This window comes from Squalius cephalus, assembly GCF_949319135.1.
Source record: "Squalius cephalus genome assembly, chromosome: 4".
In the NCBI taxonomy this organism is placed as follows: Eukaryota; Metazoa; Chordata; class Actinopteri; order Cypriniformes; family Leuciscidae; genus Squalius; species Squalius cephalus.
In genome coordinates, this window is record NC_137125.1 from 12,711,193 (window position 1) to 12,783,281 (window position 72,089).

At 41.7% G+C, this 72,089-nt stretch overlaps 1 protein-coding gene across 1 annotated transcript; it reads right to left on the minus strand.

The window, feature by feature from the left end:
• Positions 1-23,435: 23,435 nt before the first annotated feature.
• On the minus strand, positions 23,436-29,968 carry LOC307157323 (protein translocase subunit SecA-like). The gene is made up of 2 exons (XM_079869192.1): positions 29,918-29,968; positions 23,436-27,282 (listed from the first exon to the last, which is right to left on the minus strand). Exon 2 carries the CDS (start codon positions 27,227-27,229, stop codon positions 24,416-24,418), a length of 2,814 nt encoding a protein of 937 aa, XP_079725318.1. The 5' UTR covers positions 27,230-27,282; positions 29,918-29,968; the 3' UTR covers positions 23,436-24,415.
• Positions 29,969-72,089: the final 42,121 nt, after the last annotated feature.

Consider the following 72,089-nt stretch of genomic DNA (forward strand, 5'->3'; position numbering starts at 1 on the left):
AGGATTAACAGTTGCTAAATGTAAAATACATGAGAAAGGCATTTGATTAAACAAAAAGCTTGTTGTTGACTATGAAAAGAGCTAACAGCTGATGTTTTGGGTTCAAAAGATAAGCTTGTGATTTGGCCAAAACAGGTTTGCTTATCTGAATTTGGTATGTGCTGTGACTGAAACTGCCACAGTTTCAGTGCAACAGAGACTCATTCTGAGTGGAAATTTGTAATGTCTGAATTACAATACATGTAATTTATGGAAAAGATGCCTTAAGATGGGCTAGAGTTAAAAAAGATGGTAGATAAAGTCTGAAGTTAAAAGTTTATGAGAATGCAGTGTACCAATCCTGAATTCCTCAAGAGTCTCTCTCATTCAATGTCAGCTGAAAGCTGTTGTCTGAGCCTGTGTAAAGCACAGTATTTCAGTTGAAAAGATTCATAGATATGGAAAAGCTAAAACAAATCATGCTACAGGCAGTTCAGATTTGAAAATTTAGAGGACAATTTGTAAATGTTTTAAAAGTAAAACTGAATGACTTTAAAGAAGTCTTTAAAATAATACTGTTTTGGACTTGTTTATTTTAGGACCAGAGACTTTTAGCTCTCATTTTAGCTTCCACCATAAAACAGGGCCGATGGCTCCGGCTACAGAAGTAACAGTACACTGAATGTACGGTTGTGATCTAAATTCACTGACTATAATCTAAGCAGCTAGGTTGCTACCTTTAAGATGATTAATGAATTTAAGTGACTAAATACTGCTGTTATTAACCTGTCTCCCTGTAAACACTATTAGGTCCGAATGGCTCTGTGTGACTCTTGAATGTGCCTTTCCTAAGCTCGAGAAAACAACTGATTATGTTGAAGAAAACAGTCACAGATTCTGTAATGGGGAAGAGCGGTTACCAGTGTGTACGAAGTGATTACCCCAACGGCGGGTAAGATCTTTTTTGGCCAAAAGGGCAACCTAAGACAGGGGGGTCACGCCACAAACACTGGGCATCTCCTGATGGAGGTGTTTTTTATGTGAGATGGGTATGAGAGTGGCGCTGATTGACTGAATGGCCACCAGCATCAGCAGATCATTGAGAGGCGAGATGAACTGTGAGAAGTTACGGCAGTCTGACCCAGAAAATGTGAGTCCCTCTAATACCACTCACAAGAAAACCGCATTCATTGTATGGCTTGTTTTTCTGACAAGTGTCTGCAACTATACCAGGGAACGACACCCTGAAGAAAAGAAAATTATTGCTTAAGAGCTGATCCAAATGGACTTTCAAGAGCCAGCAGAGACCATTGAACTAATCTAATTATCTGTTGTGGAGACAGTAAAAAAACTTTTGTAATTTTAGTGGCCTGATGGGCAAGGAAAATGCAGAGATTGTGTTGATGCTAAACTAATGTGTCAGTTCTGACTCCTGTAGATCGTTAGACATGACAAAGGACCATTATAAGACATGGTGGTGGCTAAAGATGAGAACAGCTTGTGATGAGTCAAGAGAATTTTCTGGAAAACAAAGGTTAGGTAAATTGAGTATTTAAACTAAAGACAACCTTAGAAAAGATCATAGCATAATATATTTTAGATTGTTGTAATGGTTATAATTTGAGTCAAACATTTGTATTTTGACATGTGTGAACTATTAAGGATTGACTATGACTCTGATTATTTTAGTTACAGTCCTAGGAGGCTGTTAAAAATATTATTTGCTTATAGTGAGAGAGAAAGAGACTGCTTGAGTAGAGGAAGGGATGGTATTCTGTCTGTCTTTCTGTTATCAGTCAGCCAAAGAAAGCTGAAGCAAAGTAATAATTATGCACCAAAACAATCCAGCTGACTTTTCTAAAATCAAATGAATAATGAACAGACATGCTTTAAAACTGGTTAAGAGGCCATGAAAACATTAGACAGAAAAAAAAAAAAAAAAAGGAAAATGTAAGGCTAAAATGTCATTTAAAATTTAAATCTTTTTAGAGAAAAGATATGAATAAAAAATATGAGCAGTTCATAGTCAGGGATGAGTGTGAGTGTTAATTCATGTTTTGTACAGTATGTGTTAGTTTAGGACAACTATTCTGTCTGAATAGTGTGTATAAATGTGTCATTAACCTCTGGAAAGAGTGTTTTAGCATTATAGATGGGTCAAGGCAAATGACAAATTCAAAAGTAAGTCAATCTGAGAAGGCAACACAGAACATAGGATGAGCTTTAAGTTGATTGATCATGGAGCTCTGTCTGTTAATTATTATTTTGGTCATTTATGATGTGCAGTAGATTTGAATTACTTTCAGGACAGGTTTAAGTATTGATGTGTAAATTAGAATTGTGAAGTCGTAGATAGCCGTCAGTCATGTGTTGAGAAAAAGTTATAAATTTGACAGCAACAAACACGTAGACTAAGTAAATATCAGATTATCCAGAGAGCCCTTAACAGTTATGTATTGTAAAAAGGGGGAGATTGTTGTTCGACTGACGTTGACATTGACACAGCACGACCTGACCGCAGGGCTGGACTGGGACAAAAAATCGGCCCGGGCATTTTGGCCCAGACCGGCCCACTATATGATCATAAACACCACCCATCTTTGCACGCCCTTAATTATATGCATACCAACTCCTATTCATTAAAACCACTAATGCCATGTAATGAGTGAGTAGGAACGAGTGAGAGTTAACAGATGAAATAAGTACAAATTTGACATTTATTAATACAGTTGAACTATACTCCACAGTGGTGAATCCTAAAACAAGCTATAAGCGGGCGGCTCTGGCATAGCAATACCAGTGTTTCTTACAGGATTTTTGGTAAAACTGTGGTGGGTGGACCTCGGTCCTTCTAGGGGGGTTGGGGGGCATGCCCCCCCGTGAGAAAATTTTGTGCATTTTAATGTTAAATTCTTCAATCTGGTGCACTTTGAGAGTTCAAAATTAAAAGCTCCAACCCATATTCAGTGTGCAAATTAAACAAAGAAAAATTCAAACCTCTTTTAGTTACAGTGTCTATTTACATTACACCTACTACATAATAATAGTTATAATATTAATCCAATGACAGTAATAGCCCTATTTTGTAAAACAAATGCACTAAAAATAAAGGAAACTTTCATAATTAGCTTTGTACCAATTTCTATATTTGAAAGAGATAAGCACATGATCTTTTATTTTGACGCAAACTGCATCAAGCTTTTATTTTGGTGGAAAACATGGTTTACAAACGCCTCTCATTAAATTTCTAGTGAATTGCGGTAATCGTCAACTATGCAGCTGTGGAAATAATCTGTAACTGGGTTATGGGTTCCTACACTCATGACATAGCCTAAGTGTTTTGAAAGTAGTTCTGCTTACCGCAGGCTCTACACTCTCTCATCTCTCTCCTGATCCTCCGTCCTCACTATCATCATCTGCAACTGGGCCGTTAAAAAAAAATAATAATAATAATAAAAATAAAAATTATGTATTATACAACAATAACCAGCGAATACATATAATCTTAAAACGTTTAAAACCACATGCTATAAAGAAAAAGTTTGACGATGACGACTCTTCCCGTCCATCTCATGGTGGTCCCGTCGCCGCCCGCGGGAGGAAAATACTAGTCAGCACGGTTTAAATGGGAAGTGAGCACCCGCTCCGATGTTCTTACGGACAATAAACGTATTTATACCTTGCAAATAACATTGGTACAAAACAAATAAGGCGATTACATGTGTATTAAAGTTGGCCTACCAATAACGTATACTCATGCAGGCTTTTCTTCTTCACAATGAGTCTCCCCGCCGGTCTGCCAGCGCCGCTGCGGGAGGAAAATGAAAGCTTTAGCATAAAGTTCTGCCGAGAAGACTTAATTGTTACGTCACTTTACCTTTTATCTATCCAATCACATTCCAACACTCGTGGTATATAAGATCGGTACTTACTCATGTTTGAGTTTGCAGATGCTGACGCTCCAATTCACCACCATCCTCCCCACCACCTCCAAGTAAAATCCTTCCCTCCATCCTCCCCACCACCACCACCAGGATGGTCCCTTCCATACCTCACAGGGGGTCGGCTACGCCCCTGCCTTGATCTTCAGGCAGGATATGCAGAGTCCGGACCCTCAGATTGCGAGCTACGGACGGGGCCTACGCCAAAGAACTTTATTGCTTGCTGGGTTGTAAATAAATGGATAATTGTCACAGTATTTATTCTCCCGAGTCTTTCTGGTAGAAATACTAGTCAGCACAGCTTAATGGGAAATGAGCACCCACTCCAATGTTTTTACAGATATATTAACTCAAACATACCTTGCAAATAACATTTGTATAAAAAAAATAATGCGATTACATGTGTTTTGAAGTATACCTACTAGGGTTGTGCCGATAGACGATAGTATCATGTATCGACGATAGTCAGAGACATAGACTGTAAAAAAAGATGGACGACGCCCCTTCGCTCTCTTCCATTGATGAGAACTGAAGCCGCCAGTGTCCCGATATGGCGCTGACATACTGGAACTTGAGTCTGCGCAGTAGCGATCTCGGGACCAGACCTGCGCAGTAGTGAGCAGGAAGTAAAGCTGCGAAATCAACGCTCCGCCCTCACTCTCGCAGAATGCACTCAGGGAGAGTGCTTTCTGCACACTTTTTAAAAAATTGATTGCATTACGACAAGAGGCTTGTTAAAATAAAGTAAATACAATCTCCTCAGTCCTCCGAAGATCCCGAAAAAATGTCCGTTGGTGCTTCAGTGACTACTTTGCTCAGAGAACCTGTCAATCACAGCTGTCAATCACGACGTTACACCACCGCATCACGTAACTAACTAAAAACCAACTTATTTTTGAAACAGACACTTGAACTAAGCGTGATTAAAAACGACAGCAAATGAAAGAAACCACCTTTGGAAAAAAAGATATTTGAAGTGTAATTTAATTGTTTAGTTGGTCTCACGTCCCGTTCAATAACACAGGGAGGCGGGGCTTATGACCTATACTAGGACCAGCCACCGGGGGGCGATCGAGACGTTTTGGCTTCACTTTTCAGGGCTTGTGCGGTACGCGTCAGAGATATCGCTGCTGGCAGATGCCTTTGACGATATCAATACGATAATTGGCTCGTTTTCCTATTAATGTATTAAATCATTATTATTATTATTATGAAGCTAAGATTGTTATTAAATTAATTAGGAACTACAAATAATTTGCCTTGCCTAAATTCATAACGACATCACCACATAACCACAATTGCGACATCACCACATAACCACACTTGCGACATCACCGACACGCGCGTATGAGGACTCCTCAAAGAAAATGTTTTTAAAACAGACTAAAAAACTACATCACACAACAAAATTTAATTGCAAGGTGATCCAATCACAAATTGTCAAGAGTGCTTGTTTTAACAGACGCATCATTCTTATACAGAGCCAAGATGAAGACGGCATCGTTGTTCGTCAGTATTTTGTTTCCATAGCACATTAACAAAACATTTAATGACACCAATAACACTAAAAACAATACAATTACAAAATATTAATGATAATAATAATATCAATATAATTATATAGGCCTAGGCCTGATAAAAATCTTTAGTTCACGAACGTAGCACAACTCTGTGAAAATCAAAAGCAACTTCAAACACTTGTTTAACAAGAAATATTCTTCTAATTTTTTCACTGTCAATAATGTAAGTCCACAAGAGAAATATTAAGCCAGTAAATTAAGATAGTTGCAATAGATAGCATTTAAAACACATTAACACGTGTTATTTGGGCTTATTGAAGTGCGGTGCGCATATGTGTAGTGCATCCAGACAGAGAGAGCACTGGTAGGAGGACATATATCGCAGTCTCCGACTCTTTCTTGACCCAAGAAATTATTAAAACATATTCTCATCTCGTGCAGAAGTACAGGCAAAATGCTGCATCTGTAACGGCATGAGAGGATAACGTGTGTCCGTAAATTTCTCGCTGACATGTTGAAATACTCTGAGTCAGATACAAGAATGATTAGGATCTTTTTATACCTCACTATACCGGGAAAATAACCTGATTTAGCTTATGGCTATTAATAAACACTCCACCTTTGCTAGCAAAATAGAAAACGATTCTCATATATAAAACAAAGTAATAAAACAAGCAAATTGATGAGTAAATAAGCAAGTTAATAATCAAATAAGTAAGCCCCACCCCCTCACGATAATATCGTGTATCGCCAATCTCACAGGCTGACGATAGGACGATATGAAAATGTAGCATATCGCCCAACTGTTGGTTTTTAATAAAGACTCAGAGTACTCATTTTTCAGTCAAACGCACAGAACAAAAAGTGCGTCCTCCTTTACTGCGTGTTCAGACAAACGTATACAGCTCTTCTTCAGTGCTAACTAACAGAATACAAAAATATGAGCCCAGAGCTCCCCCCAGTGGTCACACCATCAAAACCCAAAAAAGAAATTCACATTGGAGACAGCTTAATAACTTTAACAGCTTTAACTGAAATACACACAAGTCGATAACTATTCTGGTAAGAGTGAATTTTTCCAACACCAACACTAATACCTACCAATTTAACCCCCTGGGGTCGGCGGTATCGCCGGCGATACCAGCTCGCTTTTTTTTTTATCAGCTCAGAAGAGATTAATTTTGCTCTGTTGACTTTGATATTAAAAACAAGTTTCATACATCAATCGATTCTGTTAAATGTGTATTATTTTTGTGTATACTCACAATAAAAACAAAGTGTTGTGCTTTTTGCCAAATAAAGAAAAATAAACACGAAGCGAGTTCTGCCTTCTCTCTGTCAGTGTAGTCCATTCTGAAACGCGTCCGAAAATGAACAATAACTCAGCGAATACTCAGTCAAACAGACATACAGACACACAGGCATGAAGCTTGAATTCTCTTCTTCTAAATGAAGTAATTTATATAAAAACCAAATATTCTCAGTTCATGTAATCTGTAAGAAAAGAGCGAGATGTCGGTCATTCTCATCTCATCTAATTATTTTTCATTTGAACCCGCCCACGGAGAGCGCGTGCTATTCAAACGCAAATGACTGAGGCAATCCACGCAAACCTGTGAACGCCCCCATATCAGCTTGAGAAAACGTACTCGGTTACCTAATGTAACCTCGGTTCTCTTTAGAAGAGGGAACGAGTATTGCGTACGTTGCTTACGCTACGGAAAAGTTCTCTTTCTTCGAGATCTGAAGCCAAAAAATTATCCTTAATTTTGTATTCATTGTCAACGCAGTGCGGCGGCCGGCAGACCATGGCAGACCATGGCAGGTTATATAAGCGTGCTTGCGCCCTCCACACCCTTCTAACTTTCAGGATGGGTGTGGCCAGTGTGTATATAAGGAGGGCTCACAGGCTGAAAATCTGGTTTTCGTAGTCTGAAGCGCAAAAGCTCGTGGCGCGTCACGGCAGGTTGCGCAATACTCGTTCCCTCTTCTAGAGAGAACCGAGGTTACATTAGGTAACCGAGTACGTTCTCTTACGAGAGGTTCTCTCGTATTGCGTAAGTTGCTTATGCTACGGGAACCCCTTGTCAACGCCGTGCGCGCCGAGCATCCAGCGCATGAGTCCCAGGGAGACCGGGGAAAACAACATGCTGAAACAGGTGGCCGGTCGGAGAAACGGGCCAGCACATGTACAAAGCACTTCACTTCATATATAAATTAGAGCGGCACAGCCATTCTATATATCAACGTAAGCAGTGCGGCCAGCAGCACGGGCCCGCACAGTACATAAGCACATATTAGGGGAAAAATAGAGCGGTCTCACCGGTCTATGTGTGGAGAGAATAGTCCCCAGCGCGACCGAGTGTAGGACAGGTGGCCAGCGGCGCGGGCCAGCACCGGTACACAAGCGCGTAACGGGGGAACAAAGGAACAGAGCGGCACAGCCGGTCTGTGTACAAAAATACTCTTCCCTTGGTGCCATACCAGAAATATTACCAGTACGTGAACGTAGTCTGCACATGAGCGACTGGGCAGAACATACATGCCACTTATACTGACAACAGTTTAGCCTGCAAAGCGGGAACTTCCAGGTTATAAAACCTCACGAATGTCGATGGGGAGGCCCAACCCGCCGCCATACAAATATCGTGAATAGAAATTCCGCTGGACCAGGCCCACGAAGAGGCCATGCCTCAAGTGGAGTGGGCTCTGATACCCAAAGGGCACTGCAGGTGTTTGGAGGCGTAAGCTGCTGCAATCGCGGCCACTATCCACCTGGACAGGCTCTGTTTCGAGGCAGCGAGACCCTTGGTGCGGGGCATAGGAGGTTATGGCTGTCCCCGCTATCGGATGCTGGCATAGTCGACAGGGAGATGATTTGCGCCCTAAAGGGGGTACCAATCGCTTTGGGGATGTAACCGTGTCTCGGTCTGAGAATGACTATGGAGTCATTTGGTCCGAACTCAAGACATGCAGGGCTAACGGATAACGCATGCAGATCCCCCACGTGTTTTACTGAAGACAGAGCTAACAGAAAAACGGTTTTGAGCGAAAGGTACTTCAAATCCACGGATTCAAGCGGTTCAAAGGGAAAAGCCTTCAGGGCCTCCAGGAACAAGGACAGATCCCAAATAGGAACCGAGGGGGGCCGCGGGGGATTCATCCGTCTGGCTCCTCTGAGGAAACGGATAATAAGCTCGTTCCTTCCTATTGCACGGCTGCGCGTTGTCTCTGCGAACGCTGCAATAGCCGCCACATACACTTTGAGCGTGGAAGGGGACCTGCCCTTATCCAACAGCTCCTGTAGGAAGGAGAGCACCCACGGAACCCCACATGTACATGGATCCAAGCTCTTAGTAGCGCACCATTTAGAGAACACAGACCATTTAGACGCATAGAGCCTTCCCGTAGAGGGAGCTCTAGACTGCGTGATCGTGTTTACGACCCCTTCTGGCAGGTCAACGGGTATCCGTTGATTATCCACGCATGCAGAGACCAGCGCTCTGGATGGGGATGCCAGATTGATCCACCGGCTTGAGAGAGGAGATCCTTTCCCACCGGGATCGGCCATGGGGTTAAGTGCGACAGCCTCACTAGCTCTGGGTACCAGATTTGGTTCTTCCATCGCGGGGCTATAAGAAGCACTGGGTGGTGCGTGTCCCTGATCCTCGTGATGACCTGTGGTAACAGGGAGATGGGAGGGAAAGCGTACAGCGGGAGGCTGGGCCAGGTTTGAGCCAGCGCATCCTCGCTTTAGAGAAGAACGTCGGGCAGTGAGCGGTGTCTTCCGACGCAAAGAGGTTGATTTCCGCTCTGCCGAATAGGCGCCAGAGTAATTGGACTGTCTGGGGGTGCAGGGACCATTCTCCCAGGGGAATGATGGCTCTGGACAGTCTGTTTGGGCCGACATTCAGGTGGCCCGGCACGTGCGTGGCTCTCAGCGAGCACAACGAGCGATGAGCCCCCACGAGAAGGCGTTCTGTCAGTTGCATAGGTTCCTGGACCTGACACCGCCCTGTCGGTTCACATGGGACACCACGGACATGTTGTCCGAGCGGACTAGCACATGGTGATCCCGTATGAGTGGGAGGAAGCGCTTGAGCGCGTTCTCGACCGCTATCATCTCCCGACAGTTTATGTGGAGGCATTTCTCCTGGTCTGACCACAGGCCAAAGACCGGTTTGCCCTCGAAAAGAGCGCCCCAACCTACGGTGGAAGCGTCCGTCGAGATAACTTTGCGGTGAGAGGCAGCTCCCATTGTCACTCCCCACTGGTACCAGTCGGCCGCTAACCAGGGCTTCAGTGCTGAAACGCAGCTCTGAGTCACTCTGATTCGAATGCCGCCGGAAGCCCAGGCTCTGAGAGGCACTTGGGCATTCAACCAGCGTTGTAGCAGGTGCATATGCAATAGACCCAGCTGAAGCACTGCTGCAGCTGAAGCCCTACAACCCAGCATCCTCTGAAATGTCTTGAGAGGTGCGGTGCTGCCCGCGCGCGCTGTGTCGACAGGTGGGCTGTCATTGCCACAGAGTCCAGATCCAAACCCAGAAAGAGGCTGACTGACTGGGCACCAATGAGCTTTTGGTCCAGATGACCGTGAGCCCCAGGCTTTCCAGGTGGTTGAGAAGACAGGCCGAACGGCAGGACGGTGTATTGATATACCTGACCGTCGAAGGCGAATCTCAAGAATGGCCTGTGATGGGGTATTATCTGGATCTGAAAGTACGCGTCTTTCAGATCGAGAGAGATAAACCAGTCCCTCGGGCGAATCTGCGCGAGGATCTGCCTGGTTGTGAGCATTTTGAACGGTCTTCTCATAAGAGCTTTGTTCTAATATCTCAGATCCAAAATCGATCTGAGAGCTCCATCCTTCTTGGGAACGAGGACATAACGGCTGTAAAAGCCCGACTCGCTCATAGAAGGGGGAACATGTAGTGTGAGGCACAACGCGCGAGAACGGCGTCGGGGGCAAAATGTTTGTTAGTATGTGTGAGCGCTCGAGGGCGGGCACAGGACTTACATTCAAACGACATAACAGGTCGTGAGAGGCCGTGTGACAGAGCGGGCAGTGAGTAGGTGTGGGCACGGGGAGGTGGACACGTGACCTACTTTTAACACTTGAGCGGCTTTTGCCTGCTTTATGAGAGTGGGCTCTGTGAGAGACACGGGATTTATAGTGCTTGTGTAGAGGGGTGAACACAGAAACGTGGGCACATTCACTGTGAATGTGCCGTATGTGTTTCAAGTGCAGTGAATGTGCCCACGTTTCTGTGTACAGGGGTGAACACAGAAACGTGGACACATTCACTGCACTTGAAACACATACGTCGTGAGCCGTGCAACCAGACATTATGCTCTTTTGAGATTTCTCTGGGTCGCCGTGAGAACGGTGGTTGCGCACAGGCGAGCGGGTAGATATACCGACTCGTTGGCTGCGAGGTAAACATCTGCAGTAGCCGTGGCAACGGGGACTGACAGAGCGTGATGCTTTGACGGTGGTCCAGCCGCAGCGGGACTTAACCGTCTTTTCTTCCCTCATGTTTAGACGCTCATAAATACTCAAGCACCATGAGTAGGTGTGGTGCGAGAGGCGGGTTCGCTTTCTGTATGTAAGAAAAACTGGCCGCGAGCTCGGAGAAGCGAGCAGCATAAATTTTTATCTGCCGCGAGAGCTGTGATCAAACACGGGTCTCTGGCGCAAAAGCCTATGATTTTGCCACTGAACCACAGGGGAAAATACACTAGCTTTCGGTTAGCGCGAGCATATAAGAGAGCGACCTCATGTGTCGTGTTGGCGTTTGTTTGCAGGCGTGCGTGTATTATAACAGGCTCGTTTACTGCAATAGTAATATTTCCAACCGCCTGAACTTAAGAGGGGACTGAGAAATGTGTGAGAATTGGCGTTTGGTCCGGCCACAGCGGGACTAAACACTCTCTCTCCTCTTTTCGCCGGTGGTGAGTGAGGCGTGCGCGCTGAACGTTGCTCGTGACCGTCCGCTCAGTCATCCCTTGTGAACGGCGCAATCTGCGCGGCCCAACAAGGGAGCGAGCGGGTTCGCTTTCTGTATGTAAGAAAAGCTGGCCGCGAGCTCGGAGAAGCGAACAGCATAAATTTTTATCTGTTGCGAGAGCCGGGATCGAACACGGGTCTCTGGCGCTAAAGCCTAAGATTCTGCTACTGAGCCACAGGGGAGAATACATTAACATTAGGTTAGCGCGAGAGAGAGCGTCACCATGTCTTGTGACGGCGTTTGCTTGCAGGCGTGCATTTATAACAGGCTCGTATACTGCGATATTAACAATTCCAGTCGCCTGAACTTAAGAGGGGACTGAGAAATGTGTGAGAAATGGAGGCTGGTCCGGCCACGGTGGGACGAAAACACTCTATTCTCCTTTCGCCGGTGAGTGACGCGCGAGGACGGAGTAGCTTTCTTGTAACGTAAAGAGAGCTCCAAGACCGTCTGCTTCTGCCATCCCTTGTGAGCGGCGCAGTTTGCGCGGCTCGAACAGAGGGAGAGGAAGCTCGCTCCGAGACAGTCCGCTTCTGCCATCCCTTGTGAGCGGCGCAGTTTCACGGCTCGAACAGAGGGAGGGTGTCTATCTCATTCGCCTCATCCCCTAACGTGCCGGCGGCACGGGCGAGAGCCGGCGGTTGAGCGGCCGGGAGGGGGGGCGGAGAGGGCGAGAGAGAAGCTCGAGGGAGAGGTTCCGGCGAGCTCCTCAGTCACATCAGTCTCCGGTGGTCTCTGCGAGCGGCGCTTCTTCTTTCGGCAGGGACAGGCGGAGCGACAGCTTGGTCGAAAACTTCAAGTCGAGCCCGCAGGGTCGACATTGAAAGCTCTTCGCACTCGGGGCAGCCGCCCGTAGAGAGTGCGGTGGCGGCGTGCTCGCGACCCAGGCAGAGAGCGCAGATGAGGTGGCGGTCTCCGTTGCTGAGCGGGGCGCGGCACGAGCCGCAGGAAAAACGAGGCATTTTTACAAAAAAGCCTCGTGCTCTTTTAGAGAAATGAGAGAGAGTGTGTGTCGCAGGGCGAACACACACAGCAGTAATAAAAGGATATGTCGCCGGACAGCGTAGCAGGCACGGATGGCTGAAGGCGTCTGGCTTCCTCAGGCGCTTTCCTAAGCTTGCTGGTCACTGGTTTCAACGGCGGCGGCGGCTCTCAAGATCCAGCGATGCGAAGAGCTTCGCTGAAGACCAGAAAATCAGATTTTCAGCCTGTGAGCCCTCCTTATATACACACTGGCCACACCCATCCTGACAGTTAGAAGGGTGTGGAGGGCGCGAAGCGCCCTCATAGGCTGTGACGTCACACAGGGCTCACTGGTAGGCAGCAGCAGTTGCTGCCGGGCAGCCAATGAGCACGCTTATATAGCCTGCCATGGTCTGCCGGCCGCCGCACTGCGTTGACAATGAATACAAAATTAAGGATAATTTTTTGGCTTCAGATCTCGAAGAAAGAGAACTTTCCCGTAGCGTAAGCAACTTACGCAATACGAGAGAACCTCTCGTAAGAGAACACAAGTTTAATCAGATCATTGTAGCCTACTTGTTTACACCGTATGGCAGTGCTGTGAGGAATAATAATAATGGAAAATGTACCTCAGAAGTGCGGGTATTTCGAGGAGCAAGGATCCGACTGAGCTGAGGAATACTGTAGTAAGTTTTTTTTCCTTCTCAAGTGAATCGCGTTTCTGTTTGTGATGAATGAACTGCAGAGATGCACGCTGTATACCACAGCTCGCAAAAAGACCATTTAAATTTAAATCGCGTTTCTGTGTGAATGAATAATGATGTTTTAGCAAACTGTATTGCTATACTGAGATGAGTAAAAATCGACTGAAATATGTTGAAATAAAATGTAGGCTATTTGTATAAGCAACGTATTAAACTGCTAATTAACATTTATATGCCCTAATATTTCATAAAAACAACGTTACAGTCAGGCGAAATATGAAAGACAACATTTTGTTGACTAGATTTGGGTACAGTTTTTACTGTAGAATATACTGCCACATCAAATAAGCTTTTGTTTAGCAATTTCTGCTCATATGTTATATATATATATAAATATATAAATAACTATTTTTGTCAAAAATAAAGTCATCATCTAAGATGTTAGCTGTTCCAATGTTGGCTATATTCAAACTAATGAATACATATGATAATAGGCCTGTAATCATTTTTTTACAAAGAACGAGTACACTTGAAATATTCTTGAAATTGTAATTATTGTTGTAATTGTAACCTTTTTAATAAAATAGCAAAACATATTTACAAGATAGATGTAAGCAAAATCTTAAATGGTCAATATAAGTCTTCTTCTAAATATATATTTTGTCCTTGCATTGTGGCTCAGTCAGTGTCACACCTGAATGAATGGCTCATTATGCAGAGTGGGTGGGACATTGTATTCTCAGGTGTAAACCACTCCTCGTTCACGCCCCCCTCGCATATTGGCTTACACAATTTAAATCAATGTATTGTTTTATGTGAATGATAAAGCAAGACTATTTTCACATAATTTTGAAGCCAGAACTCGAAGCAACAACATCCATTAGTCAAAAGTCTTGTGGACACATATTTAGTATGAGTTTTGAGGTCTTATTTCAGCAACTTTCATTTAAATTTTTTTCAATAACCACGCATAAACATTATTTTCTTAAAAATACAAACATCTACATACATGTTGCTCACATATTATGGTAGCCCTGTTTGTGCTATATAGAGTGAATTTACACCTTTGCCATTATCATGTTTATAAATAACTGAAAAAAGCACAAATGTCAGGGCATGTCAAAACATCCCAAGGGCCCCAAAAACACCTTAGACCCCAGAGGGTTAATGTCTACTCCTAGGAGGACTTTAATCTTTAGGCTACGACGCTGCGGGAGGAAAAGGCCAGAAAATTAACGATTGCTCAGATATTCTTACCGAAACGTATTAACTAAAACGTAGCTTTATATACTGAAAATAAATAACATCAGAATAAAACATATAATGTGATTTAAAAAGTCTAAAAAATTATAGTTAACCTACCATACTCTTGTGGGCTTTCATCTTCATGGTGAGTCTGTCACATAGCCGTTGTGTGAGGAGGTGTGTGGTTTTTCGCGGTCAGTACTGTATTTAGATTTACAGTAGGCTAATATTTTCCCAGAATGCATTCAAAATCTACAGTAACATACTGTAAACAGCTTATACAGTAAGAAAATGTTAAGAATACAGTAATAATGCTGTGAAAACAACAGAAATCATTTACAGTATATATATTTTTTTTTTTTATGAAATGCATTATGTATTACATGCTTATATTTTGTAAAAGCTTGAGTTTCATAGTTGGTTATAGATGTCAGATAAATGTATGTTATGTAGTGAAAGTATTTAAAAAAAGTTTTCTCATAGTGTAGTAAATTATGAAATAGCATTAAATAGCTCAGATAAAAGTATCTCCAAATCAAAAGTACAATACTTGTGATCCACAGTGGTGAAAGTCCATTGGCACAAGTTCACTACTGTATCTGAATTTATATGTTATGTATTCGCTTTCTATACATAGCCTATGTCTTTTCACTTATCTCACAGGAGGTGCCAGCAAGGCAGTCACAGAGGCAGAAGAATAAAGAAGTCAATTAGGCACAAGTAAATATTTAGTCATTCCAAAGTCTCCCTCTTCAAATGGATTTCTGTACAGGTTAGTTTAACTTGCCTGTTACAGGTTATTTGTGTGTGTTTGTTATTGTGTGTTTGTCAAAATTTGTTATAATTTGTTACATTTTATAGAAATTATGCTATTTTTTGACTGCATTGTTGAAATAAATGTTATTCTGCTGTCATCTTTAAGCATAATTTCCTCATATTTGGACACTGTAAAATAATGATTTGAATAATGAATAATGATCAGCTTACAGTAATCAGATGATTTGCCTATTTACACATTTCTATTGCAACAAGTGAGGAATAGCAGAATTGAATTTTCACATGTAGGCTACATTTGTTGTAGCAATCAGGGGATGCAGAAAGTGTTGTAATTGCCTTGTATACACGTATCATTTGTAACATGTAAGAAAGATCTATGAATGATGTGTAACACATTTACACTTTAGATTAGGGATGCAGAAAGTGTTGTAAATTATTTATTCATGCATTTACACATCATCTATAACAGGTGTTGAACACTGTAATGTGTGCTGCAGTGTAAGTGCTGACTGATGAGGGTATAGACAACTGTCTTCTCTGACATAGAGTCTTTAACCACTGTGCACCTGATGCCAGCTTCAGTGGAGGGTAAAACCGGTTCACATTATCACTAGAACCCACACAGAACACTAGTCTGCACTGATGAGTGAAAGCAGGGTTCTCAAGTCTCACGCATTGGCCGTGAGACACACGCAATTCAACTAGGGGTGTGACGGTTAGTATATAACCGTGAGACCGACGGTTATAGTTGAACACCGTCATTAGAACTCTATAACCGCCAAAACCATGTTATTAAAATATTTTTTACAAACATTTTTTATCATAGAGAATGTTTAAATACTAATTAAAAACAATTGTTAACAGTCTGTGTTATTAATAGTCTACATCGTTTCAAATTGTATTTGATTCTTTGCCAAGTACCCCCTGACCGACCGCCAATCGTTTGAGATAGAAATAAAAGCTATGACTATGAGTGATGTGCCATCATTATGAGATTTTTTAAACAAATGAAAAACATTTGCAATAATAAACATTAGCAATAAACATTTTCAATAATAAACAACCTATCATTACCGATAACTGATCGTGCAGTTTAATTACCCCTTGACTGGCCCCAAACATGTTTGATAAAAGAAACAGTGTGTAGGTATATAGCCTATATGATGTTTATTACATTTTAACTCAAAAACAATTGTAATAAAAGATAGGATCATAAGATGCGCAATATATCGGGAGACATTTTTACCACTTAATGAAGTTTTGTTTTGTAAATCGTCAGACATGATTTTTACCACTTCATTAAGTTTTGCTTTGTAGAAAGCCTTTCTTTAAATCGAATTTCGTTTTGTACAAATTGTATCTTAATTTTAATAAATGTTTCATCAACCAATTGCAAGTATTTAATAAATAAAAAAACAAATATAGCAGACAATATAATAACCGTAACATGGAGGCGCCGGTGCGCCGCATTCACTTGCATTACATTGTGAACTAGAGCGCATCTCATCATAAATGAATGAAACTCAGCGTAGTCCCATGCCTCATACAGTAGCATTAAATATCTTTGCTGCATCCTTTCTAGAACAGACAAGGGCTTTCTTGCGGCTCACATCAGCAGAGCATCGTCCATAGACCGCAAAACAATCAGCGGATGGCGGGTGGGTGTGGCTTTGAAATTTGGTCAAAAAACGTTGGTGCGGATGATGAGTTTTGTGATGTGGTTGCAAAAGAAATAATACCCCATCCGCGTATCTCTATCGATAACAACATTGAACACTACACAAATATTAATTTTATTTTTTTAATTTAGGCGATCAGTGTCTGCTCGTTTAAAACTAAGTTGTCCTATAACAGACGAACATCGAATGTTACACCTCTTGTATTATATTTTTTCACATTGTACTGTTTAATAGGCAATTAGTATCAGCTTTGCATTGTTGAAATAAAGTAACAATTGTAGTTTCATAAAACATTTATTGAAAATCATATCTCTTATATGAAAATATACATTTTATAAAAATATGAAATCATTAGAACAATTACACCATAAATAAAAATTATATACACAATTCCAGACTACCTTATTATTATTATTATTATTATTATTACAGTATAAACAATTTATACAGTGCAGGCCTACAGTATTAATGTCCTCTTCAGTGTCAGTGATGAACTCACACCAACTGAGTGCAGTTACAGCCAGCTGACCAGCTTTCAGTTAGAAAATAAACTATTAAAAACTTCCCCTTACACTGTAAGCTTTATAGTTTCAATACGGTTCTGCATCACTTTTGAAAAGTGCAAGTAGGGGTCATGTCAAGTTAGGTGTAGAAATTCTGAACTTCTAGTGTAAGGGGTTAGTTTTATCATAACAGATTATGATTTTTTTTTCTTTCTGAGGCACATTTATATATATAAAAGAGCTACTTAAATGTTCTAATGAACTAAAGCCTAATCCTGGCTAAACCCTGTCTGTGAAACCAAGCCTTCTTTTCTTATCAAACCTGCAGAGTGTAGTAACACCGACTTGGCATCCGGCCAGATGTTCTGAATTGGCGACTCCTGATTTGCAAAACACAGCTCGTTTCTTCTTGAGTTCACAAAAGCAGCCTGAATTCTGAACGACACACACACACACACACACACACACACATACATACACACACACACACACACACACACACACACACACACACACACACACACACACACACACACACAAACCATGTAACTCAGACTTGTATCTGAAATGAAAGCTTTAGCATAAGTTCTGCCGGGAAGACTCAATTACTACGTCACTTATTGCCTTCACTTCTATCCAATCATATTCTTATGCTCATGGTATAAAAGCTCAGTACTTACACATGTTTGAGTTCGCAGATACTGAAGCGACGATTACCCCCATCCTCCCCACCACCACCAGAATGGTCCTGTCCATACCTCCCGGGGGGGTCGGCTGCGCCCCTGCCTTCGTCTTCAGGCAGGAATTGCAGATCCGATACCCTCGGATTATGCACTACGGACGGGGCCTACGCCAAATGACTTAGTATATTATCAGCTTGCTGAGCTGTCAATAAATGTACGGTTTATTGAAATAATTCTCCCGAATGGTAGAACTTCCTGTATGTATGTGTGATTAATGTTGTTTTGATCATATAGTTATGATCTTCGAGTGTTTGGCTCTGAAATGTATTTTTGAAGAATGTTCTCCCAGTAGAATCGCATCCCGTAACCCGACCTCATTAGCAGGTCATATAAATTTGACCACCAAGCTCCTCCAGCCCTATGCAAGGGAGACAACGGGGGCGCAACATTCCAACGCACACACATTCCAAAACACACATTACACACACAGACATCATCCATGGAACTTTTCAGAGAAAAGTACCGCTAAATATTTTAAATATATTCCTTTTGGTGCTTAGATGTCTTCACATGTCACAATGGAAGTATCTACAATTTTATTGTGTGGTAGTGTAAGGGAAGTTGTGAATTATAATAGGTACTGTGGACTTACAAATACACCTCCAGATAAAAAAACCCAAAAAACTGTTAAGGAACAATGTAACCGAGTTCCATATAAATATGACTGCTTTCTGACTGTTCAAGGCTGCATTTCTTGATTTGATGTCAATTGCATCCCTAGGAGAGAAATCGAACCTCTTCTAGATTATATCTAGCTGAATTTCTTTGGTGTAGACTGCTCCGCTGTATTATTGTAACTTGGTAAACCTCGGATGAGTACAAGTTCATATTTACTCGATTTGCTTGAACTACTGATAAGGTAATTAGTCTTTGTAATATTCACTCATACAGGACTGCCCTGTTGAGATTGAATAAGCTGAAGTTTTATAACCTGTAACGTTTTCTTTTATTTTTGCTACAAGTATAAATTTGTGTATTACCAGTGTTTAATCTTTTGTATAAATAAAATTTTATTTCTGAAGACAATCACTGTTAAGTTTTACTTCAGCTATTACAAATAGTTCTAAGGGCAAGAGACAGAGCAATATATAAATCCTTTCCTATCAGAAGATAACAAGGGTTCCAAGAGCGATTCAGCTGGAAGGTAAGCATGAATTTAATTCATATGTCTAGTTAGAAATGCTTATTATTGTTTCCTTGGGTGTGTAGGGACTACTTCTAGATTTACTGGTATAATTGAAAACAAGCAAGTTGAGGGAGTAATATCCTATTCTGACCTGACAGCAAAAGACCGCCTTGATACTTTGATACTAGGGGGTTAATCAGGAAAGTGAGTGTAATACCAGACCTCACCACAGTAGTGAAATGTAAAATGCCTATAATCGTGTTTTTGAGTGTAATTGTGTATCCTTAAATGTTTTATCTGTCATCCTTGGTATCTGGTTAACGGTCGTGTTTTGACTGAAACACTCGTACATGCGAGATTACAGTAAAATGTAATCTTCTGTGTGTACAATCTTTCTGGGTAGAAATGACGAAAATTCATACCATCATAAACCACGCAGACAAGACAAAGAAAAGATCTTCCCGTCCGAGATGCTCTAAGATGATTGGTCCGCTACGCAAAGTAGGCGTATGTTAAGTTTTCCCATAAAGACCGATCCAAAAAGACACAGAACACAGCACTTTTCCGTGAGAGGTTTTCAAGATCCATGGCTCCCTGTTAGGGAGCGTTCTCCGTTTTCTCTTTTATTTTCTTTAAGTCTTTTATTTATTTCCGTCTTCGGACTCTCCCTAATTTCGGCGAAGCGAACTTAAGCAACTTCAACTCAAAGAAAAGACTCCTTCTGAAATTCCGGGGACCGCGCTCCTCTTCCTTCAAGACGTGCACGAGCACTTCGTCTGAGAGAATTCCCTGGCTCCGTAGCGAGCTATCATCTCCGTTTTCTTTTCTTTACTAAGTTTTATTTTCATATTCGCCTCTCCCTCCAAAAAGGGAGATGAACCCTGAATCATGTTTTGGCAACTTCACGTTCGGTCAACCTTTAAAACTTCGCGCAAGTCATGCTCGCCCCAAAGACACGATGAAACACGCCCAGCTCTTAAAGGAGCTCTTCCTCAGCAGATACAAAGAGAACCATACGCAAGTAATGATTGTTTTTGATTTGATTGATGGGATTTCTTGTTGTCTCTCTCAAAAGGTTACTGTCTGTGATTTAGTCTACGGTGATCATTTCAGATGATCTTTTGCTTTCACTTCCGATCTCATCTCTCATCTTTCTCTCTCTCTCTCATCCTTTTCTGTCATTCTATCTTTCTCTAATTCTGATCATTTTATCCTCTCTCTCACTGTTATTCGTTATCTTGTATTGTTTAACTGTATTTTATGTACATAGACATATAATCCGTGTGTATTGTGTAGTTTGATGTATTCCTTAGTTCGATGTATTAGTCCAATTATTAAATTCCATATATCCTTGATTTGCATCTGTCTTAAAGGGATACTCCACCGTTTTTTTCATATTAAACTATGTTATTCCCTTAACTAAGACGAGTTGATACATACCTCTTTCGTCTCAGTGCGTGCACTAAATCGCTCTGTCTTGCGGTGAAACTTTGTTAGCACTTAGCTTAGCCCAGTTCATTCAATATGGGCCAAGCAGAGAAGCTACCAAACACCTCCACGCTTGCGCTTTTCTAAGCGTGTAAAATGGATAACTATATTGTATGGCGGAATACCATAGACTTTCTATGGTATTCCGCCATACAATATAGTTATCCATTTTACACGCTTAGAAAAGCGCAAGCGTGGAGGTGTTTGGTTGTAAGCACTTCGACTTGGCGCAGTAATATCTTCACTAGAGGGAGCGGGGGCCGGTGAGAGGAGAGCACTTGCTATGGTATTCCACCATACAATATAGTTATCCATTTTACACGCTTAGAAAAGCGCAACGTTTTGTTTTGTGTCACCGTCCTAGGTCGAGTTACACTACGCGAGTAACTGTATTTAAATAGGGAAAACGTGGAGGTGTTTGGTAGCTTCTCTGCTTGGCCCATATTGAATGAACTGGGCTAAGCTAAGTGCTAACAAAGTTTCGCCGTGCGCCAGAGCGATTGAGTGCACGCACTGAGACGAGAGAGGTATGTATCAACTCGTCTTAGTTAAGGGAATAACATAGTTTAATATGAAAAAACGGTGGAGTATCCCTTTAAATGCTCATAATTACAAAGTCAATGATTTGTTGATCTTAAGCTACAAAGCTGATTTGTTACTTTTCAGTAACCTAAATTTTATAAGGACAGGAGAATGGTTTCATGGCCAGAAACTAATTTTCCCTGAAATTATAAGAAGTGGTAACTTTATTGAGAGTTGATAAGTTAATCTTGCGTTTAATGTTTGCTGGACAAACAGATTGTTTGATAGCTAAATTAATTCCATTAAAGTTATCCCATAACTTCGAGCTGAAATAAGACTATTGATGTATTAATGACGAACCATGACCCGTTATGGTAATCATTCATATATCAGTCTAGTTCAGCTGCGATAAATTAATGTAACTGTAATATGCAAATTATTAATCATATTCATGATTAATTATTAAAATTCCCTATAGATCATTTGAGCTAATATTAATATTAATGTACAACCCATTGTTGCTACAAGAGAATGTGGCTCCTCACGCTTCCTCATCGACCAATAACACCTACACCTCAGGATAATCTCCCTGTTCCCCACACTCGACACTGAATATTGAATGACAAAAATGAACAATCAAATTAAAGATTATTTAATAACACATTTTCTGACTATTTTTATCTGTTTAAACTACTCTTCAGTTTACAATGTTATAAAGGTAAGTATAGAAATGTCACGTTAGCAAAAGCATGCTAATGTATGGTTTGTTACCTTCGTAATTAAAGATGTAATTTTCGTGGAAGAACTTGTATCCTTTGTTGAGTCTTGAGTGCGGAGCGATTGAATGAAGCTCCACAAGTCGAAAAACATCCGCTGATGTAATTGCCGGTGGATTCTTCAGGGAAGTTGTGAAGAGTAACGTTAGTGCACCTGATTCCATTACACAACAAACCCTGAACCGGATGTGTGTTCTAACTTCCGTGAAAAAGGCCTATTCGTCAGTTCTGACATAACGTCTCTGTTCCCTTCTTCAGGGAACTAGGGTTACATACGTAACCGAGACGTTTGGACTGGATGGGGCGTGTCACTTCTCCTCTTTACTTAAACCTTTCTAAACCACAAACAAATTATTACAATTTGTAGAATTTCTTATTAAATTGTGTAAAGGCCACCCATTGGCCCAAAAACGGAGTCCAACGGTCTGGGCGAAGGTCTAATGCGTGTATGTCTTTTCAGCGCTCTAGTGAAGTTCACTTTATTTATTAGAATTTAGTTTCGATATCACTTTAGCTCTACGTGTAATCTGACTCCAATTTCAAATGATAATCAAATTTAGATGTGTTTCTTATTAGAAAATAATCATAAATATTTATTATGAATTTATTTAGATCGTTGATTACTCTGGGTATCCCATCATTTCAAACATTCGTTCATTAAGGACCATAAACGCCAATTCAGAAATAATAAATACAAAACATCAATTACTCAAAGATGACTCTAAAAGTAAGCAATGCATTTCCAACGGGAAAACACTAACACAGCACTGCATGGTTTTTTTTCCTGGTTACAGGTTCCCAAAGTCTGCTCTGCCACTGCTACAGGGAGGAGGGAGAGATAAGGAAGAGATAAGGAAGAAGAAAAGTTTGGACAAGACAATGTCCTGTGCTCTTTCTTTGCAATCTTCTGTCCAGGGTGCGTTTTATTGCTTTATTATAGGGTGCTTTTGTTTTAGCAGGAAAATCAGTTATTACAATTGCCAGTTCATATAAATTCAGCATTAGGGACATGTGAAGTCAGTGGTCACTGAACTGAATACAGCGATACTGAACTCTCACCTGTTTAACCAGCTTTCTATCTGCCACCTGTAAATAAACTATCACGTTACCTGAGTTGTCTCCTTCTGTAACACTGACAAACTGGTTTTATGCAGTGCATGTCTTTTTCATCACATCAGTCAACTAAAGCAGGTTATTTGTTTGTTTTCACATTTGAGTACAAGAATTTGGCATCATTTATAAGCCTAAATGTACCTATCAAACTTGCCCTAAATTCTTACAATATTGTATTTTTGTGCATTTGAGACAAATGATAACCAACTAGTTTGTACAAATAAAATAAAAAAACTATTACCCTATCTTCTTTTGTTTTCCACAAAAAAAAATATTAAAATATATTTTTAAATAAATCAAGCAGATTTGAAATGGCATAAGGGAAAGTAAAATAATTTTCATTTGTGGTTGAACTAGTCTTTAATAACATTTACTCATTTTTTCTCATACATTAAATATGCGAACTATATAGAGACGCTATTTGCAGATGATCAGCAATAATTTATATAAACACTTACAAAAACAATATCTTTCTATTTTTATCCCTAAACATTGTACAGAATGATTTTTATGAATGTACTGTATGTTTGCAGCATTTCAAGTAGGCTGATAGCATGAACTAACTTAATGTGAAGTCATCAGAATCAGTTATGCATAAACATGCATACATTACTAATATACAGTACAACAGATAAACATTATAGATTTTATGCACATTGATACAAATTTAAATAAGGCCATTAAGAACTGACACCACATCTTGTTATCCGAGAGAAGTGTTACATTTCATTAACTTAAATAATCATCTTTGACAAAAAGCCACTGAAAGAAAATGTAGTGTCCAAAGAGAAAATGGTGTCAAGACCCAGTGATGTGATGTGCATTAATTCCATTGGCAGCTCTTTCAGAACTCTTAGAGAACTGAAATTAATGTGTTCAAAAAGAAAAAATGAAAGTTTTTCAGTCAGTTTCACTTCTGCTCCTCTGCTTTCGGCCCTCTTTAACTTCATGACAGCATCTTTGATGTTCATCCTGAGTTGGTCTATAACAATACATTTTACTTGGAAGTGTTTTGCGAGCAAAGTCTTGCCTTCTGCTTTCTGCTCTTGGCTTGATAATTCCACATATCTTAGAATCTGCGTCAGATGTGACTTGTATGAATCTATTTCTTTGTCAGCTTTTTCCAGATCAGCCAATGCTTGAGTAATATAGCCAGCATCTTTCTTCATAATAGTGGCCAGTGCACGATTATAGCGAGGAATGATCTCTCCAGACGCACCGTCCTCCAAAGCTTTGCTGTACATCTCAATGCTCTCCGCAAGGCGTCCCTTCTCACGGAGATTGTTTCCAGACCTGATATAATAGTAGACCATTGAGGATGGGGACTATTTGCTCAGAAGTTTCAGCAGTGCAGTCAACAAGGCAACTCTCAGCTGTTCCTTCAGTGTCTCTATCTGCTTTTCTTCATTGAAATGTATCAGTAGCCACAAACCCCAGCACTCTTGAAGACAGGACACATATACATCACGCTGATCTGAGAAAACATACCTTTTATAAATGTTGTCTAAAACATCAAGGTAGAAAGAAAAAAGCTCTTCTTCTTTTATGACTTTTTCAATGTCTTTTTTAAGGAACCTTGAGAGTCTGAGCTGGACCTCATTGTTTCTGGCATCTTTTGCCTTTTCTAGATTACTATCCTTAAATGGGAATGAATTTATGGTTAAGAGGTCTGTGAGAGAAGAGATCATCGCCTCATGATTTTGAGAGCTATGATTTTTCAGGTAGTGATTAACAGTGTCCTCAAATATTTTTCCCATGGCACAACGTGACATTTGTTTTATTAAACACAGAGGACTGAATAAGCTGATGGCAGATGCGGTCAGGCACATCACTAGTTTCAGAGAGTCAGAGAAATGACTGGTGCATGTGATGAGTTGAGCGGATCCTGGACTCCCTTGGCGAGCCGTTCGTCCAAACGCTTGCTGTTCAACACGGACATTCAGAGGTAAGAAGGTTTGCACCACAAACAGACCTCCTGCCTCATTTACACTTTCACTGACCTTTAGGTCTGTACCTCGACCTGCTAGATTAGTTGCAACGATGACGTCTCCTGCATGTAGTTCTTCATCTACAATTTTTGAGTTGTCCATGTTGTTATTTACATAGAGTTTTAGTTTGTGTTTTGAGATGGTCTTTGCAAAGGTGCTGTGAAACATTTCTGCACGATTGATTGTTTCACAGATGACGAGAGCTGCTCGTGGACCTCGATAGACTGTAGAAGTCACTTGATGCTGAACAACATTACGGACGGTGCTGATCCACTCGTCTTCTTCAGCTAACACAAGGCCTTCCAGCTCATAAAGTTTCCTTCGTCTAAATGGGGGAATCTTACAGGTCTCGATGCCTTTATAGACCTCCTTCAGTATCTCAAGCTCTGTTTGATCCCCCAAAGTTCCTGTGATCCCATAGATCTGGTTTGTGTATTTCTTAAATAAGCTTAAATTTGACTTGAAGTTTGCTATTAGAGTCATGTTGGACAGTTTAGTTTGGTGTTTCATCTCCAGGAACTGCTGAAGTCCGTCCCCCCAACTCATGTTGTTCTGCACAACACCAGTGGAACTGTAATCCACAGGAGCGACTCCATCTCCATGAAGGACGTATTCATGGCCCAGAGACATTTTTTTGGCTTTCAGAGCATTTCCAATCCAAGTTTGCATCTTTCCATTGATAAGGTCTTGACGGCCTGCGATACAATATTCATGTACTTTGGCTGATTCCGACTGATATCCCTTTTTAATCATTTTACCCAGTGACTTAACCAGTGAGTCTTCCTCATAGTACACTAAACGACACTGTCCACATCCCAAGAGAAGAAGTGATATTTCTTTTCTATTATTTTTACTTGTGGAACCAATCTCATTCAGTTTCTGTAAATTTCCTTCATGCCCTTCTTGGTAAAGTGTAAAGAAATACTCAGGGAAGTTTTGAACAAACATGGTTAAAAAACCCACAATTTGCACAACACTTGTGTTGTCTAGTTCTTTTAGAGCATTTGTCATGTTTTCTTGAATTCCCTTTGAAAGTTTTATAGGCATAATTTCTACGTCCACAGCAATCTGCATAATACTAAGTGGATCGACATCTTTATTTTCCTGCATGATTTCAGACAGAACCTCAGAGAAGAGCTGAATGGGCCCTAAAATCTCTCCAGTCTCTAAACGCTTCAGTTGATTGACGACAAACCAAATTTTAGCCAGTATTCCATTGAGCGATTCCATAAGAGGAGTCTCACTGCTCAGATACACCACTTCATGACCTTTGTCCAGCATTAAAGAATCCACCTCATCCACTATAACACACTGAAACTCTCTCTTAGGTCTCACATCTTGTCTAAGGACACGCTGTCTCAGGAAATCAGCTGCAAAATTGACAGCTGTACCGTAGACCACCTGACATTCATAGCACTTCTTCAGCTCCTTTTCTGTTGATTTGTTGGTGTTGACGTCAACAGTGATACCTAGTTCTGTATAAAATGGAGTCCATTCTTTAGCGTCTCTTTCAGCGAGAATAGGAGAACTGGAGATGATATCAGGGGTTATTCCCTTCATGACCTGATATGCTGCAAACATCGCCACGATGCATGACTTTCCTTCTCCTGTTAAAACCTGAATGAGTTGACTTGATTTAGAAAGGACGAGAATGCACCAGCTCACCATCTGAGTCACTCGAGGTGTTATTTTCTTCTTGCTCTTCTTTTGCACTGCTTTGCAGATCTTGAACAAAAGTTGCTCTATTCCTGTTAAATGTGGAGCTGGAGAAGCTGATAGACATTTGGACACATAGGTCACAATATCTTGCACTTGTGCCATAACTTTTTCATTGATATTTCCTTGTTTTTGAATTTCCTCCACAACATCTCTCAGTGTTTTCTCTGTTTTCTCAGTGTTTTTGATCTCATTAATTTTGGCCTCAACATTATTCACAATCTTACTGTCATTCGCTGTCAAATCCGACACACTTATTTTGTGAATCTCAACTTGATGAAGGATTGTCATCATCCATGTGTGAAAATGTTCATTTCTGCCATTATATTGCTCCACGAGGGCTTTAAACAACTTAACAACATCATCTTTTCCCCATTGTCCGTTCTTAAGCAGGGAAATCAGTCTTGATGACAACAGTTTTCCTGCTGCCTCCATTTTCAAAACTCTGGGAATTCAGAGGGATATTTTTCACGATGCAGCATCACTGTCTGTAGTTTAAAGAAATTCACAGAGAAGATAAATAAACTTCTGCTAATCTAACATTCATATGAAAAACAATATATTAGGATAAATATAATGTAAACACTTTACAAAAAGGTTCATTAGTTAACATTGGTTAACTACCTTAGTTAACATGAACTACACTCAAAAAAATGCTGGGTTTCTGTAAACAAATTGTTGAGTTGATTGTGCTGGGTCAAAATGCTGGGTTGTTTGGGGTATTGTAAACACATTATTGGGTTGCTCATGCTGGGTCAAATGAGTTGTAAGGGGGTTATTCACAAATAAACAGCTGGTTGGGTTATTTTGACCCAGCAACTGGTTTATTATTTGCGGAACTTTCTGGATCTTCACTTCAGACTCGAGGAGCACGCCACACGGGAGCAGGCAGTGTTTTATGGTAAGTTAATAATGTTTACCTATATTTTTAAAATGTTGTGGTAACAGCAAGCTAATTTCACTGTTACAGTGAAGTCTTTGATATGGAAGTGTGAGGGGTAACGGATTTATTCTGTGAAACCTTAAATAGCCACAGCTAGCCGGTTAGATTTTTTTATAAAATGCTGCATCGTTAAATCCTTAATTGTAAACTAGCTAGGCCTATATCAGCAGCCTTTTTGAAATATGCAGTTTAAATTGTAAATTCATCACGTAATTATCGTATTCATTGTGGACATTGTGTATTTAAAAGTGAGGAAAGCGTTTTGAATGAAATCCATACAAGCGCAGTATGTTTTTAGACCCTCACAGGGCTCGCACGTAAAATCTGCGGGAAATTAGTCTCGAGGCTAATGTAGCTAGTGAGTTGTGTGCGGAAAGTCTGCTGGCATATTGTAGAAATACTCGTCAGAAGAAGCGACTGGGGTAAGTTCCAGCAGTCTCCTCCTGCGTGTGTCTTCTGTAATGTCTGTCGGAATCAGGATCGTTCAGAATTTTTTTTACTGAGGAATAACATCACAGTAGGCTACGTGCCGTCACATTGTGATCTGGTTAGTAGTGTAAAGGAATTTCTGATTGGATTATTGTCAATGGACAGGCGCCAATTTTGAGAAGAAAATTATTAAGAAATGATCATCAATATTTAAAACTTTATAAATGTAGACTTACATGATATCCTACCATGCATGTCATCTTTCATTTTATTGTGTAACATTATCTAAGCGTGGCGATCATCAGCGCTGCCAGTCAGGAGATTAACGAGCAGCTTTGTTGGTTTGTGAATTTTAATGTTAAAGACACTATCAACATTACAGTAATATTTTGACTTTTATTGCCTAAATGTTGACAATATTAGTCCAAAGTACTCATTTATTACTATAATTCAGTTTGCAAATACTGAATTTAAATAGACATTTTGTTTGTTTGCCACATTTAGTCATATTTGGTAATGTTTGCAATAATTTTTTTTTTTATACATCCACAAAAAAAGCTTAACGTGCATGTTAGTTATATTACAACACTTTAAGTGATTGTGTGTAATCAACAGGTGGGGACCAACATGGTTGAATATTCACAAAATGAGATGACTGGAGCATTGCTGCATATTCTGTGCCTCAAGGATGAGACGAGGGGGACATGTCAGACCTTTGCCATTGTTCCAGGCCACGCCATCGAGACCGAGTCTTTGCTGGAGGCTGTTCATCTTTGTTTCAAAGCTATTTATTTATTTTTGATGTTAAATACACAAAGCAGTGTTTCCCCGCCTGGGAGTTTGTCCAGCATGCCTTGTATCAAATTAATGGAAAAGAGTCCTCCTCTGTAAAATTTGATGCAAAAATGCAATATCATATACATAACTATGTTTTCAGTGGTGTATAAAGACCTTACTTAATGAACGTTATGTTTTTATTACCTTAGAAGTATACATTAATATTATTAAAGACATATATTAAAAATGTTTTTTAAAAAAAAACAATTAAACGAGATTTAAATCAAATTTACAGTGGCCTCTCTGGCTTACTGTACTACAGAGACAATAATTATTTTACATTCGTAATATAACAAATATTTGTTACTAATTTTATTAAGGCAATGAGACATGAAATAACCCTGCATATAAATAGGACTTAACCCAGCAAGAGGGTTAATTCCACCCACTGGTTGGGTCAAATGAATGACCTGATATGGGTTAAATGGTAAAACACAGCACTTGGGTCAAACCAACCCAGCGCCTATTCTGTCCAATAGTGACCCAGCGGTGTGGTTAAGGTTGGGTTATTTTTTAACCCTGCAGTTTTTAGAGTGTAAGAATGAACAATATTTCTTCAACATTTATTAATCTTAGTTAATATTAATTTCAACATTTACTAATATGTTATTAAAATCAAAGGTTGTATTTGTTAACATTAGTTAATGCACTGTGAAATAACATGAACAAACAATGAACAGCTGAATTTCTATTAACTAACATTAACAAAGATTAATAAATACTGTAACAAATGTATTGCTCATTGTTAGTTCATGTTAGTTATAGTTAATATGTTAACTAATGTTAACTAATTAACCTTATTGTAAAGTGCTACCAATATAATAAAAAATAATGTTTTGCTTATTTTAAATGTGCAATCAAAGAGTTGTATTCAGACTCTTTCCTTTAAGAGAGCATTCATTTATAATACTTACACCATTCGAGACCATATTGTTGTAGAGTTGTCACAGCAAATGTCTTGAGTCATTTGTGAAAAGATTGAAGTGAGTTGCATTATATATTGATAAGAAGAGGCTGTCTATCCTGCTGTGGAATTTACAGGAATATTAATCGTCTCTAGTTTGTCACATGATTTAAAGGAACATGAGTTGTATGCCTTTATTTGTGGTAAGAAGGCACGCTAGATGCTAATCTGTAGAATCATGCACAGCTGACTGTTAGTCAACTAAACAAATTATTTTGAACTTTTGGATTCAAAACTTGTACATTACATGAAGGAATGTATGTCATCAGCTTTTTATTTATTGTATATTGTTTAACCTTCTCAGTTTATTCACACACAGACAATGTGACGCGTATCCTGATGATGTTACCTCAGTGTGTTCTTTCACTTTAAGTGTTGGTAAGTACCTAAAATACCAAATGGTGTTGGTACAATAGAAACATGTGGTGACGTGTTCCTTCAGCGACTGGTTTGACTGCCATGATTACCTTGCAGGTTTCATTTCCACGTTTTCTTTGTCCGACATTCTTCTTTTATCAGCCTGCATGTTTTTATTAAATAATAATACTCTTTTATTAAATAGAACTGTTGGTCTACAGCTGGAACAAGTGTTCAATGAGTTTTAGGACACGTTTACATGACAACAATGTACTAAATACAGAAGTTTCATGTGCAACTAAGTCAAAATGATCCCCGTTTACATGGAACCATGAAAACAACTAAAAAGACCGAATTAAGCTGGCCAGGATAGGAGATGGCAACTTTGTAAAGAAACATTACACATGGTTTGCTAAAGGTGACTGCTTCCGCACACTTGCTCCTCTCGGTGTCAGCAAAGCTGTACTCTGGCAATGTGTGCTTGAGAAATCGCTCGCTCGTCAGCACATAAGTATACCCGCAGGAGAGAGACTGAATGAGGTTTGAAGAGAGAAGTGTCTTCCCTCAGTGCGCTGGAGCGATAGATGGGACCCATATCCCAATTTTATCCCCCAGAGACAGCGCATTATACTACTACAAAAGGAAAGGCTGGCACTCCATCCTACTGTCACAGGTCGGGGATACGGTGGCACCACGCCGACCGACCTCCCCGTTAACCCCTTGGCAGTGCCCTTCCGAGGAGCTACCCCACAGCCCAGAGACGACAGACAACAGAGTAACAATTTAAAAGACTTTATTGTTTAAATGATTCTAAAACTGGAGGCTGCTCTGAATGTGGACGGGGGGTAAGTATCTGGACACTAAGGTCAGGCCCGTTGGTGGGCGAATATGGCACTGAAGGAAAGACTCTCGAACACAGGGGCGCAGATCCTCACTCCTTGTGGCCGTTCTGTCTCTTACAAAGGGGTGGGCACAGGGGACTCGATGGTGGTACTCTTTATCGCTGTTTTCTACCTCGCAGGATCGGGATTCGGCTGGCCAAGCGAAGCACCACTACAGGAGGTAGGAACTCTTCCGAAAACGGGCCGAAACCAGCAAGGGAAGGACAAGAAAGTGGCAGCACGAATTCCACAGCAGCAGTTGGATGGGAGTAAATGCACTAACGTTGAGTATCTGTTCCACAGGGTCAGCCTGGACCACGGCCGGGAAGGATCGTCGGCTTGGACAGAAACGGCACTACAGAAGGTTCGGGACGACGTCAATGTGGGTAAGTAGCTATATCCTCTATTCTTCGGCTTTTGTGTTTCAGGATCGATGCGCCACCGGAACGGCCTCGGGTTGTACACCTCTTCGAAGGCTGCGTGGTGCCGCCACTCTGGCCTCTGGGGATCTGGATCGAACTCGGGTCACCGCTCCAGGTAGGCAGAGATCGTAATTCGGATAGTCAGGTCAAGCTGTCAATGGTGGTGCTTCAACATAGGGGACAAGGCTCTTGGAGATAGTGGCGCGAGACTGCGGCTTCAAAGCATACAGCTTACGAAGAAGGACCTTCAGGCTGCTCGGTATAACTTCAGGAGAGAGTACTCACAAGGGGCGTTCAGCTGTGATGGCTCAGCATAGAAGGTAGCGCTTTAGACTGTGATGACTCCGCTTATAGGCATCCATGCAACAGCATAAAGAGAGGAAACATTCAGAACGTTCAGTGTAACTTCAAGAGAGAGTACTCACATTGGGCGTTCAGCTGTGGTGACTCCGCACAGAAGACAGCTCTTTAGACTATGGTGGCTCAGCATAGAAGACAGCGCTTTAGACGGTGGCTCAGCATATAGGTATCAATGCAACAGCATGAAGAGAGGAAACATTCAGAACGTTCAATGTAACTTCAAGAGAGAGTACTCACAATGGGCGTTCAGCTGTGGTGGCTCAGCATATAGGCATCAATGCAACAGCATAAGGAGAGGAAACATTCAGAACGTTCAGTGTAACTTCAAGAGAGAGTACTCACAATGGACGTTCAGCTGTGGCGACTCAGCATAAAAGACAGCGCTTTAGACGGTGGCTCAGCATATAGACATCAATACAACAGCATGAAGAGAGGGAGCATTCAGAACGTTCAGTGTAACTTCAAGAAAGAGTACTCACAATGGGCGTTCAGCTGTGGTGGCTCAGCATAAAAGACAGCGCTTTAGACTGTGGCTCAGCATATAGACATCAATGCAACAGCATGAAGAGAGGAAACATTCAGAACGTTCAGTGTAGCTTCAAGAGAGAGTACTCACAATGGGCGTTCAGCTGTGGTGGCTCAGCATAGAAGACAATGCTTTAGACGGTGGCTCAGCATATAGACATCAATGCAACAGCATGGAGAGGGAACATGCAGAACGTTCGGTGTAACTTCAAGAGAGAGTACTCGCAATGGGCGTTCAGTTGTGGTGGCTCAGCATAGAAGACAGCGCTTCAGACTGTGGTGACTCAGCATATAGACATCAATGCAACATCATGAAGAGAGAAAACATTCAGAACGTTCGGTGTAACTTCAAGAGAGAGTACTCACAATGGGCGTTCAATTGTGGTGGCTCAGCATAGAAGACAGCGCTGTAAACTGTGGTGACTCAGCATATAGATATCAATGCAACAGCATGAAGAGAGGAACCATTCAGAACGTTCAGTGTAACTTCAAGAGAGAGTACTCACAATGGGCGTTCAGTTGTGGTGGCTCAGCATAGAAGACAGCGCTTTAGACTGTGGTAACTCAGAATATAGACATCAATGCAACAGCATAAAGAGAGGAAACACTCAGAACGTTCAGTGTAGCTTCAAGAGAGAGTACTCACAATGGCCGTTCAGTTGTGATGGCTCAGCATAGAAGACAGCGCTGTAAACTGTGGTGACTCAGCATATAGATATCAATGCAACAGCATGAAGAGAGGAACCATTCAGAACGTTCAGTGTAACTTCAAGAGAGAGTACTCACGAAGGGGCGTTCAGTTGTGGTGGCTCAGCATAGAAGACAGCGCTTTAGACTGTGGTGACTCAGCATATAGATATCAATGCAACAGCATGAAGAGAGGAAACATTCAGAACGTTCAGTGTAGCTTCAAGAGAGAGTACTCACAATAGGCGTTCAGCTGTGGTTGCGTTCAACTTAGATGCTTGGATCCTCCGCCCATCAAAACGTTGTTATTGCACTTTTTTCCTCGCTGCAAGCACTGTACTCCGCCCCACACGTGCAGTCACCGCAATATCACTCATTAATCGTGCAAAGTTCAACGGACACCGCAGTATCACTCCAATTCCCCCAAAACTAGAACAATGCTCAAATCCAGCGAGATATTTCCATGCCGGTCGATGGCGGACATCTAGTGAAACAACAGTTTTATTCCTGATAACAGTCAAGGATGTTCCTTTACTGTCGCCTCGTTTCTCACAACACAAAGTGGAACACTTATCTTTCTAGTGGTAGCTCCGATGTATAATCCTTCCCTCCTCAACTCCACGGCTGATAATTCATCACCACATGCACGGATTCACTGGAAGAAGCTGGCCAGATGAACTGCGCACGTCCTCTCAACACTGCACTTGTCGATTTTTCCCAAGAAAAGCTCACGCCACAAATTACCAACGTCACAGCTTACATACCCATACTCCTGTAGAACGCTGCTTTTATATCCTTCTCTCGCATATCACTCGCGTCTTTGTTCTCTCCCACAGGTGCGGCCAATCTCTCACAATCAATGTGAGCTGTCTCGAGCTCATGCGCACTAGCCACCGGAATCAGACTCGGGGTTTCCGGAAAAGACGTCCGGGGGGGAGGGGGAACAACAAAAGAAAAGTTCCGGCTTTTAGTCACCCCGTGACACTACTCCAAGCAGTTGTCAATTATTGAGGCAGGTACGATTGGAACCATTTGTTAATAAGACATAAAATGTTACTCTAGAATTTTTGTTATCAACTGCATGTTGTCAAGTATAGTGACCAGCATTATTTTATGGCGCTTTCCATAATTGATGCAATTTACAGTTGTTGAACTGAACTGAATCAACACTGAAGTGAATTGAGCCGAATGACAACATTTTCTTTTTAGAGCTGATTTGCAGCAGAATTTATGCATCATTTATCATTATTTTATAATGATCTTTATAACCATTACTGTGCATCACTGTAAAGCTGCTTTGAAACAATCTGTATTTTTATAAAGTGTTATTTAAATGAAGAGGAGTTCACAAACATAAACATTGGATGGCCAGGCAGCGTACATGACGCGCTGTGATATTTGATCTTGCAGAACATGGAGAGCTTTTCCCAGCTGTAAGTCTTATGCATTTTACTCAGTATTTTGGAATTCAATTATATAGCATAGTCAGCAAAAGCTGCACAGTTGTGATTTATTCTAACAGTAGCCTGTCTTTTTTCTTTTTATATTTTTAAGGTGAAAAAAAAAAACATATCAGGAGCAGCTGTACCCTTACTGTTCCTGGGTGATCCTGCTTACCCATTGAGGAGTTGGCTCATTAAGCCTTACCATGACGATGGAAACCTAACAAGGGCACAGAAGTACTTCAACCAGAGGCTCAGCAAGGCACAAGTATCTGTTGAGTGTGCGTTTGGCAGGCTAAAAGGAAGGTGGAGGTGGTTTGCAACGTTCTCCAGATGTACATTGTGACTGCTTGCTGTGTTCTTCACAACATTTGTTAGATACAAGGAGACAGGTTTGAAAATGAGTGTGTAGCGACTGAGACAAATCAGACACAATTATTTGTTATATGTAACAAATAATCTCTAAAACTCACTCTGGATATATGGTCCCATTCCCCCAACAAGGGCAAGAAGGGTCTTGGTAACCATGACTATGATCAGATAAGTTGGTTTTATTACTGTTAAAAATGTGGTCATGTGGTCAAGACAGAGACCATAGGGAAGACAGAAACAGACTTTAAAACAGACTTTGCTACACTCATTTATAGACAAACTGATCTATAAATGAACGCATCCCAGAAAATTATGTGAATGATTTACTGTCTTGTGTAGTGTCTTTTAATTCTATTATTTTTTTGATACTGTGTATTTTATGATAGAGCCAACGGTCAATGTAACCTCACTTATACCATGTTTGGTCTCAATAAATTGATACATCCCGCTTGGAAATTCCACCCTTCTCATTGGTCAAGTAAACCCGGAGAGGTGGGGCCTTTCTCAGGCTTTATTAGAGACAAATTCACAGTGACTCCCTCTCTTCTTTTTCTGGCCTTCACCCCGGCAGGCCGTGACCACAGCCTGCTATGCCTTCGCTCTCCCAACAGAGTCAGACTGTATTTTCTTAAATCCAATTAAGAAGAAAACTGCAACTTTACCATCACTGAATGGGCAACAATCTTCAACTTCCTCACTTCCAGCCCAGGGCCGGCAGGTCACAATCTACATGTGGTCAGCCATGTGCTCATGGAGAGAGAGAAAACCTTCAACCAGAACAGAGTCAAACAAAGTTCATCACATCTTCTTCATCCAACAGAGAAGAAAACGATTTCAATTTCCACGTTTGACACTCACCAAACCATCAACATCCTTTTCCAAGAACTTCAAGAATTGTTTCTACTGCAAACACCATGCAAGTATACATTTAATGAGGTGCTCTGAAAATTATAACCTGATGGTTCTTTTGATAATTAAATGGATCTTTTCCATAGTTCCATTTCCTGCTTCCGGCTCCATTCTGTCACTCACCATTTTACCTATGCATGTATGTATGTGTGTTAAGTTTAGTTATGTTTGTGATTTAGTTAATAAAACTTGTGCACAATATGTATTTGGCTCTGATTCTCTGCTCCTGTTAAAGTCAGGAAGAAGAGTGGCAGACAAAAAGCACCTTGGAGAAACTCAACAAAAAAAGACAATGCAGAAAAGCAGAGCGCATGTGGCGGAAGACAAAACTTGTATTCCATTATAACATCTACAAAAGCAGCCTTCATGCTTTCAATATGGAACTAGACAAAGCTAGACAGACTTTCTTCTCAAATATTATAAACAGCAATTTAAACAACACGCACTCTTTTTGTTGCTGTAGAGAGCCTGACAAACCCCCCAAGCCAGATTCCCAGTGAAATGCTCTCAGAGAACAAGTGCAGTGAATTTGCTTCTTTCTTCACTGAGAAAATCAATAATATCAGAAAGGTGATCAGCACATCCTTGAGTTGCCCTGGGGTCAGACAGATCAGACCACCTGAGAAAGTAGTTACTATGTCTGACTTCAAAGAAATTGATGGCAAAATTTTGGAAGAAACCGTACAGCACCTTAAAACATCAACCTGCGCTCTTGACACACTTCCCACATCTTTTTTTAAAAGTGTGTTAAACAGTTTAGAAGCAGATCTTCTAGAAGTGGTAAATGCCTCACTTCTCTCTGGGAGTTTTCCAAACTCCCTGAAAACTGCAGTTGTCAAGCCCCTCCTGAAAAAGAGCAATCTGGATAAGACCATATTAAGCAACTATAGACCGATCTCAAATCTTCCTTTCATAGGCAAGATCATCGAAAAAGTTGTCTTCGGTCAGCTGAACAAATTCTTATGCTCGAATGGATACTTTGACAATTTTCGATCTGGTTTCCGACCGCACCACAGCACAGAGACAGCGCTCATAAAGATAATAAACGATATTCGCTTAAATACTGACTCAGGCAAATTATCAGTGTTGGTACTACTTGACCTTAGTGCTGCATTTGACACTGTCGATCATAACATACTTCTTGACAGGCTGGAAAACTGGGTGGGGCTTTCTGGGATAGTCCTAAAATGGTTCAGGTCATACTTAGATGGGAGAGGTTATTATGTGAGTATAGGAGATCATAAGTCTGAGTGGACATCCATGACATGTGGAGTCCCTCAAGGCTCAATTCTTGCGCTACTCCTGTTCAACCTGTACATGCTCCCATGAGCCAAATAATGAGAAAGAACCAAATTGCTTACCAGAGCTATGCAGACGACACACAGCTCTACTTAGCCCTATCGCCTAACGATTACAGCCCCATTGACTCCCTGTGCCGATGCATTGACGAAGTCAACAGTTGGATGTGTCAAAACTTTCTTCAGTTAAACAAAGACAAAACTGAAGTCATTGCGTTTGGAAACAAAGATGAAGTTCTCAAGGTGAACGCATACCTTCACTCTAGGGGTCAAAGAACTAAAAATCAAGTCAGGAATCTTGGTGTGACACTAGAGTCAGACCTTAGTTTCAGTAGTCATGTCAAAGCAATAACTAAATCAGCATACTATCATCTGAAAAATATTGCAAGAATTAGATGCTTTGTTTCCAGACAAGACTTAGAGAAACTTGTTCATGTCACGGTTCATGAGTGCGCTGCTTCCTGCTTGTCTCGTGCATTTGTTATTGTTGTCTGTGTGCCATGTGCGTGTGTGTGTGGGTGTCACCGTATTAATTATCAGTTAATCACATCATCCGCAATCAGCTCAGCGCCAGCTGTCACTCATCTCCTGTTCCTTTAAAAGACTCACTGAATCCTTCTCTCATTGTCAGATCGTTGGTCGATGTTTGTGCCGTGTTTCCCGTTTGAGTTGGTGTCTTCCTGGAGTCCTGTGCTGTTTGTTCTTCGTGTCTGGTTCCTGTCTTCACCTTCACGCCGTTTCACCGCCGGATTCATCACGACCATCTAAGTCCCTGCGTCACCCTGCTACAGCCGTCTGACCCTCACGATCTGCCTGAGTCTACTTCTGTTCTGAGTGTTAATAAACGTACTTTCTTGAGATCGCCTGCATTTGCTTCCTTTTTTCCCAGCACGTCATGACAGAACGATCTGACCAATCGATGGGAGCAGCAGGCGAGACCCAGATGTCTATGGAGGCTTTCATCGGCACTAGTATGCAACGAATGGACGCTCAAGAGGAGGGGCTTAACAACAACGGACGTGCCATACAGGCACTGGTGACGCAGGTGTCCGAGCTAACCCAGCAAATTCAACATCTGCGCATGCCCACTGCGCCACCCACGCCGTTCGTGCCCCCCGTTCCAGCTGATCCGCTCTCCCAGTATGAACCTCGGATGCCAGTTCCGGAGAGGTATGCTGGAGAACCTGATTATTGTCGTGCTTTCATTACCCGTTGTGAGATGCATTTCGCCCTACAGCCACACACGTTTGCCACGGAAACATCTAAGGTGGCATTCGTTCTCACTCTCCTGACTGGGAGGGCGGCCCTTTGGGGTACGGCGGTGTGGGCGAATAGAGATCCCTGTTGCGTGTCGTTCCAGGCACTCGCGGAAGCCATGAGGGAAGTCTTCGACCGCGCGGCGGCCGGGAGGGAGGCTGCTAGGAGGCTGGCGGAACTCAGACAGGGTAATCGCTCTGTATCGGACTACGCCATTGAGTTCCGCACCCTGGCCGCCGAGTGCCAATGGAACGACACGGCGCAGTGGGACATGTTCCTGCATGGGCTGGCTGACCGCGTTCATCAGGAGATCTACGCCCTGGACCTCCCGACGACCCTCCACGGGTTAATAGAGCTGGCGCTGCGGGTGGACTCCAGGCTTGGCCGGATGAGTCGACGCGCGCCAACCGAAGCTCCAGTCCACTTCTTCAACCTCCCGAGGTCCAGTGGCACCGACGCGGTCAGCCCCATCAACGACACCGAACCCATGCAGGTGGGGAGAGCTCGGCTTTCCCGGGAGGAGAAGGAGAGGCGGAGATCCCTGGGCCTTTGTTTGTACTGTGGAGGATCTGGACATTTTCTGAACTCATGTCCGTTAAAAGGCCCAGCCCGGCAGTAACTATGAGGCTACTGTCGGGTGGGATCTCCGCTGCTAAGACCTCAGGAACACCATCAGCGACATCTACTCTCCTCCCGGTTAGACTTAGATGGTCGCATCACCAACACCACTGCCACGCACTCTTGGACTCTGGGGCGGAAGGTAATTTTCTGGATCATCACTTCGCCATCAAACATCACATTCCTCTACTACCACTCACCCAACGCATCTCTGTCCACGCACTCAACGGCCAAGACCTCCCTGTCATTACCCTGTCCACTGCTCCTCTCACACTCACCACCTCCGGAAACCACACTGAAACCATCACCTTCTACATCATGGACTCCCCCCTGGCTCCCATAGTACTTGGACACCCCTGGCTCACTCAACACAATCCCAAAATAGACTGGCAACACAGAACTATCAATGAATGGAGCACTGAATGTCATAAGTCTTGTCTTTTGTCTGCCTGTTCGTCTGTTCCCATGTCTGTCTTACAGGAGAAAGCAGCGGACTTGTCAACCGTGCCCGAGGAGTACCACGACCTGAAGGAGGTGTTTAGTAAGTCTCGAGCTGCTTCTCTTCCTCCTCACCGTCCCTACGACTGTGCTATAGATCTACTGCCAGGTAAATCTCCGCCTAAGGGCAAGTTGTATTCACTTTCTGCTCCAGAAAGGGAGGCCATGGAGAAATATATTTCTGATTCTCTGGCAACCAAATTCATTCGCCCTTCCTCTTCTCCTGCAGGGGCGGGGTTCTTTTTCGTGGGGAAGAAGGACGGATCCCTGCGACCTTGCATTGATTACCGGGGACTGAACAACATCACGGTAAAGAATACTTATCCTTTGCCGTTGATGTCTTCAGCCTTCGAGAGGTTGCAGGGAGCGACTCTCTTCACGAAACTGGATTTACGCAATGCTTATCATTTGGTCCGCATCAGGGAGGGTGATGAATGGAAGACCGCCTTTAATACCCCCAGGGGACACTTTGAATATTTGGTTATGCCCTTCGGGCTTTCCAACAGTCCAGCGGTCTTCCAGGCACTCGTCAACGACGTGCTGCGAGATATGGTAGATCAGTTCATATATGTTTACCTGGATGACATATTGATTTTTTCTTCATCTCTCCAGGAACACGTGCAGCACGTCCGACGAGTGCTTCAGCGGTTGCTAGAGAATGGGCTTTTTGTCAAGGCGGAGAAATGCGAATTCCACGCACAGTCGGTTCAATTTTTGGGGTACGTTATCTCGTCCGAGGGGATTCGCATGGACCCTGACAAGGTTAAGGCTGTGGTAGAGTGGCCAATTCCAGATTCCCGCAAGGCCCTGCAGAGGTTTCTGGGATTCGCCAACTTCTACAGACGTTTCGTCCGTAATTTCAGCCAACTAGCCGCACCTCTGACTGCCTTGACCTCCCCCCGAACTACGTTCAGGTGGACAGACGCGGCTGGCTCCGCGTTTGCCAAACTCAAGGACCGCTTTGTTTCGGCCCCTATTCTCATCGCCCCTGATTCCTCACGTCAGTTCGTGGTGGAGGTCGACGCGTCAGAGGTGGGGGTAGGAGCAGTGTTGTCCCAGCGTTCCCCCACGGACGAGAGGATGCATCCTTGCGCGTATTTTTCACACCGTCTGTCTCCTGCCGAACGTAATTATGACATTGGTAACAGAGAGTTGTTGGCCGTCAAGCTAGCGTTGGAGGAGTGGCGCCACTGGTTGGAAGGGTCGGGGGTACCTTTTATTGTTTGGACCGATCATAAGAATCTGGAATACATTCGTACTGCTAAAAGGTTAAACTCCAGGCAGGCTCGGTGGGCACTTTTTTTCGGTCGTTTTGATTTTTCTCTCTCGTACCGCCCGGGTTCCAAGAATATTAAACCCGATTCTTTATCGCGACTTTTTGATCGTTCCGAACGCCTGGTTACTCCCGAGTGCATTTTACCGGAGAGTCTATTTGTCTCCACACTCGTATGGGAGGTCGAATCGAAGGTCAAGAAGACCTTAGAAGGGGTAACGCCCCCGGTCGGGTGTCCACCGAACCGTTTATTTGTGCCGGAGGAACTACGGTCTGAAGTTATTCAGTGGGGTCATTGTTCCAACATAGCCTGTCACCCAGGAATCAATCGCACGAGGTTTTTGGTTAAGCAGCGATTCTGGTGGCCACGGATGGCCCGCGACATTCACGATTTTGTTTTGGCTTGCTCGGTATGTGCCACTGGTAAGACTTCCAATCGCGCGCCAGATGGGTTACTCCAACCGCTGCCAGTCCCTTCGAGACCCTGGTCCCACATCGCTCTAGATTTTATTACCGCCCTCCCGCCCTCCCAGGGCAACACGGTTGTTTTGACCGTGGTGGACCGGTTCTCGAAGGCGGCTCATTTCATTCCCTTGCCCAAATTGCCGTCAGCCAAGGAGACAGCGGTTGCCGTCATTGACCACGTCTTTCGTTTACATGGCCTTCCGATTGACGTGGTCTCTGACAGGGGTCCCCAGTTTGTGTCCAAATTCTGGCAAGAGTTCTGTAAATTACTGGGCGCGACTGTTAGCCTGTCCTCTGGGTTTCACCCTCAGAGCAATGGCCAGACCGAGAGAGCCAACCAGGATTTAGAGAGAATGTTACGGTGTTTGGTTTCCAAGAATCCGACTTCCTGGTGTCAACAACTGTCTATGGTGGAGTACGCCCACAATACGTTACCAGTGTCATCCACGGGCCTTTCTCCGTTTGAAGGTAGTGTAGGATACCAGCCACCTGTTTTTCCCAGTCTGGAATCTGAAGTCGCGGTTCCCTCCGCACACGCCTTTGTCCAGAGGTGCCACCGCACCTGGACTAGAGCCCGTGAGACTCTACTCCAGGTGGGGGCGCGCACTAAGGCTAACGCCGATCGCCACCGGTCTAAGCCTCCCGTTTACATCGTCGGTCAAAAAGTGTGGCTTTCTACTAAGAACATTCCTCTCCGTTCCGTCTCGAATAAGTTAGCACCCAAATTTATTGGCCCGTTCACTGTCACCAAGATTATTAGTCCGGTGGCAGTCCGCCTCAACCTTCCTCCAGCGTACAGGAGGATACACCCCGTGTTCCATGTCTCCAAAATTAAGCCTGTGTTTCGATCAGCAATTAATCCGCCTGTACCGGTTCCCCCACCGCCGCGTCTTGTAGATGGGGAACCGACGTATTCGGTTAACCGTATTCTGGACACCAGGCGGAGGGGACGAGGATTCCAGTACTTGGTGGACTGGGAGGGTTACGGTCCGGAGGCGAGGAGTTGGGTTCCTGCGAGAGACATACTAGATCACTCCCTTATTGATGATTTCCATCGACAGGTAAGGGAGTCTGGGGACGCCAGGAGGCGTCCCTAGGAGGGGGGGTACTGTCACGGTTCATGAGTGCGCTGCTTCCTGCTTGTCTCGTGCATTTGTTATTGTTGTCTGTGTGCCATGTGCGTGTGTGTGTGGGTGTCACCGTATTAATTATCAGTTAATCACATCATCCGCAATCAGCTCAGCGCCAGCTGTCACTCATCTCCTGTTCCTTTAAAAGACTCACTGAATCCTTCTCTCATTGTCAGATCGTTGGTCGATGTTTGTGCCGTGTTTCCCGTTTGAGTTGGTGTCTTCCTGGAGTCCTGTGCTGTTTGTTCTTCGTGTCTGGTTCCTGTCTTCACCTTCACGCCGTTTCACCGCCGGATTCATCACGACCATCTAAGTCCCTGCATCACCCTGCTACAGCCGTCTGACCCTCACGATCTGCCTGAGTCTACTTCTGTTCTGAGTGTTAATAAACGTACTTTCTTGAGATCGCCTGCATTTGCTTCCTTTTTTCCCAGCACGTCATGACAGTTCATGCTTTCATCACCAGCAGGGTGGATTACTGTAATGGACTCCTCACTGGACTTCCCAAAAAGACCATAAGACAGTTGCAGCTCATACAGAACGCTGCCGCCAGGATTCTGAGCAGAACCAGAAAATATGAACATATCACACCAGTCCTCAGGTCTTTACACTGGCTCCCAGTTAAATTTAGGATTGATTTTAAAGTATTATTACTGGTATATAAATAATTCAATGGCCTAGGACCTCAATATATTGCAGATATGCTCACTGAATATAAACCCAACAGATCACTCAGATCACTAGGATCATATCAGCTAGAAATACCCAGGGTTCACTCTAAGCATGGCGAGTCCGCTTTCAGCTATTATGCCAGCCGCAGCTGGAACCAGCTTCCAGAGGAGATCAGACGTGCTCCTACTGTAGTCACATTCAAATCCAGACTCAAAACACTTCTGTTTAGCTATGCATTTACTGAATGAGCACTGTGCCAATGTTCGTCCGACTGTACTGTACTGTATTTTATTTTTTATTTTTCTAAACTGTTTTAATTATTCTTATTTCTTTTTATTATTTTTAATTTCTTCTATGTAAAGCACTTTGAATTGCCATTGTGTATGAAATGTGCTATATAAATAAACTTGCCTTGCTTTGCTTGCAACAAAGTCTATTTTACGATATTGATCTTGTCACAGGCTCTAAGCGCTGTACATGCTAAGAAATAATTTTTTTTCGGTGGCCATGAAAGATACACTTTTCTTAGAATAAATGAATAATCAGAAGAGTTTGTTGGATGAACTGATTAATTGATTGTAATATTAATTTAGCTATATCAAGTTAATCCAATTAACTGACCCAAATATGAATAATTAATCATAACAAGTTACGAGTTATCATATCATCACGATCACAATGCGTCCTCGACTACCTCTGAACCTGGACACGCTGATCGGATAACATTTCCATCGGAAGCACGTTTACACTTGTCTTTTCAATGTGTATGTGGACAACATCCGGATACCGGTCGCATGTTAATGCCAAGTGTAAATGCAGCCTGAGCTGCTGTGAGTGAGTAGAGGTGGGGCTCATTTGCATATTCATAGAACCCTGTATAGGCTAGGGTGTAGAGTCACATTCAAGCTATTTTAAGGCATGAAGATTTTTTTTTAAAGGAAAAAAACGTTTAAAAATGTCACTTTGGTGATCAAATATGAGTTTTAAGGGATACAATGATTGACTACAGAGGGACTATAATTCTCACACGGTGATCAAGAATTACTGTAAATCTGAAACTATCCACACACAACACATACGAACGGCTTCTCTCCAGTGAATTCTCATGTGTTTATAGCAAGCCAACTGGGGCCCAGTGAAAGAGTCAGTCAGAGAGAGAGTTAATGGACTTAAATCACCTGATTGAAAAAATATATTGAATTGCATTGAAAGTACATATTTAGGTGTTTAATTGTTCATAAATCACATTTAATAGATTAAACTTTAATGAAAACATTAGCAGTTGTCAATTAACATTAGCAGTTATCAGTTTTGATCAGCAAGTGACGTTAGAGAGCGATGATTCGAGCGATTCGAATCAGTTAATCATTTTATGAATTGACTGACTTCTTTTTATCACGTGAATTTGTGTCTTTATAATGTACAGATTCGCGTTATTGAGAGTGAAATAAGACACCTTTTCTGTTAACGTTACTCAAGCGCGGATGTGATAAATGATAACGTTTAGAAACGTCAAATAAACCATTACAACGTTCCATTCAAGAGTGATTAACTATCAATTAAACAGTTTGCACTGAATTAAACTGCATAAAAACAAACTTTCTTAAGCCGAATTGCAACAGAGCGGTGCATCCTTATGACATCACACCACCAAACCAAAATAAAAGGCCCGTTCACAAACTGAGGTGTAAAATCACAAACGTGCACATAAACATATACTGTATAAAGAACATTTTAAGAACTATACTAATGAAAGAGACCAGGATTCCTGTTTGGGTGCAGAAATCATTTTAACCAGAATTACAGTATTAAAATGCAAAGAGACAAATGTGAAAAAATCACTCTCCAGAAATTCTCATCAACATCAATTCTCTCCACGGTTCCATGCTGGTGGAATAGACAGCTGAAAACTCATCTCTTCCGTGAGCACTTAACCTCTTAAATAAAAAAAAATGTATTCCTTTCCTTTTCCCTTAATCCTCCCTTGTCTGGCTTATGCTACTCTGAGCAATGCCTGCACTTTGTATTTTGAGCACTTCTTGCATTGTTTTTGCCTCTTCACGATGACTCACTTATTTTAGTCCTAATTTGTAAATCGCTTTCTGCTAAATGACTAAATGTACATGTAAATGTAAAAAAAAAACTAAAAAAACATTTAAAAAGAGTAAAACAAGTTATTTTATTCCATGATAATTTTATATATATATATATATATATATATATATATATATATATATATATATATATATATATATACAGACCCTTTCCAAAAAATTTGAATATCATGGAAAAGTTTATTTATTTCCATAATTCCATTCAAAATGTTAAACTTCCATAGATTATAGATTCAGGGCCCACAACTTAAACGATTTCAAGTATTTAGTTGTTTATTTGTACATAATTTGGGCTTCCAGCTCATAAAACCCACGAAAACAGGATTTCAAAAAATTAGAATATTACATGAAATCACACAGTAATTACACAGTGATACCATGGTCATTGAACCAGGTTTTGGTTCTTTTGGCAGTGTGGGCAGGTGCAAATCCTGCTGGAAAATGAAGGGAGCATGAAGTGCTCTGGAAATGTCCTGGTAGACGGCTGCGTTGACTCTGGATTTAATAAAGCACAGTGGACCAAAGTCCTCTTTTCTGATGAGAGCAAATTTTGCATCTCATTTGGAAACCAAGGTCCCAGAGTCTGGAGGAAGAATGGAGAGGCACACAATCCAAGATGCTTGAAGTCCAGTGTGAAGTTTCCACAGTCTGTGTTGGTTTGGGGAGCCATGTCATCTGCTGGTGTTGGTCCACTGTGCTGTCCACTCAACGCAGCCGTCTACCAGGACATTTCCAGAGCACTTCATGCTTCCTTCAGCAGACAAGCTTTATGGAGATGCTTCCTTCATTTTCCAGCAGGATTTGCACCGGCCCACACTGCCAAAAGAACCAAAACCTGGTTCAATGACCATGGTATCACTGTGTGATTTCATGTAATATTCTAATTTTTTGAAATCCTGTTTTCGTGGGTTTTATGAGCTGGAAGCCCAAATTATGTACAAATAAACAACTAAATACTTGAAATCGTTTAAGTTGTGGGCCCTGAATCTATAATCTATGGAAGTTTAACGTTTTGAATGGAATTATGGAAATAAATAAACTTTTCCATGATATTCTAATTTTTTGGAAAGGGTCTGTATAGTACGGAAGCGTATTGCATTCACTAGAGAAAAAAAAACCGACTCTGTTTTTCTGAATTAACGACTTAATTATCTCAGAATTACTAGATAATTTTTCATGAAAAAAAAGTTTTTGCTCTGTTTTTCTGAATTAACGACTTAATTATCTCAGAATTACGAGATAATTTTTCATGAATAAAATTTTTTTGCTCTGTTTTTCTGAATTAATTACTTAATTATCTCAGAATTCTGAGATAATTTTTTCTTGAAATAAAAATATTTGCTCTGTTTTTCTGAATTAATGACTTAATTATCTCAGAATTATGAGATAATTTTTCAAAAAAATATATTTTGTTCTGTTTTTCTGAATTAACGACTTAATTATCTCAGAATTATGAGAATTTTTCATTTAAAAAAAAATTGCTCTGTTTTTCTGAATTAATGACTTAATTATCTCAGAATTCTAATTCTGCTCAAAAACGAAGCAAACGTTAAGAGCCAGGGGGTGTAAACTTTTGAACTGGATCATTTGTGAGGCTATAATGACTGGCTGTTTTATCGAAACAAAATAACCCAGGCAGTCTCATCTACGAGACGTTTAGGCCTCCTCCAATAGTACTGACAGCTGGGCTCATAGCTTGCAGGTTTGCTTAGTGGCAAACTTTTTTCATTTGATTGGTTCAACCGCCACCCACCTTAATTTAATTAAAATATAATTTTTCGTCTCATCATCCGCCCGATCCGTGGTTTATCCGCATCTCTAGTGTGTGTGTGTGTGTGTGTGTGTGTGAGAGAGTTGGCTCGGCCCTCCCTCATGCAGTATAATTGGTTGACATTGCGTGTGTGAGGCTGATCAGACAGTCGAAACGAATGTGTGTGCGCCTTTAGGCCTATATACATTTTTTTTTTTTTGTTCTTTGAATTAGTCAATTATTTTAAATAAAATTAAAATCATGACATAATGATTTAATTTCTATAGGCTATATTTTAAAAATAGAGTCGGCTCTTCAGATATGCGAGCCAGCTCCCGACGTTCACCTACCTCTTAGATCCGGCTCATTCGCAAACGACTCATCACTAGTGGTGGGACCTTACGCCGGAATTTGATTGACAGGCGATCTGACCAATCTCATAATGCAGATATCCACCATTTTTTGTCTGAAAAACAAACCAAACCAGTTAGTAGATTAAAGTCAATGGACTTGAACTTGAAAAAGGGTGTGTATTGATTTCTTTTTGCAGTTCTGATGTTCATTCATGTTTAATTCGTGCTATAACTAGAAGAGATTATCAGTTCATGATCTGCTTGAACTGAGGCCTACACATTAAAGCACCACAAAACAGTAATTATTGTTGGCATTTCATAAAAATTAAAACATTTCAAAGCTGAGACTTTATTTCATACCAAAAGTAGCCTGCTCTGTCTTGTCTGTTGGCGCATTGTCAGTGTCCTCTTTGCTCCGCAATATATTTTTCACTGTGTGAGAACATGTGGAGTGAGAGCGGAATGGCTTGTCGGATGTAGTAACAGTAACTAAGTGGGGCGGGTCTTTGTGAAAGGTCAATTTCAAATCATTTAAATCTTTGTGGACTCGGTCGGACTCGACTCGGACTCGGATGTTAAGGACTTAGACTCAAGTCCGACTCGGCCCCCTTTGGACTTGGACTCGACTCGGACTCGAGAAAGGTGGACTTGGACCCAAACCTAGAGAACACCCGGGCCGTGATCAGAGTCAGTCAACACTGCTTGTGTGTTTTTTGTAACTTACAACTTGTAAAATTAGGATAAGAAAAGTGTGAGGCAGGAAATAAGGTTAAAAACACACACAAATTACGCTAAAAGGCTCTTCAGGTTGCTCCAGGCAGCTAACGCGAACGTGCAGTTTCAAGCACGTCATGTTTCTATGACAACCACAGCTTCTGCAGTGACACAATGACTTTACCAATTGACGATTGGCTCTTTTACTCAAAAGGCAGATTCCGAGACTTATAAAGATATATATAATAAAAATATAATAAAGACTTATTCCGCCAAGCCTCGCTTTACACTTTCTCCAATTTTTATAATAATATGAATAAACTGTTTAATCTTAAAGTTTTTATGGTCAGGCTCGTCGCAGAGAGCAAAGAGATGATAGCAAATAAATAATGCTAATGTCAGCGGCCATGGCACTGTACGAGCAATCGTTATTATAGTTCAAAAGGGCAAACAGTCAAAGTTATTATGCGAGTTAACGTCTCGGGTTACGTATGTAACCCTTGTTCCCTGAGAAAGGGAACGAGACACTGCGTCGGTGATGACACTAGGGGGAACGCCCTTCAGCGTAGCGCATCTGAATTTATGAATGAAACCGAATCCAATCCTATTGGCGTTGCGTGATGACGTAGTGTGTGACGGCATATACGGATGTGTACAAAAGCACGCCGGCACACAGAAATGTCAGCTTTTGCTATGAAGCAAGTGCTCCAGGCGGGGTGAGGTGTGGCGAACCGACGCAGTGTCTCGTTCCCTTTCTCAGGGAACAAGGGTTACATACGTAACCCGAGACGTTCCCTTTCGAGGGAACTCGAACTGCGTCGGTGATGACACTAGGGGAACGAGATACCCACTATACCACAACGAACCCCGCTCATCCTAGTGTGAAGCTGTCTTCAGGCGCACTTAGGACGAAAGCACTCGTGCACCGGGTGTAGAGGGAAGGTCCAGACTGTAAAACCTCATGAATGTGTGCGGAGTGGCCCAGCCAGCCGCCTCACATATGTCATGGATAGAAACCCCTGAAAGGAGGGCTCTAGAGGACGCCATGCCTCTGGTGGAGTGAGCTCTCACGGCCATAGGTGAAGGCAATTTGCGCACCTGATAGGCCAGGGAAATAGTCTGAACGATCCAGTTGCTGATGGTCTGTTTAGAGGCGGGAAGCCCCTTCTTGGGCGACCCAAAACACACCAGCAACTGGTCTGACTTCCGCCATGAGGAGGACCTCTGAATATAACACTGCAGTGCTCTGACAGGGCAGAGCAGATGAAGTCTCTCTTCATCCGCCGTCACATGAGGTGGAGGATGAAATGCCTGCAGAACCATAGGCCGTGCCATATTAGATGGCACCTTGGGCAAATAGCCGGGCCTGGGATGTAAGATGGCTTTAATGTTGCCTGGAGCAAACTCCAAGCACCCATTGGAAATAGAGAGCGCCTGGAGATCTCCTACCCTCCTCAGAGAAGTAATGGCCAACAAAAAGACCACCTTAAACGAAAGGTTCTTGGCCTCAGCCGACTCCAGTGGTTCGAAGGGAGCCTCGGCCAACCCTTCGAGAACCACAGCCAGGTCCCAAGAGGGAACTCTGGTGCGAGTCGCAGGTCTCATCCTCCAGGCTCCACGTAGGAAGCGTACGACCAAGTGATGCCTCCCCAGCGGGCCATCACTCAGAGGAGCGTGGAAAGCCGCAATGGCAGCCACATAAACCTTGAGTGTGGACGGGGTAAGCCCGGCAGAAAAGCGGTCTTGGAGAAACTCCAGTACTGAAGCCACTGGGCAGTTAACTGGGTCCAAGTCACACTCTCTGCACCAAACAGAAAATACATTCCACTTAAGGCCGTATAACTTCCTCGTGGAGGGAGCTCTGGAAGTTAATATGGTTTCGACCACTCCAGCTGACAGGCCGGCTTCTAGGTACTGTGCCCCCTCAGGGGCCAGACCCACAGTTTCCACAGCTCGGGTCGAGGGTGGAGAACTGAGCCCTCCGCCTGGGACAGCAAGTCCCTCCTCAGAGGGATCTGCCATGGCGGGCCTGCCAGGAGTAAAATGATGTCCGAAAACCATACTCGGGCCGGCCAAAACGGGGCTACTAAAAGTAGACTGACTCCGTCTCGACGGACCCTTTCCAGAACTGCTGGGAGCAGAGCGATTGGGGGAAATGCGTACAGACGCAGCCTCGGCCATGTCTGCATCATGGCGTCCAGCCCCAGCGGAGCTGGATGCCTGAGAGAGAACCACAGTGGACAGTGGGACGTCTCTTGAGACGCGAAAAGATCCACTTCCACTGGGCCAAATCTCACGCACATGGCTTCCACCACCTCTGGGTGGAGTCGCCACTCCCCAGGCCTCAGCCCCTGCCTCGACAGGACGTCTGCTCCCTGATTCTGGTCCCCCGGGACATACATCGCCCTGAGAGACGATAGTCTCTGCTGGGACCACAGGAGGATCTGATGCGCCAGTCTGCACAGAGGGCGCGACCTCAGACCCCCCTGGCGGTTCAAATAAGACACCACCGACATGTTGTCGGTTCTCACAAGGACATGGTGACCATGGAGGTCTGGCAGGAAGCTCCTCAGAGCCCGGAACACCGCCAACATTTCTAGGCAATTTATGTGCCAAGAGGAATGATGGTCCTGCCAGAGGCCTCACGTAAAACGGCCGTCCATGACCGCGCCCCAGCCCGTGAGGGAGGCGTCTGTCGAAATAGATACTCGGCGACATAACGCTCCCAATTTGGGACCCTGGGACAAGAACCAAGGCTTCTTCCAAATTGACAGGGAATGAAGGCATCTGCACGTAACCCTTATCAAGCGGAATGGGTTTCCCCTCGGGGAAAACCCCTTGGTTCTCAACCACCACTGTAAAGCTCTCATGTGTAGCAGGCCAGAAGGTATCACGCTGGACGCTGCTGCCATGAGACCCAACACTCTCTGAAAGTGTTTGACAGTGACGGCCTGGCCTAGCTTTATCCTGGACACTGTGGTCAGGATAGACTCGATCCGAGCAGGAGACAACTGAGCCCGCATCGTGACTGAGTCCCACACCACTCCCAGGAACGTGGTTCTCTGGGCTGGTGTCAACACGCTCTTCTTCGTGTTGAGTCTTAACCCCAGGCTCTGGATGCGGGCGAGGACGACATCTCGATGCCGAATCGCCAGCTCTCGCGACTGGGCCATTATTAACCAGTTGTCGATGTAATTGAGCACCCTGATGCCCTCGAGCCTCAGGGGTGCTAGAGCTGCATCCATACACTTGGTAAATGTGCGAGGGGAAAGTGCTAGGCCGAACGGAAGAACCCGATATTGGTAAGCTTCGCCCCCGAAAGCAAACCTCAGGAACTTCCTGTGAGATGGAAGGATGGAGATGTGGAAGTAGGCGTCCTTTAGATCTATCGTGACAAACCAATCCTCGGATTGAATTTGATTCACGATGATGGGAATAGTGAGCATCTTGAACCTGAACCTCCTCAGAGACCGATTCAGATGCCTCAGATCTAAAATTGGACGCAACCCTCCATCCTTTTTTGGAACTATGAAGTACCGGCTGTAGAACCCGGACTCCCTGACTGGTGGGGGAACACACTCTATGGCCCCTTTTTCCAGCAGCGAGTGAACTTCCTGTTCCAACACTGGACCCTGCTCTGGGTGCACTGAAGTCCAGACCACCCCGCTGAATTTTGGTGGGCGGACCCGGAACTGCAGTCTGTACCCAGTTCTTACAGTGCGCAGGACCCAAGGAGAAATATTCGCGAGGTTTTGCCACGCCTCTGCGAAATTCACCAAGGGAACCAGCCCCTCGGGGCTGGTGTCCAATGTTTTGTGCAGGTCTCTGACGGCCCCCTGAAGCGGAGAACCGGCAGGGGAGAACCGACAATGACCTACAGTGTGCGAACCCGAACACTGACTGACTGCAAGCCTTTGGGGCAGACAGATCAGTGTGTGCTCGCTGGGAGCTGGCGTGTCCCGAAGCGTCGCAGACTGCAGGATACTGATGCCAGCTTCCCGAGGGCCCAACGAGAGAGGGGACCACAATCGCTCTCTCTCGGGGGGGGCGGCCCTTTGAGGTCTCGAAAAAGCTAGGACCTCTTTCCCTTAGCCTTCCTGGACTGAAGGATGGTCCTCAGATCCGTCCTCTCAGGGGGCTGCGGGTACGAGCGACGTCCAGAGTCCCAAGCTTTTCTAGGGGGAGCTCTAGAGGCGACGCTCGCTTTCTGTGCCTGGCGATGAGAGGAACTGGCAGACGGCTGTGGCTGTTCTCTAGCAGCCGCCCTCCTGGACCTTGAACGGCGAGGGAGATATTGTTTAAAAGCTTCGCCCTGCTTCTTAACCTCCTGAAACCTGTCAACCACAGCGTTGACAGCTTCTCCAAACAGACCCGAGGTTGAAACAGGCGCATCAAGTAGGAAGGCCCTGTCCTTCTCCTTAATGCCAGACAGGTTGAGCCACAGATGCCTCTCCGTGGTTACCAAAGCTGACATGGAGCGACCGATGGCACGGGCCGTCTTCTTGGTAACCCGGAGGGACAAATCTGTGGCTCTGCGAAGCTCCGCAATATCCTCAGGCGAGGGACCCTCGCCTTGGTCCATATCCCTCAACAGGTCGGCCTGGTACGCCTGCAAAATGGCCATTGTGTGCAGGCTCGCACCAGCCCGACCTGCCGCCATATATGCTCTGCCCACCAAAGCTGATGTGGTGCGGCAAGGCTTAGAAGGCAGCGCCGGTGTCTTCAGGGATGACGCAAGGTCGGGTGAAAGGTAGCTGGCTAATGCTTCCTCAACCCGAGGCATCATCCCGTATCCCTTATCCCTAACCCCCACGATATTACTGTAATTTAAAATCGGGGGGTTAGACAGGCGTGCAGAAAAAGGCCTGTTCCAGGATTTACACAACTCATTGTGTAAATCCGGGAAGAAAGGAAGAGACCGGCGTGAAGGTTGCGTGCGGGACTGAAGGAAGCGCTCATCAAGCTTGCTTTTAGGACGCACTTCCTGTCGTTCTTGTGGCCAAGAAATATCAAGCTTGGCCACAGCCCGCGTTAAAACCTCCACTAACTCACCATAGCTGGGTGCAGGCTGAACAGTATCGTGTCTTTCGTTTGGATCCCCCCCCTCAACATTAAGCACATCTAATTCCTCGGAATCAGAGAGGTGTAAAACTGGGTCATCATCCCGAGCGGGAGAAGCCGCGGGGCGGGCTCCCGAGCGGGGAATAGGGGAACCTGAGCTCTCAGACGAAGAGTGGGAAAGTGCCTCGGCAGTCCCGCTGTCGTCTAAGAGATCTCTCTGCGATCCCCACGATGCAAGTCGCCGCATTGCTTCAGCAGATGCGGGACCTGTACCGCGGGGAGAACGCATTTGGCCATCCTCAGAAAATAGAGCAAACCGAGAACGCAGCACTCTCACTGACATAGACTCGCAGTGAGCGCAAGCAGCCCCCTCGAGAGCTGCTTGAGCGTGCTCCCTTCCCAGACAAGACACACACATTTCGTGTGTATCCCCAGCCGGAAGATAGCGTGGGCATGGGAACACACATTTTCTAAACTGTTCGCTTGCCATGATGAGATGTATATAGGACAATTTTCCAGATTCGCTAGTTCAAACACACACACAAGCGCTTGCTGAATAGCAAAAAGCTGACATTTCTGTGTGCCGACGTGCTTTTGTACACATCCGTATATGCCGTCACACACTACGTCATCACGCAACGCCAATAGGATTGGATTCGGTTTCATTCATAAATTCAGACGCGCTACGCTGAAGGGCGTTCCCCCTAGTGTCATCACCGACGCAGTTCGAGTTCCCTTTCTCAGGGAACAAGGGTTACATACGTAACCCGAGACGTTAAACTCGAGTTGAAATGCAAATATGCAAAGTCGCATTTGTCATCCGTCACGTGACATCAAGTGGACTTTTGAAGCTGAAATAATGAGTGGATTAAGCTTGGAATAACAAGAGGAATAACATGGATAGAACTTTCTTGTCGGAGGATTGTAACATTAATGCATCACAGTCAGTCAGGTAAAAGGAAGGGAGACGTTGGCTACTAAAATTAGGTAAGACAAAAAGTTGTATTTTTCGCAACTGGTTTATTGACTTGTTAATTGCAATTTAGTGTAGAATATGTGACAATCGGGTCCAGTCGGGTCTGTGTCTTCTGCCTGCCGAGTTCAGGTCCAGCTTTCAAATAATAGACGGGTCCAGGTCAGGTCAGGCAGTACATTTATGGCGTTTCTCTGATATGCACGGGTCCAGGTCCGGTTCCAGCTTTTGAAATAACAGACGGGTCCGGGTTGGTTCCGTGTAGCACATTACAGGTCTCTTCGGGTTCGGGTACACATTTTTGGACCAGTGTAAACCTCTAGTCCAGACATATGACATTTTTAAAGTTCTCAAAGATCTCAAGACATATTTTATTTAAACTTGCATTTGCTTGTTGATGTTTATTTATTTTGTTTATGTTTGTTATTTTTTATGTTTATTTAGTTATTTATAAATTGTATTGCTTATATTATTTAATTCTCTCTCTCAACTTCTGGATAATGACTTTTTGTAATTTAAGTAGTTAAAGCTTCACCAGTTTGCGGACGCACAGAAGCGTTTTTTATTTATTTAATTCAAAGTTACTATCAGATTATACCTTGACAAACTATACATCATTAAAAAGATATAAGACTCAAGTTTCAGTATTTGACCACTATTGTATTCTGAGAAACTTATAGTGACAGTTATTTCTTAATTTGTGTCAGGAGTTATGAAATGAAAAAATGAGTCGACACCTTTTATATGAATTATGAGCGTCAGCCGCTCCCATTCAGAAAAAACTCCTGTGCTGTCGTCATGACAGCGATACAAAAAACAACGTCCCTCAGGGCTTTTAGCTCAAAAATGTGCAGATTTGGAGAAATATTGATATATTCTCATAGGTTTACATCAGATTTCTATAGACATGAATAATATTGATTGAATTTATACCCAAATGCGTAGATGTAATCATTATGAGCGCTTGATACTCTGTACTGTTTTCAATCCATACCAGCAGCCTGAGGGCGCCCTATGCACAGTTTAGTCCATATATAGAACAGATGAAGAAGAGCCATAATCATGTGACATTCCAGGAAGTCTCTGACACAAACAAAGCTAACAGAGATCGCTGTAACATGCAGATAAAGACATTTTGAAGACAATAAACATGATTGCAATGATATTTGAGTTACCTTTGTTCTTCGAGCCATGTCAGGTATTTTCATAATAATAGATTATATTTATAATGTAATGCTAATCAATATAGACTTTATTTTATAGTATTCTGCACGATGATAATGTATTTTCTGTCTGATTTTTTATCTGAAGCCAAATCAGATCACAGAATGTTATTTAAAACACTCGACTTGCATTATAAAGTAAGTTTGGAGCACAAACATGGTTTTAATCTCATAAATGGTCGTGTATTGATGGTGTGCTAAGCTAACATGCTAGCTAGCTCTTGGTGCACCTGCCACATAGCCGTTATTCTTTTATGTTTTTTTCTAAATAGGAATGCTTACTGAAATGATTCTTTATTCCAGAAGGGCATTTGATACAGTTTCAAATGTGAAGTGAGAACTTTGATAAAAGAAATTAGGGATTGAAACCCTATGAATAGCCTGTGCATAGCCAGTCGTTAGTAACTATAATGCAGTCAAAAGAAATGCATATTTAGAGCCATAACCAGGCTGGAGAGGTGTGAATGTGTGCAGGGGGAGACTGAGACTGAATGGGGCTCGTCTGCACCACAAAACAATAGAGACAATAGACTAAATAGATGACTTAGAAGATGACAATAAACATCAGTTTGGATTTTAAAGTCTAATCAAAATAAAGTCATATGACATGATCTTGAAAAAAATTTGACTAAATACAGAGTTTTAGACTTAAATATATCATGGTCAGACATATGGCTTTAGCTGCAGTGCATTTCTAGATTGATACAGGACCAACTTCAATTTTATTTTCATGAAGATAAAAATAAATTTCTAATAACTTTACAAAACTTTGAAGCTATTTATAACTATTTTTTTCATTATGACAATAATTAATTCTACATTTACAATAAACTGCCAGCTGTCAGCTTTCAAATGAGATCATACTTGTGCTTTTAGTACAAAGGGTTCATGAACTGTATCTGTTTCAGTTTGGGTATGCCATTTCTGGGGATTTTTCAAAAGTGGCGTTGCAGCTAAACAGGTTAACTTCCCAGATAGAAAAAATCATCTGGCCCAGAAACTTCGTAAGTTCTGGGCCAGATCCGCACAACAGACTCGGGCCGTTGTCTTTTGGCAAAACGGGCCAATACCGGCACGGATCCGTTTTTTCGTCATCTGGACCAGAACGAGTCTGTTGTGCGGATCTGGCCCAGAACTTACGAAGTTTCTGGGCCAGATGATTTTTTCTATCTGGGAAGTTAACCTGTTCCAGCTCCGGATTCCTTTATGGTAATTTGGCCCAAATGTGGGCCAGATCTGGTCCAGCTCCAGGGCTCGCAAAATTTCAAAATCGCTGGTAGCCTCCTGTGCATCAATCTACACTTTTCTGCTTTTTTTTTCTTGCTGGGGTTTTATGTTTCAGGTGTCTTGAACCAATTCCAGAAAACATCCAGGAACTAACTGCCTTGTCGGGGCAAAAAGATTCAATCGCTTCCCCGTTTATGGAGAGTTGCATTTGATCATTCAGTGTTTCAGTCTGTAGAGATATGATGTTTTCACTCAGATCATGCAGAAAAATCCTCTCTCACAGATGGCTGTCGATAGACTTAGTGTCAGCATTAATTTCACCAACAACAAGATATGAGAGAGGTGTTCTGGATTCTCAGTGAGGAGATCTTTGTACAAGCAATCTTGCTTGATACCCCAGTGCGCTGAAAGCCACATTTTTAGATCCATCCATTCCTGTGGAATTTTCTCCTTCTCTTCCTCATTTAGCAAACTGGCAAAATGTGTGATGAGATAATCCACCTTTTCGTCCCCATAATTTGCCCGCTCTTCTCAGGAGTGGAGGAGAGTAGAAGGGTCAAAAACTTTGAAACAAGACAGAGGTTCTTCAGACAGATTTTTAAATCTGCTGTCCATGAACTTTACTTTGTTGTCAATAATCCTCTGAAACTCAGCACCAATGATGTCTTTGTCTGAGCCCTCACCTCTTCTAGCAGGTCGCTGGCTTTTTGTGAGGTCAGTTCCACAGTAGCACATGCTACCATCATCTTTCACTGTGAACTTTGTGTCCAAGGCTTTCTGGTATTCTCCTGGTTTTGTTTTCAGGCTGAGTAAACATGATTTGGTGCTCTCAACCAACCGACTGGTTCGCTTGATGTATAAGTTGTCATGTTGAAAACCAGTACTGCACATGGATAATATGGTGCCGTAGTCCAGCATGAAACGAACAAATTTCTCAGTCTTCATCTCCTGCAACCACTCCTTTGCTTTGGCAGCATCCTTTGACTTAATATCACTTCCTCCTGCCATATTCTCCATATACACAACAGTGGGAGTGTCATTTTTTTCAATAGCCTTCAGACATCTTAGCCTGCTTGGGAACCACCGTGTGCTTTTCAGCCCACTGATATGTGCCACTTTCTCATTAAGCAGTTCATTTATTTCAGCCAGTTCTTCATTTCTTTGGGGAATAGCAGAACATCTTAAAGATAGTTTTCAGTGTATCCTCAAATTTTACCAGGTACTCACAGCCTTTCACACTATCCAGCACGGCTAGCTCTAATTTGTGTGCCACACAGGGGATTGTTATGATGTGGGGTATCCTCTGTTTCAGTCTCCCTCAAAGTTTGCACACACTACTTTCTCCTTCCATGTGTCTTCCCTGATACCCATGGTGTTCACTGCCTCATCAATAGCTTCTAAAACACCTGCAGCATTTGAGCTCTTGACTGGCTGACATTTGATCATGTATGTGGATATGTCACCATTGTCTTTCACATACCTGACTTGAACCAACTCCTGTTCTATGATACCAGTGTCTGTACTGCCATCTGCAAGAATTGTTAAGAACTTGCTATCTTGAATTTCCTTTTCAATCTAGTCTCAATCTGAGGTTTGTGCTATTGCTCCAATAAACTCTCTGCAAGCATATGGTCATTGTTGTAAGTGGAACCAAGGTCTAGGCCATTTGCCGTTTGAAGTTTGCAAAGAGTGCTAAATTTGGCCAACGGTAATTCATTTTTTGCAACATAGTATGCTGTTCTGAAAAGTTTTTTCAGGACTTCTTGTTGTGCATGGCTCATTTTTAGTATGTTTTTTGCAATTGGCGTTCGTTCTGGGAAAGACACTGCAGACTGGGCACCAATGCACTTTTTGTGATGCAGGGATTTGTCATGGGTTCTGATGGGGTCTTTCCTAAAATTACTGGTTCCAGTGACAAAACCAATCATTGAGTCAGAAATAGTGGGGAATTGACGACAAACTCGACAGAACATTGTGTCGTTTACCTTGTCATGTTCCAGCCACAGAAATTCTTTTGTCCATGACATCAAAAAGCTGTGCTTTTTTTTGCCTCATAGTCAGATTTTTCTGAACTCTTCCGCTTTGTGGCTGTCTGTTTTTCTTTGTCTGTCCTTCCCTGACCTGTTTTTTTGGGCCAAGTAGAACTGAAATACTGCCGTAAATCCATGCTCCTCCACGCGCTTAACTAATAGATGGATCCTGCTTTCAAACGCCCCTGTAAGTGCTCGGTGAAGACATGTTTTTGAAAAGTTGTAGAGTAAAGCCAATCAGAGACATATATGTTGAGCGTGTCAAAGCAATTTTTTTTATATCTGGTAATTTTATAAGAATAAATGCAGTGGGGTTTGCCACTATTGCTAATTGTAATGTTATACTGATGAAAAACAGTAATAGTTAAAAACACAAACTGCCACTAAGGGGGCTTTCACACTGGAGGAACCTTTTCATAGTGTGTAGACAGATTGTAAACTAATGAACACAGAGAATGCAAGCACTGTGAGCTCAGTTGTTCTCAGCGCCATCAAAATAAAAGTCACAACAACAAGCTTGGCTTTTGTCACTTCAGAGTTCCTACTGGCGGTGCGAATGCAACCAGGAAAACGTTCTTAAGGGGACCATTAGTTCTTGGGGAATCACCCTGAAGGCTAGTAAAATGTGAAAGCCCCTTATGCTACTTCTATTTGAAATTTACCTCAGTTAATGCCTCTTTGGCTCTTGCACGTTCTTTCCGGCCGGCACCATAGTCAGAGGCAAGATTAAACCAAAAATGTGCAATAAATATCTCAAACTTCCGATTACTTCCGATACTAAATTTTACCAAGTCGAAATTTTGACATACTAAGTCGAAATTATGACTTTAAAAGTCATAATTATGTGATAAAAAGTCAAAATTTTGACATACCAAATCGAAATTATGAGATTAAAAAGTCGAAATTATGACTTTAAAAGTCAAAATGATGACATAACTAAATCAAAATTATGACTTGCCGACTGGCACGCTCATTGATCTGACGCACTCGACCCGACACATGATGAATTATGAACAGATTAAGGAGTATTTCGATCGTGGTTTTACAAATGATGAAATTCTTGCCGCACTAGCTGAACGGCATGGAATAGCTCTGAGCAAACGCACTCTTGAGAGGATTTTAAGCACTTTGGCGCAGAAAGAACAAAACGGATGTGGCGGAGGTGGCAGCTTTCATAGAACAACAACTTCAAACATCTGGGCAATGTCATGGCTATAGATGGATGCACCAAAAATGTTGGATGAATGGGACTGTAACTGATAGGGAAACAGTGAGAGTTCTGCTGTATGGAGCTTATAATATGACAATATGATTTGAATTTGAATTGTGTAAATTTGAATTATTTAGGCTACAAGACGTGTAATCTAACAAATTTGAATTTTGTGTGGTATTTTAAATAGTTCTAAATTTGATTTCTTTAAAATAATATTGAACATTTGAAATTTAACGAATTGAAATGATATGTTTATGGCTGAATTTATTAGACATGTATTTTCAAACAGCTATTTTTTTGTTCTGAATTCTTAGACTGCAAATATTCAGTTTTAAAAAATACAGATTCAAGTTTTCAAGATGAAGAAGAAATCCAGAACTTCAAATTCAGTTTTCTAAAATTCAAACCGTGGAAAAATCAGATCTTACAGAAAGTAGGTCACAGGTCATCCACAGGGAAGAGTAAAGGATCTCAGAAAAGTCGAACAGAGCATTTTGGCTGCCGCAAACGCGGTGGTGGTTCAAGATAATCTGTGCATCTTTCGTTCAGTCGTTTTTATTATTATTTAATATTAAGAGTAGAAAAATGAGAAAACAGCTTGAGTATTAGATTTCTAATATTCTAGTAATAATAGTCCTTTTGTAAAAATTCACAAAACTTAACGCGTGTATTGCAACTATAGGCTATATTTTCTCATCATACAAATAGACTAACGAATGGCTCGGCACAACAGAAGAGCCTAGACAGGGCTTTCTCTCTGTGTAGATATAAATTAACCTACGCTTTGCATCAGCTGGGTATGGCAGGGTAAATGACGGCTGTCATAGCCTGCATAGTTGCCCGGTAAGTTAAAAAAAGAAAATAAATTAAGATATAAATCAATATAATTAGTAGTAAATTAAATGATTTAAACACACACTAATACATAAAGGAAAGAATAATGCATTGATTGGGTAGGCTATATAGGCCTAACGTTCACGCATGAACTGTCATTCAGACTGACTATCAGAGATATTAAAATACATAATCTTCTGAGTTTTATGATGTAGGCCTTGTGTTTTATTTTAATTAAAATGGAGCCTATTATAATTTACATCTCAAAAGGATACGCTTTGTGCATTCTCTGACATTACATTTATTTATTTAATTAATTAATATTGAGTATCAATTGATGTCAAACAAAACTGTGTTATTTTCTCTGGCAACTAAACTTCCAAAATAAATAATAATAAAAAACTAAAAACTAAATAAAAAAAACTTCCAAAGCAAAGCCATTGTGCGTTCTCTCCGCACTCCGCAGCTTTTCCACACAGATTTTGAGAATTGGCCAGCTAAAAAAAAATAGGCCAAAGAAGTAGGCTAATGGCTAGTGTCCGCGGGAGATGCGAGACGTTCGTATTTATGAAATAAACATAACTGATTTTGTCTACACCTACATTTCCAAGGACCCCCTAATAATAACAGTGATTAAGCCCAAATGTGGGTGGGGGTTGCCCAAATGGTCTCCACTCTATGCATTTTGTAATACAGCAAAAAAATTTAACTGACCGTATTTGCCAGAAAATAAGTTGCATGCACCTGAGTGCAAGTGCAAGTCAGAACGGATCATGTTGAGAGAGAAACGCGCGCACGTCACATCGTCGTAAAAAAAAAAACGCATTTTAATATTAGCCTATTCAGCAATAGTGTAAAAGACCTGTAAATAAAATACAACATTTACATGATAAACACTATTAACATGTAGGCTATGTGTAGCCTATTTTACTTTCCCTTACTGTATGACAAATGAATGCAGAAAACAACAAGAATGAAAAATAAGCCATGTATAATAAAATAATATATAGGCTATATAGCCTATAAAATAGCCTATATTGTGCCCTTTATTACAAACAACATTTAGCCTATTTTAAATGCCAAGCCTAAACAAATTTATTTAAATCGAAACGATCGCGCATCTCTCATTCAGTCAAAAGTTTTCATATTTGCAATGTAACATTTGGATGCTAACTATTAATTATGACCGCCGCTAGCGTAGCTAGCGAAAGCGGTCATATAGGGATTGTCAAAGTTTTTTATTTTTTTCCCGTCATCTACTGAATTTTTCGTCAACGATACCAGGGACACCGAAACACCGGGGAACATGAAATTTGGTGGGCATGTAGCCCCACTAGACTTTTACGGAAAAATTTCGTTTGGTCCCCGGGGGCCACTCCCCCCCCCACGCTGGGCCCCCCCCAAACCAAAAAAATTCAGTTTTTCCTAAATAACTACCTGAACCGTGGCACCGAGGATGAAGAAATTTTTATGGTATGTTGGTCTTAAGGGCCCACATCAACCTAGCCCATAATCACTCATTTGTGATTTGCGCCCCTCCCATAAAAAATGAAAATGCAATATTATTCTGCTTTAATCGCCCCTATCTTCAGTTGAGATGTTCAGAACTGCACCATATTTCATGTGTATGATTAACTTGACATCCTCTGGGGGTATGCTAAGTTTCGTAGAATTTCATCCATGGGGGGGTATAAAATAAATTCATTTATGTGCACATTTAGTGACTGTACACTCATCGGCCTGTAGATGGTGGTGTTGAGCGAAGGGTTGCTGGTTTAGGATGATACTGTCACTAAGGTTGCCAACTGTCCCGAATTAGGTGCGACGTCCTGTATTTTGGGCCTAATTTATTTGTCCCGTGCGTGACCTCCCGTGTCCCGTTTTTTGACAAGCTGATAAACCACTGACTGATACAACAGCAACAGCAGCAGTGCTGACCACGACACTTGAGAATGATCACCGACACCTGTCATCATCCAATCACAGCTTTTTTAAATCACTGTTTTGAGACAAATCATTGTTTGATTTGCGAACATCCTCTGCCGTCTGGTCGCTTCCGCTTCAAGCCGGACTCGTCTCGTGCTAACGGTAATTTCCTTTCACTGTCCACGTTTTGATTTCAGCTAATCAATTTTGGCGAATGCAAACAACGTGATTATTGTTCATGAGTCTAACATCCAGCCACGCAAGAAAACATGTAATCTACCTGAGGGAATAATATGCTCAAAAAACATTTCTGATTATTATTAATGTTTTAAAGCTTTTAGAAAGTACATAGAAAGCTTTTGTAACATTATCTTAACTGTCACTTTTGATTAATGTAATGCATCCTTGCTGAATAAAAGTAGGCAATTACTTTCTTTTATTTTTTTTCCCAAAAAATAATCTTACTAACCCCAAACTTTTGAACTGTAAGCCTAGTGTATAATGTTAAAAAAGCTTTCTATTTTAGATAAATGCTGTTATTTTGAACTATGGTTTGTTTGTAATGTGACTTTTTTCATGTATGACATTAAAATTATTTTTAGAATTAAATACATAAATAGGTTAAGCAATACAAATGTGTTTATGTCTGATAACCTTTTAAACACAAACTTAACTGCAGACACTGAAATGACGTACACCCTTTGATACAGTACAAATATTTTGAGTGTCCCTCATTTTCCTATAAATAACCACGATTGTCCCGCATTTTCCTTTTCTGAAGTTGGCAACACTAACTGTCACACACACACATGCAGGAATACAAACAAACGCAAGCATGCACACACACTGACATCCACACACCCATACAAATCCACATGCACAGACACACACACACAAACACACACGCGCACACACATGTACGCACGCATACATACACGCACAGACACACACACACACATACACAAACACACACACATACACACACACAGACAGACATGCACATACTATTACTTTTTTTAGGTATATACATAAACACGCAATACAGCCAAATTGCTCCACGTCATTTATTTTTGTGGAAAGTCAGTGCAGGCCTGAGCGGCGGTCATATTTTGTACCGCCATGCGGTACATCTAGTATAAAGAATGTTTCATACTTCTGTCGAGTCCCAATATACACGTATAGTATATGCTAAATCATCATCTTCACAGCAAGGGAAATGTTTGGAATAACAAGTAGGACTGTGCGGCACAGCTTGCCCTTTATATTGTACAACAGACCAATTAAATTAGGCATAAGAACTTTTTATATGTTTGGTTGACTGTGTTTCATTTTGATAATGAACAGTCTGCGATATGAAGCAACGCCAGAACTGATACTATGTTGTGTGAGAGCGCGATGCGCGAGCGCCATCTCTTGGATTTGTTCCACTGCTGGGAAATAACTTAATACTCTGTTATTTATAGTCATACAGATAATATGACATCATTCGAAACAGTAAAATGTATATTTTTATTTGTGTACATTCAAAATGACTACAAAATACCATGCCATTGAAAAATAAATAAAACAAGATGATGCGCTGCTTTAGCGCGTCTCGGTCTCTTTTAGATCTTTCTGGCACACACCAAAAATGAACCAAAATACAGAGAATAGCCTTCTTGGCGCGCCTACTTTTGAAAGTCAACATTTAGATTATTTAACGTTAAATGCATTATATATGCCTGAGTCACTTTGGAATAAATCACAGTGTGTTTCAAGATAAAAACGTGCTAGCCTACAGTCCGGAAAATAGGCTACAGTATAGGTTATAGCAAATTCAGACCAACTGCTGGTCTACACAGAGAAAAAGCCCTGTCTAGGCTCTTCTGTTGTACCGAGCCATTCGTTAGCCTATTTGTTTGATGAGAAAATGTAGCCTAGTTGCAATACACGCGTTAAGTTTTGTGAATCTCCGTGCAACTGCTGCAGCAGAGGACTATTATTACTAGAATATTAGAAATCTAATACTCAAGCTGTTTTCTCATTTTTCTACTCTTAATATTAAATAATAATAAAAACGACTGAACGAAAGATACACGGATTATCTTGAACCACCACCGCGTTTGCGGCAGCCAAAATGCTCTGTTCGACTTTTCTGAGATCCTTTACTCTTCCCTGTGGATGACCTGTGACCTACTTTCTGTAAGATCTGATTTTTCCGCGGTTTGAATTTTAGAAAACTGAATTTGAAGTTCTGGATTTCTTCTTCATCTTGAAAACTTGAATCTGTATTTTTTATAACTGAACATTTGCAGTCTAAGAATTCAGAACAAAAAAATAGCTGTTTGAAAATACATGTCTAATAAATTCAGCCATAAACATATCATTTCAATTCGTTAAATTTCAAATGTTCAATATTATTTTAAAGAAATCAAATTCAGAACTATTTAAAATACCACACAAAATTCAAATTTGTTAGATTACACGTCTTGTAGCCTAAATAATTCAAATTTACACAATTCAAATTCAAATCATATTGTCATATTATAAGCTCCATACAGCAGAACTCTCACTGTTTCCCTATCAGTTACAGTCCCATTCATCCAACATTTTTGGTGCATCCATCTATAGCCATGACATTGCCCAGATGTTTGAAGTTGTTGTTCTATGAAAGCTGCCACCTCCGCCACATCCGTTTTGTTCTTTCTGCGCCAAAGTGCTTAAAATCCTCTCAAGAGTGCGTTTGCTCAGAGCTATTCCATGCCGTTCAGCTAGTGCGGCAAGAATTTCATCATTTGTAAAACCACGATCGAAATACTCCTTAATCTGTTCATAATTCATCATGTGTCGGGTCGCGTGCGTCAGATCAATGAGCGTGCCAGTCGGCAAGTCATAATTTCGATTTAGTTATGTCATAATTTTGACTTTTAAAGTCATAATTTCGACTTTTTAATCTCATAATTTCGATTTGGTATGTCAAAATTTTGACTTTTTATCTCATAATTACGACTTTTAAAGTCATAATTTCGACTTAGTATGTCAAAATTTCGACTTGGTGTGTCAAAACTTTGACTTATCACATAATTATGACTTTTAAAGTCATATGTGGCGGGAATGGGCTTCCATAGTTAAGAGATAAACTGGTATTTCAACGATTTAAATATTAATTTAAAGGGAAACATATACCGGCAAAACAAAATCAATACCCGTGGCTCCTGATGATACATTATATTGTTTTGTATTGATGATCATTATATTGATGATACGTTTTATTGTTTTGCCAGTATGTTTTTATGACTCTCAAGGTGACGGTAGCATTGAATTCCATTATATAAGAATCACAGAGGACCAGCTAAACATCTTCTTTACGGTTCAACTGAAGAAGAAAAAAGACACCTACATCTTGAATGGCCTGAGAGTGAGTAAATTGACAGCATATAAAATTTTTTGGGTGAACTATCCCTTTAATTGATCAGAATCAGACATCACAAAAGTAGTTTTATGTTTGATGGGATTGAATTACTAAAGTACTAAAGTAAGAAATTAATTTTAAGAAATAGTAATATCTTAGCCATAAATATTATTTCGGTTGTGGAGATGGTTTACGAAATACTCTAACACTCAACTTCTTGGTATTATATCACACTTACTGATCAACAAACTTCTTGTGAGCATTTCTTTGAAACACTTCTTCCCATTGACTCCTTTCCAGTTAATTTTTTACCTACTGAATCTGAGAAAAGCCTTTGAAGTATGTTCCATGTGATTTGTTTGGTTTTGTCCTCCAACAGAACCCAGAGCAGATATCTGTACAGACAAAAATACATGATATAAAACTGTATTATTCTATTTTCTGTTTTGATTAATGATCTGAAAATATAGATGAGAGCAGTTACTACTATATAGGCACAGAGTAGATTTGTACAGCAATCGTGAAAACTCCTCAACTTCAGGCACAGTGGCCAGTGGAACACTGATATTGTGAGGCATTTCAGCCACAGGAGTTTCTGTCTCCAGTCGTGCAGCAAGATTATTGACAGCAGAGGCAAGCTGCGTTTGCGATGTATCAGTCTCAGAATATGAAACCTTGGCTTAATTGTTCTCTTCCTAATGACTTCTTCCTCATCATCTGTTTGTAACTCAGAGGTATTACAGGTCATTGAGGCCCTCAGTTTGTCTCTTGCTTTAAAAATATAAAAAAGAAAGACAGGCTACTGTAAGATTAAATTACAACTGTGCAGCTTTTGCTGACTATGGCATATAATTGAATTCCAAAATACTGAGTAAAATGCATAAGACTTACAGCTGGAAAAAGCTCTCCACGTTCTGTGAGATCAAATATCACAGTGCGTCATGTACGCTGCCTGGCCATCCAATGTTTATGTATGAACTCACCTTCATTTAAATAGCACTTTATAAAAATACAGATTGTTTCAAAGCAGCTTTGCAGTAATGGTTATAAAGATCATTATAAAATAATGATAAATGATGCATTAACTTGTCATTCAGCTCAATTCACTTCAGCGTTGATTCAGTTCAGTTCAATAACTGTAAATTGCATCAATTATGGAAAGCGCCATAAAATAATGCTGGTCACTATACTTGACAACATGCAGTTGATAACAAAAATTCTAGAGTAACATTTTATGTCTTATTAATAAATGGTTCCAATCTTATCTGCCTCAATAATCGACAACTGCTTGTAGTAATAGATGGAGTGCCAGCCTTTCCTATTGTAGTAGTCTGATGCGTTGTCTCTGGGGGATAAAATTGGGATATGGGTCCCATCTATCGCTCCAGCGCACTGAGGGAAGACACTTCTCTCTTCAAACCTCATTCAGTCTCTCTCCTGCGGGTATACTTATGTGCTGACGAGCGAGCGATTTCTCAAGCACACATTGCCAGAGTACAGCTTTGCTGACACCGAAGAAAGGAGCAAGTGTGTGGAAGCAGTCACTTTTAGCAAACCATGTGTAATGTTTCTTTACAAAGTTGCCATCTCCTATCCTGGCCAGCTTAATTCGGTCTTTTTAGTTGTTTTCATGGTTCCATGTAAACGGGGATCATTTTGACTTAGTTGCACATGAAACTTCTGTATTTAGTACATTGTTGTAGTGTAAATGTATCCTAAAACTCCTTGAACACTTGTTCCAGCAGTAGACCAACAGTTCTATTTAATAAAAGTGTATTATTATTTAATAAAAACATGCAGGCTGATAAAAGAAGAATGTCGGACAAAGAAAACCTGTGGAAATGAAACTTGCAAGGTAATCATGGCAGCCAAACCAGTCGGTGAAGGAACACGTCACCACATCACACCACACCCGAAAAAAGAAACCTGTATACACAAGCAATCTATTGTACCAACACCATTTGGTATTTTAGGTACTTACCAACACTGAAAGTGAATGAACACACTGAGGTGATGTCATCAGGATATGTGTCACAGTGTCTGTGTGTGAATAAACTGAGAAGGTTAAACAATATATAATAAATAGAAAGCTGATGACATTCCTTCATGTAATGTACAAGTTTTGCATCCAAAAGCTCAAAATAATTTGTTAAGTTGACTAACAGTCAGCTTTGCATGATTCTACAGATTAGCATCAAGCGTGCCATCTAATCTCAAATAAAGGCATGCAACTCATGTTCCTTTAAATCATGTGACAAACTAGAGACGATTAATACTACAGTGAAATAACATGTCAGAATAAATGTGTGTAATGAATCCTCATATAGACAGTAAGATCAGTGTGTGTTTGAGTCACGATGAGTGACGGTGTGTGTCTGTGCTTTTCTCAAACTATATTTGTGTTGATGAAAATCAGTCATTCAGTTCTTATTGTCGTGTCACATAAATCATTTTTATTATTACTATCAAACGTACGTTTCAACTGAAATGATCACACACAGGATTCATTAAAAATTAGTTAATCAATAAATAAATTGCCATGTAAAATTACTAAATGCCAGGTTACTAAATTAATAAATGTAAAACACATAGACCCAAATCATATGTTCATACTGTAAACTGTTGAAAACTTTTTCTTCGTCGAAGCAAGAGACCAGGAGACGTTGGGGATCACGTTCAAACAAAGTTATTCTTTATTGAGGACTTCGCTGTACGCGGCTGCAGTTCTTCCCAAATCATTCTAACTAACATACTTTACATGGTTTCTTTATAGGCCTTTCAGTGGGCTGTCCTTAAAGGTGCTAAACATACACACAGCCTTAGAGGTAACCACTAAATCTAATCATCTAAAGACAATAGAGGCAATTGCCCCCGACTGACTTCCCCAAATGTTATAAACACAAATGGTCCCGAGAACTAAGACTATGTAACAGTCACACACAGTTCAGCTCTTAGTTGGAAGATCAAAGATGGTATAAACAACAAATGGTCACGAGACCTTAGACTAGGTAACATTCACACACAGTCCAACTCTTAGTTGGAAGATAAAAGACTAACAATGTTTAGACAGCTGATGCCATCATGTTCACCTTGAATGCCCAATACAGTGTAATTCACCTTAGTTTTTCATGTGATGTTATGTAAGGAAGTAAGATCAGCAGATCTTAAACATATTCTTAAATTTGGATTCTTCAGTCCCCCGTTTGAGAGTTCTTAAAAACTCTCACAAAATACAAATTTAAACACATAAAGTTAATTCTTGTAACTGGTGTAAGTTACAGGCACATATAACTTGCTCTGTGTTGTTCATCTGTAATTGCATGTTGACACAGAAACAAACATTGTTAGTCTTTTATAAACCCTTCATCAGTAAAGGTATGAGCACAATTATTCTAATCTAATCCTGTTTACTTTCATAATATTACGCTTTATTTTATTAAGCGCCTTTAAAAGCAGCTTTTCATTTTGATATAAACATTTAGACTAAATATTCCACTCTCATTAATAGACCCAGACAGCAGGTGACTCCGAGCCGGATCCGTATCTAAACCGGCAAATCCACGTTATGCTGCGTTCACACCAATCGCGAATAGAGCTTCTGGCGCGAGTGATTTCAATGTTAAGTCAATGCAAAGACCCGTTTACGCGCGTCTGGAGGTCCTGCGGCGCGAATGAGGCGGTTAGCGCGGCGCGGTGGACGCGAATTCGCCTCATTAGCCGTTCCAGTTCGCACGAATTGAGTGTCTGGTGCGATACACACAAATGATTTTATTTGGTGCTTTTTGTGCATTCATGTGTTTGACGTGAATTCGCGTCTGCCGCCCGAGTTGAAAAATCTGAACTTTGCCGTCTGTTCGCGCCGGGTTAACCAATCAGGAGCCTGCTTGCTGCTGTCACGTGGTGAAGTGATGGGATAAACTCCCGCTTGGAGTCATTCATTTAAAATGGAGGAAAAACTTTTTAGCATTTTAACTTTTTAGGATTTTAGCAGTGAGCAGTCACCCAGAGCTCTACGATAGTAGTTCCTATTTTTACCGAGACAGGAATAAAAAGGACCTCGCTTGTGAAGAGGGTAAGTGAGGAGATAGGGCAATCTGATGAGTTGTAAATATGTTAAACATTTCACTTTTGAGTCACGTTATTGACCTGCTAACCAGCTAGCAAGCTGCCTTGCCGCTATTTTCCCGCTAATATACAGCTACTTTTCGAACAAGATAATGTGTTTATTCAGAGGAAGTCTGCAGAAAAAAATGGAAAAGCCTCAGGGACACGTACCTGAAGGAGAAGAGGAAGGAGACAGAGAAGAGTCAAGTCAAGTCAAGTCAAGTTTATTTATATAACGCTTTTCACAACACAGGCTGTATCAAAGCAGCTTCACAGCAATAAATTAGAACAATACATCAATGTTTGTTTCTAGTGGAACGTCTACGTTTGGTAATGCTGATCAATAGTATCGTTGATTGATTAATTAAATTAAATATCCCCAACTGAGCAAGCCAAAGGCAACAGTGGCAAGGAACCGAAAAACTCCATCAGGTGACCTAATGGAGAAAAAAAAACCTTGGGAGAACCCGGGCTCAGTCGGGGGCCAGTTCTCCTCTGGCGTTTATATGCTAGAGGTCGGATTTAACTGTAAGATTAAAAGTATTATATGAATGCCTGGCTGAAGAGATGCGTCTTTAATCTAGTTTTAAACTGGGAGAGCGAGTCTGAGCAACGAACAGTATCCGGAAGACTATTCCAGAGTTTTGGTGCTAAATGTGAAAATGCTCTCCCTCCTTTGGTGGATCTGGATATCCTAGGTATGACCAAAAGCCTCGAATTTAGTGACCTTAAAGAGCGCGATGGATTATAGGGCGATAGAAGATCCGTTAAATAGACTGGAGCTAAGCCGTTTAGGGCTTTATAAGTCAGTAGCAATACCTTGTAATTAATACAGGACTTTATAGGTAACCAGTGTAGTGATGATAAAATCGGTGTTATATGATCATATTTTCTTGATCTAGTTAGAACTCTAGCAGCGGCATTTTGGACTAACTGTAGCTTGTTTATTGAGGATGCAGGACAACCGGCTAATAACGCATTACAGTAATCTATTCTCGAAGTCATGAATGCATGAACTAACTTTTCTGCATCAGAAACTGATAGCATGTCACGTAGCTTAGCAATGTTTCTAAGGTGGAAAAAGGCTGTTCTTGTTACATATGAAATATGATTTTCAAAAGACAGGTTGCAGTCTAATATAACACCCAGGTCTTTTACTGTAGAGGATGAAGTAACAGGACATCCTACTATGTTAAAGTTGTATTGTGAGAGGTTTTGTGGGTGGTTTTTTGAACCGATAAGTAGTACCTCTGTCTTGTCTGGATTTAATAAAAGAAAATTACGCGTCATCCAATCTTTTATATCTTTAACACACTCTGTCAATTTGGATAATTTAGCGTTTTCATCCGGCCGTGATGAAATATAGATTTGAGTGTCATCAGCATAACAATGGAAACTAATTCCATGTTTCCTTATAATATTTCCAAGTGGCAGCATATATATTGAGAATAATAGAGGGCCTAACACAGATCCCTGCGGCACTCCATAGTTTACTGGAGTTATGATAGATTTTTCTCCATTTAAATAAACAAAATGGTAGCGGTCAGATAAATACGATCTAAACCAGCTTAATGCTTGTCCTTGAACACCAGTATAATTTTGTAATTGATCTAAGAGTATTGTATGATCTATAGTATCGAACGCAGCACTAAGATCAAGTAAAACTAATATTGAGATACAGCCTTGGTCAGAAGCTAAAAGTAAATCATTTGTGATTTTAACGAGCGCAGTTTCAGTGCTATGATGCGGCCTGAACCCAGACTGAAACTTTTCATAGACGTCATTTTCCTGTAAGAAAGAGCCCAGTTGAGCGGACACAACTTTTTCTAGTATTTTAGACATAAAAGGTAGATTTGAAATGGGTCTATAATTTACTAGATTATTCGGATCTAATTGTGGTTTCTTAATGAGAGGTTTTATAACTGCCAGTTTAAATGTTTTTGGAACATAACCTAAAGATAAAGACGAGTTAATAATATTGAGGAGAGGCTCTTCCACTACAGGTAACACTTCTTTCAATAGTTTAGTTGGTATAGGATCTAG

Bases quoted from the DNA above. Each gene is read 5' to 3' on its own strand.
- LOC307157323 (XM_079869192.1), bottom strand. From the start codon at position 27,229: ATGGAGGCAGCAGGAAAACTGTTGTCATCAAGACTGATTTCCCTGCTT.